Source organism: Symphalangus syndactylus, chromosome 19 (genome assembly GCF_028878055.3).
Source record: "Symphalangus syndactylus isolate Jambi chromosome 19, NHGRI_mSymSyn1-v2.1_pri, whole genome shotgun sequence".
Taxonomy (NCBI): domain Eukaryota; kingdom Metazoa; phylum Chordata; class Mammalia; order Primates; family Hylobatidae; genus Symphalangus; species Symphalangus syndactylus.
The window spans coordinates 29926824-29998912 of NC_072434.2; the positions used below are offsets into that span (position 1 = coordinate 29926824).

Below are 72089 nucleotides of genomic sequence, written 5' to 3' on the forward strand. Positions count from 1 at the left end.
TTGTTTTCTATCCAACGGGTAGGGAGTTGGAATATTTATACCTGAACTTCCATTAGTCGTAGGTTGAAGTTGCTCCTGGGAGTATTCCTTTGGACCAATTTGGGCTTGCTCCAAGTTGCATATCTTGCAAAGAAATGCAGATACCAGCAGTTGGAAAGCAGGCTTGAATGCCCTGAGGTGGTGAGGGCTAGGGATACGGACCAGCCATCCACAGCCTCTGCTACAAAGAGGTACTTAAACCAGACTGAGAAGCTCAGGGAAAGCCCCACTGAGAAAGTGATTCTTGAGTGTACTGTTGATGGCAAAAGATTTCCACTAGGCAGATATGGCAGAATCATGAATATCTTTTCCAGGAAGAAGGAACAGCATGTGCAGACCGAGAGGCATGAAAGAACATGCAAACTTAAGAAACTAAAAGTTGGTTAATGCTCCTCAAGTCTGAGAGGTTGCACCGAGAAATGAAACTGGACTGATAGATTGCACCAGATAAACAGGGCTCTGTGTGCTATGCCGTGTTCAGTTCTTCCTTACAGGAAATAGGAAACCACTGAAGATTTTTGAGTGGAGGAATGACTTGTTCAGATTTACATTTTTTAGAAAATCTCTTAGGCGAAAGTACTGGAAATTGATTAAAGGAGGTGGAATAAAGGCAGGGAGATTTTAATAAGAGCTTTAGCAAGACACGATGGGTGAGGGTGGCAGTAAGAATGGAGGGCAATTTTGAAACAGTTTATATAGTTAAAAATGGGGTTTGTGTGGCTGTTGTGCTAAAATAAGTGAAGTGGGGGCAGGGTGATGTCAAGGAGGGACTCAGGATGACTCCAAGACTCTGGAATGGGTGACTGTTCTTACCCACAAGAGACCACACAAGAAGAGGTCAAGGGAAGGAGGAAAACAGGAACTTTGAGTGTGGAGAGCAAATATGTGTAAGAGAGGGGGCTAAGAGTGAACAATGGTTGGGGTGCCCATGGATCATTCAGGAGGACACATTTTGTAGGAAAAGGACACGTGGGTCTGGTTGAGAGTGTTACTAAATATTGTTGTATATTCTCTCTTCACATCAGGAAATCGAATTCAACATTCCCAGATTTTGCAGCTGGGTTAACTCCTAAAAGTAGGAGAAAAACAGATAGAACCAAGAAAAGCACATATTATTTCATCTTCTAGAAATCCAAATGTCTAGTAGCTGATCTTTTGGGAACTGAGATAACTTGGCAGCATGATTTTTAAGTCAATTTTCCCCACAATTTGTTTGGAATCATGGTCTCTCATGTAAAGAAATATTTGTATAGCCAGTAGGGCTAAAAATGACTTACCTAAAAAGTGGTTTTAAAAAAGAAGGTCCTTTGGGAGGCAGAGGTGGGTGGATCACTAGAGGCCAGAAGTTCAAGACCAGCCTGGCCAACATGGTGAAACCCCATCTCTACTAAAAATACAAAAATTAGCCAGGCATGGTGGTGCACACCTATAATCCCAGCTCCCAGCTACTCGGGTGGCTGAGGCATGAGAATTGCTTTAACCCAAGAGGCAGAGGTTGCAGTGAGCTGAGATTGCACCACTGCACTCCAGCCTGGGTGACAGAGTGAGACTCTGTCTCAAAAAAAGAAAAAAAAAAAGAGTCCTCTACAATCTTACAGTCTAAAAGGAGTTGAGACATTTATGATGAAAAATTTGGGCCTGCATTATCCATTCTTCTTCTTAACTGTCATATAAAAACGTGCTAGATATTGATAACTGCAGCCAGTTCCAAGGATTGTCAGAGCCACACATTCCTAATCACCTCAGATTGGGAATGGCCTCAGGGTACACCCAATGGTCCGGACCAAATAATAGAATTTTATAAGTGTGCCATGATGTGAAAAATGTTGGGAAACATTTTTGTAATGTATGCTTAAAGTCAACATTCACTCATTAGCAAATACTTAATTGAAGTCTGCCTCTATTCTTTTTTTTTTTTTTTTTTGAGATGGAGCCTTGCTCCGTCACCCAGACTGGAATACAGTGGCATGATCTTGGCTCACTGCAACCTCTGCCTCCCGGGTTCAAGCAATTCTCCTGTCTTAGTGTCCTGAGTAGCTGGGACTACAGGCGCACGCCACCATGCCCAGCTAATTTTTGTATTTTTAGTAGAGACGGGGTTTCACCATATTGGTCAGGCTGGTTCGAATTCCTGACCTCAGGCGTTCCACCCACCTTGGCCTCCCAAAGTGCTGGGATTACAGGCGTGAGCTACCACGCCCAGCCTGAAGTCCGACTCTCTTCTAAGTATATAGTATTGGGCTCATTTTTATAGTTTCTCAACAAAAAACACCCTTAATAATATTTGACTAAATACTTTGAGTGGGACTAAGAAAACACTTATCATGAATCATATGTTGCTTTTTAATTTTAATACATTTTGAACATCTTTTCATTTAAGCACAAGTCATGAGGGAGAAACAATGTCTTCAATATTTTTTTCTATAATTTCTCAAATAGTTCTTCAAACAAAACATTTATTCAAATATTTAGTGAATGAAGGAACAAGATAATCTCACCCTCATTAATGTATTAATACATGAATTGAATGCATATGATTGCATTTTAACTCTGAGATAGGTACTAATGTAGTTGAATGCATGAATATAAAAAACACATTTCCAGCTCTAAAAGAATGGTGTTCTCGGCGCAGCACGGTGGCTCACGCCTGTAATCCCAGCACTTTGGGAGGCTGAGGCGGGCAGATCACGAGGTCAGGAGATCAAGACCATCCTAGCTAACACAGTGAAACCCCTTCTCTACTAAAAAATACAAAAAATTAGCCGGGCATGGTGTTGGGCGCCTGTAGTCCCAGCTACTTGGGAGGCTAAGGCAGGAGAATGGCATGAACCCGGGAGGCGGAGGTTGCAGTGAGCTGAGATCGCGCCACTGCACTCCAGCCTGGGCGACAGAGTGAGACTCCGTCTCAAAAATAAAAAAAAAAAGTAAAAAAAAAAAATGGTGTCCTCTCAGGGAACACGCATGGAAATAACTGTGATGATGCAGTAAGATGTGCTAATTTGCCTTGGGCAAAGTGTTTCTGGAGCAAAAAAGATACTCAGAGGGTTTTGACCAGGCACTAAGGAAGAAAGAATCTTTCTCTCGCTTCTTTCTTTGAAGTCCTGGATTTGATATTTTGTTCCTTTTTATATACATTTGCAAGTTTAGAAGAAAATTTATGCTATAAATGTTGCATGTGGCCAATATCATGCAAAACATGTTGTAAGGGGTAGAAAACTGCATGGTCTTCTCAGCCATCCCTTCTCTGGGAACTGCCCCATGGTCCATCCCACCATACATACATCACAGAAGTGAACTTTTTGGAGTCATTCTGTAAAATATAACTCTACCTCATGAGTTCCCTCATGAGGGACAATCACCAGATCCAAATTCAATTCGAATCTCTTTCATAGAATTCTACTACTAAGACCCACAGAATGAGATTCATTTTCTCTGAGAACTGGACATTTGTCTAATCAGGAGCCTTGGAAGTCTTACACTGCCATGTGGATTTAAGGATAAAGGAGACCAATTCAAACACAGAAGAGACCGTATGCCAATGGAGAAGGAGAAACAAAGGATGGAGAGAAAGTTTCAGTGACTCTGTACCCCTGGTTCCAGATCCTTCTGGTAGCATTCATACTCTTAAGCCTAAGTGATTTTTGGGAAGCCTTATAATAAAGTGCCATTTTCTGCTTAGGCTAATTAGAAATAGTTTCTGCAATTTAAAAAAAATATCCTAAATAACTTGTAATGGGCATCTGTTGCTTACTCCTCAGAATTCTCCCTTGAGTTCCACCCACCTGCCTTCCCCTCTTCTACCAGCATCCAGCTATTTCTTTTGGGAAACTTCTTTAACATTCTTACCCACTTTAGGCCTGACTTCATCTTCAGGTCCAGGGAGGGTCCTCATTGCCCATCTTCAAAGCCCCTTACTCTTTACTTACAGTAATTGGTTTAAGAGTGGGCCTGTGACTGTCTCCCTTCCTTTCTTCTTAACTGGATGAGGTAAGATGTCAAGTAAGAGATTTTGGAAAAATACTCCCGTTCTCTTTTGAAAGAGTGACTAGGAGAAACGTTCTCATTTCTTACAGAAAATGTGGCATGAGGACATTAGGTCTGGAACTCCCGCAGGTTTTTCTTTTGGAAAGGAAGCTAGAAGGAGGACAAAGCTGACACAGAAGGAGGGCGGAGCTGAGAGCACACAGAGAAACAGACATGGTGGACTTCTGGAAGTCAACATTGTTTCTGTACATCTATTTTTTCCTTTCTTTCTTTCTTTTTTTTTTTTTTTGGTTTAAGAAATTTGAATCAGATTTACTCTTATTTCTAATTAAAAGCATCATAACCAACAGTAATTTTTTTTTTTCTAACATCTTGGGGCCTAAAATCCCTCTTGCTTATGGACTCTGGGTTTATAAATTTAATCACCTCTGGGCTGCTGTTTGTGAAATGCTGGTCTTCTAGTGTTGCTTTTACTTACATAGCACAGTGAGACCCCATTTGACAGGTCACGATTACAAATGAGGCACAGAATGTTAGAGATGAGAGGAGAGAATGAGATGTGCTCTTTTGATCAGGGATATCCTAATACAGTATTCTGTACTCAGGAATTGGAGTGACCTTAGAAACGTTAGTTTTTAGGACACTATTTTTTTGTGAATACTTTCGACTAATATTTTTAAATTTTTAGGCTTTCATTAAGGATTGGAAAGCTTCTGGAGAGGCGTGTTGTAAGCTTGCCTCTCCTGAAGCAGGCCACCTCTCCATACATTGTTAAATGATAGTCTTTAACTTAGACAGTTATTTGTTGTAAAAAGGAGTGATAAAATTTTCTGACAACTTAAGATTAAAGTGTCCCTCTGGAAGTACAGATATTCTATAATTGAGCTTGTCTTCCTAGCTAGCCAGCTGCATCTGAGAAAATATGAGAGTGAATTATGTGTTTCTTTGATAGCACCAAGCATTGCATTTTTATTTCTCTGCTGGAGGAGTCAGAATTCTCATATTTCCTGTAAATGTAGACAAGTTAAAATTCTCCTCCCTTTCATTCCTCCTTTTCCTTCTCTTTCTCCTTTCTTTTCTTTCTGCCTTTCTCATTATAATGAACTCAAAGAATATTTTTACCGGAGACATCAATCTCTCTTTAAACTTCTCATGATAAAACCAATGAATTGACTGCAAACTCATCCAGCCAAATATTTATTTATGCTTAACTCAAATTACCAGATAACTGTGAATAAAATAACAAACCTAAATTATCTGCTTACTGACTTGTCTATTTCATGTTTTAGGCATCCGGCCTTTTATGAAAAAGCTATTTTTAGATTTCCAAGCCACATGATCATAAATATTAGCTGACTTTTCTCTCCTTGGAAGATAATTTGGACAAACATGTTTTAACTGTTTTCTAGACTGTGTGTTCTTTTATTGCAGTATCCTTCTGGTGTATTAGCACCTCAATTACTTGACAAGACATGTTCTTAGTATTACCAGTTAAAAGCAGGTCTGAGCAACATTTTTTTACATAATGACATTTAGAAGTCACACTCCAGACAATAACATTTTAGTTTTTTTTTTTTTTTTGAGGTGTAGTCTCACTCTGTCACCCAGGCTGGAGTGCAGTGGTGCAATTTCAGCTCACTGCAGCCTCTGCCTTCTGGGTTCAAGCGATTCTCCTGCCTCAGCCTCCTGAGTAGTTGGGACTACAGATGCGCACCACCAAGCCCAGCTAATGTTTGTATTTTTAGTAGAGACAAGGTTTTGCCATGTTAGCCAGGCTGGTGTTGAACTCCTGACCTCAGGTGATCCACCTACCTCAGCCTCCTAAAGTGCTGAGATTACGGGTGTAAGCCACCGAGCCCGGCCAGACAATAACTTCTTAGAGTGCTGTGATCTACAAGACTTGTGACTGAAATAATGAAGTTTAGAAAAGAATCTGAAGATGTAGTGTTCTTTTATAATACATTAAATGAGAGCTGAATACAGTTGTCAAAGACATGGAAACAGGGCTACTGCACAGAAGGGTTTAGTTGTTTGCCCAAGGTCACACAGCAGGTAAGTGGTGGAGCAGGAGTTCAAGCTCAGGTCCTCCTAGCCTATAGTCTAGGTCCTTAACCAGAAGAATAATAATTGCAAAGACTCACTGAGCATTTCTTTTTCTTTCTTTTCCTTTGTTTTTTTTTTTTTGAGACAGAGTCTTGCTTTGTCACCCAGGCTGGAGTGCAGTGGCATGATCTCGGCTCACTGCAACCTCCACCTCCCAGGTTCAAACAATTCTCCTGCCTCAGCCACCTGAGTAGCTGGGATTACAGATGTGCACCACCATGGCTAATTTTTGTATTTTTAGTACAGATAGAATTTCACCATATTGTCCAGGCTGGCCTCGAACTCCTGACCTTGTGATCTGACCGCCTCGGCCTCCCAAAGTGCTGGGACTACAGGTGTGAGCTGCTGTGCCCGGCCCTCACTGAGCATTTCTTATGAGACCGGCACAGGCTCACATGCAGTAATTTGGCAGTCTCTTACTTTCCAGTGAGATTCTTGAGAGTAGAAATAATTTTATTTTTGTGTGTCTTGTGCCTGGACAGTGTGACACCGCAATGGCTGTTAGTTTAAATGGACCCTCAGGGGCCTGCAAGACAGGGTGGGATTTTGACAGAAGTGAGGCTGAGGACGGGAGTTTGGGTGGTGGGGAGAGGACCTGTTGTTGTGGGGAAGAGAATTGAGGTTTTTTGTAAGAATAACTGCCAGAAAACACTGCTGGCTTTGTTCCATGTCAAGGTGCTCATACTTCACAGATTGTTGCAGAAGTTGGATGCCTTCTCCCCTTCTTCCATAACAAATCCGTTGATTTTTTTTTTTTTTTTTTTTGAGCAGCAGCAAGATTTATTCCAGAGTGAAAAAACGAAGCTTCCACAGTGTGGAAGGGGACCTGAGCAGGTTGCCCCCCCCCCTTTTTTTTTTTTTAATCCCTTGATTTTTTGTCTGGTCACAGCTGCAGAAGTGGTGTATATGACTTCCAGGGAATGTTCTTAAAGAGTAGAAACTTGCCTTTCTTTTCTGCTTCTGCCCCCTTGCCTGGAATGGGGACTGAATAACTGGAGCTCTAGGAACCATTGTGTACTATGAGAGAATCTTTGGAATGAGTCAGTAAGGTAAGTCCTGATATTATGAAGGGCCATGCCCGTCCTGGAATGAAGATCTTTGGATCCTGGAATGTGAGAGTAAAGGAAATTTCTCTCTTGTTTAAATCATATTCATGACTTATTTTGTTTGCTACTCATAGCTGAAATGCATCCTAACTAATCCATGTGTATCATTTAATGTGATCCTGACAGTGACCCTCTGAGGTAAGCACTATGATGATCTCCATTGACAGGGGAAGAAAATGAGACCCAGAGAACCTAAGTCACTGTCTTGGGGTTACATAGCTAGTGAATAGTAAAGCTGGGATTCTAACACCCCTTCTTTAGCACTATACTATATTCACCATGTATAAGATGAACTGGACAGAAGAACCCTACTGGTCTTAATGTCTGTAGTTAGGACACCAGAACCTTGCTGGTCTTATGTCCGTAGTTAGGACACCTTTCTAATAAGACTAAATGATGAATCTGACTCTTCAGTGGCCTGTTTAGTAAATGTGGATTGTTCAGTGCAAAGCCCTTGCATAATCGGATTCCTGGTAGAGAATACATGATGTTTTGGTTAGGATGTTTTTTGACGTCAAGTTACTAAAAATTCAACTCAAATTGGCTTGACTAATTAAAAAATTTGTTAGCTCACATTAAAGGAGATTCAGACATAGGGTGGTCTTCAGGGTTGGTTGATTCAGCAGCTAAATGATGTTATCAAGAAAAAAGGTTCTTTTCACCTCTGCTCCGTGATCCGTAGCATCAGCATCATCTGTAAGTCGGTTTTCCTTGTGGTAACAAGGAGGCTGGTTGTAGCAACCAGGATTACTCACTGTCTTATTCACATCTAGCAGAAAGAGAAAGACATCTCCTGTCATTCTTTTAAAATTAAAGTAGAACTTTCCCAGAAGCTTCCTGCCGACCTTCTCCTGTCCAGTTGGTTGTAGGTGTGGTCTCAAGGGGGACATCAATACATAAATGGTAATTGGCGCCATGGGGGTGGGTGAGGTGCAGGGCTGCCTGCTGGCAAGCACATTAATTGTAATGTTTAGAAAAGGACTCTCCCTCTGGACCAAATAATTTGAAATCTGCCCTACATCTCTTTTTCCCCTAAGATTGGCCCTGCTCTTGCATTAGGACTCCAGTGGCGAATAACTCCCCTCCCCACTTGACCAGGTGTCTCCATACAGGAAACTCCCTTCATAATGATATGTGGCAACAGGGATGAGATGGTCCTGCGGAGTGGCAGACTGGGAAAAGAAGAGGGCTTTGGGAAGAACCCCAAAGACCACATCTTCTTTTCACAGCCTGGTATCCAGAACTGTAGAGATGCTTCAGCCATGACAGGTCCACAGCAGAGTGAGCCTATCACCTCCTGAATCCTAAATACCCTGTCTCTGTTAACACAGCCTGATACTGCATCAGATTTTGGAGGATGACAAAAAGCTGTCAATTTATGCTAACTTGAACTCCTATGTGTTTTTCATATAGGCTACTTCTCAGATATATCCCTACCAGGCTTGCTGTATGGAGGGTGATGCCTATTCTTATTACATAGTCCTCTGTCTCGCTGAAGCACTGGAATGCATGAAGTGCGGTTAACTCTCCCCAAGCCCTGCTGTGAGGACTCGGCCCACCTCCTTTACCCTCACCTCCAATGTGCTCTACCTTCCAGGACTCAGTACTTCTCTACCAGGCCCCACAAGTGCATTATTTTCTTCCCTCCCTCCCTCTCTTCCTCTCTTCCTTCCTTCCTTCCTTCCTTCCTTCCTTCCTTCCTTCCTTCCTTCCTTCCTTCCTTCCTACCTCTTTTCTTCTTTCTTGATTTTTCATGAAGAAGGAAGAGTGTGGATGAGAGGGGTTGCAGTCTCTGCCTGTGTCTGTAGAGAGAGGAAACTGAGGGGAGTACTGGGGAATAGTATCCTAGCAACCTCAGAAAACAGTATGCTGGTTTCTGTGCTGAAAGGCAGGCACTAAGAAAATCTCTACTTCTCTGCAGGCAGTTTTCTTCTTTTTCAGGTTATAAACCATGTATCATCAAAAGACTATGATTCCTAAATCAGCTGCCTGGGGCATTAGAATATCAGAATTTCCTCTCAGAAGCTTGTAATAAATTGCCTGTCAATCATAGGTTTTAGTGTTTTGCATTATTATTATTATTATTATACTTTAAGTTCCAGGATACATGTGTAGAACGTGCAGGTTTGTTACATAGGTATACACATGCCATGGTGGTTTGCTGCACCCATCAACCCGTCATCTACATTAGGTATTTCTCCTAATGCTATCCCTCCCCTAGCTCCCCACTGCCCAACAGGCCCAGCGTGTGATGTTCCCCTCCCTGTGTCCATGTATTCTCATTGTTCAACTCCCACTTATGAGTGAAAACATGTGGTGTTTGGTTTTCTGTTCCTGTGTTAGTTTGCTGAGAATGATGGTTTCCAGTTTCATCCATGTCCCTGAAAAGAACATGAACTCATCCTTTTTTATGGCCACATAGTATTCCATAGTGTATATGTGCCACATTTTCGTTTTCCAGTCTATCATTGATGGGCATTTGGGTTGGTTCCAAGTCTTTGCTATTGTGAACAGTACTGAAATAAACATACATGTGCATGTTTCTTTATAGTAGAATGATTTAAAATCCTTTGGGTATATACCCAGTAATGGGATTGCTGGGTCAAATTGTATTTCTGGTTCTAGATCCTTGAGGAATTGCCACACTGTCTTCCACAATGGTTGAACTAATTTACACTCCCAGCAACAGTGTAAAAGCATTTCTATTTCTTCACATCCTCTCCAGCATCTGTTGTTTCCTGACTCTTTAATGATAGCCATTCTAACTGGCATGAGATGGTATCTCATTGTGGTTTTGATTTGCATTTCTCTAATGACCAGTGATGATGAGCTTTTTTCCATATGGTTGTTGGCCGCATAAATGTCTTGTTTTGAGAAGTGTCTGTTCATATCCTTTGCCCACTTTTTGATGGGGTTGTTTGTTTTTTTCTTGTAAATTTGTTTAAGCTCCTTGTGGATGCTGGATATTAGCCCTTTGTCAGATGTGTAGATTGCAAAAATTTTTTCCCATTCTGTACGTTGCCTGTTCACTCTGATGATAGTTTATATTGCTGTGCAGAAGCGTTTTAGTTTAATTACATCCCATTTGTCTATTTTGGCTTTTGTTGACATTTCTTTTGGTGTTTTAGTCATGAAGTCTTTGCCCGTGCTTGTGTCCTCAATGATGTTGCCTAGGTTTTCTTCTAGGGTTTTTATGGTTTTAAGTCTTACATTTAAGTCTTTAATTAATCTTGAGTTAATTTTTGTATAAGGTGTAAGGAATGGATCCAGTTTCAGTTTTCTGCATATGGCTAGCCAGTTTTCCCAACACCATTTATTAAATAGGGAATCCTTTCCCCATTGCTTGTTTTTGTCAGATTTGTCAAAGATCAGATGGTTGTAGATGTGTGGCATTATTTCTGATGCCTCTGTTCTGTTCCATTGGTCTATATCTCTGTTTTGGTGTCAGTACCATGCTGTTTTTGGTTACTGTAGCCTTGTAGTATAGTTTGAAGTCAGGTAGCATGATGACTCCAGCTTTGTTCTTTTGCTTAGGATCGTCTTGGCTATATGGGCTCTTTTTTGGTTCCGTATGAAATTTAAAGGAGTTTTTTTTAAATTCTGTGAAGAAAGTCAGTGGTAGCTTGATGGGGATACCATTGAATCTATACATTACTTTGGGCATTATGGCCATTTTCATGATATTGATTCTTCTTATCCATGCGCATGGAATATTTTTCCGTTTGTTTGTGTCCTCTCTTATTTCCTTGAGCAGTGGTTTGTAGTTCTCCTTGAAGAGATCCTTCACATCCCTTGTAAGCTGTATTCCTAGGTATTTTATTCTCTTTGTAGCAATTGTGAATGGGAGTTCACTCATGATTTGGCTCTCTGTTTGTCTGTTATTAGTGTATAGGAATGCTTGTGATTTTTACACATTGATTTTGTATCCTGAGATTTTGCTGAAGTTGCTTATCAGCTTAAAGAGATTTTGGGCTGAGACGATGGGGTTTTCTAAATATACAATCATGTCATTTGCAAACAGAGACAATTTGACTTCCTGTCTTCCTATTTGAAAACGCTTTATTTCTTTCTCTTTCCTGAGTGCCCTGGCCGGAACTTGCAATACTATGTTGAATAGGAGTGGAGAGAGAGGGCATCCTTGTCTTGTGCTGGTTTTCAGAGGGAATGCTTCCAGTTTTTGCCCATTCAGTTATTGGCTGTGGGTTTGTCATAAATAGCTCTTATTATTTTGAGATACATTCCATCAATACCTAGTTTTTAGCATGATGTGATGTTGAATTTTATCGAAGGCCTTTTCTGCATCTATTGAGATAATCATGTGGTTTTTGTCATTAGTTCTGTTTATGTGATGGATTACATTTATTGATTTGTGTATGTTGAACCAGCCTTGCATCCCAGGGATGAAGCCAACCTGATTGTGGTGGATAGGTTTTTGATGAGCTGCTGGATTCGGGTGGCTGTTTTGCTTTTTTAAAAAAATTCTTCACAGAAATTTTAGGGAGCATTGTGAGATACTACCTCAAGGAGTGCTAGCCAAATGGTCATTTAAAACTGCATTCTTGGCTGCAGTATTTAAATAAGTACATTTATAAAGCCAATTAAAATAATTTTTCTATTTAAAAATGAAAAGAAGTTGTCAATACTAATTTGCCTTGATGCCTATTTAAATGCCTAACTCCACTTTGACTTAATTACTGATTTTTCTATTGGAAGTTAATACATAATTTTTAAAGCAATACTTTCTCTTCAAATCTAAAATAATGCTGCCTAGCTTCTGTAGAAAAGTATGTTGAGTGACCTGCCTATACCCAAACTTCTTTATCAAAGCATTCCTGATATCAGCACTTATTGTACATGCCACAGAATTTCCTCTTAACCAGTAATATGGACTTGTACTGACAACTAACTTTTTAAATATCTGTGTTTTGTATGCACTGTGCTTATAACATATCTAAAATATGTTTTGTATTTTATCAAAACTTTGTTTACTTCCATTTTTATTTTAATTGAAACCACAAATCTATTTTTATTTAAGCATAGAAATCAAATCATCTACCTTAAAAATCCTCTTTTCTTATCTATCTGGGCTGTGCAGTAGGTGTGCCCTCTGAAACCTGACTGGATCTATTAACTCTTCCATGGTTCTCATCTCACTGATGAAGAGTTCCGGACAGGTTATTCATTCATTACTGTCGTCAGCGGCCTCACTCACAGTATTAGCTGTCAGTTTCACTGCCAAGCTGTCTTTGTCATTGGCTTTAGTAAGACAAACCCAGAATTATCTTTTATGACAGTTCATAGGATGTCCTGTAAGCCCTACCCAGATAGGAGGCATGGAATGTCACCCTTCTTTACAAGTTGTCATACTTGATGCTGGTACCATTTCCTAACTCTTAATCATTTCCTTTCAATTCCTGGATAATGTTCATTCCATTTATTGAACTTATCCTGGTAGCTAGTTAACATAAGAAGTTACTTTTTTAAATCATTATTTGCTTTCAAGAAGACTTTGCTATGGAGTAGGGCTACATGGGTTAAAGATTTATGAGATTGCACTCAAGATTTTTATCTTTTTGTATTTTTGAACTCTGGCTAACTAAAGATATTACCATTAGTCACTGGCAGATCACTCTGGAATTTATCTGAATCCATCATGTTTCTAGGGTTATACTCTCCAGACTGTTGCCCCAGGACGTGTTTACCTTGGCCTTTAGAATGTGGGTAAGGAAGTGGAGGAGGGAAATGGCATTTTTGTGACTGGACCTGGAAACTTTGTGTCACTCATTAACATATCTATGAGGTAGCAACATGCATGACATCTGTGCCAGATGGTCTGTGAAATAGAGAAAATGTGCATACATTTTGTTGTCCAAATTCAGATTAGTAGTAGTGGATAAGTAAGAAGATACTAGAAATGTTACAGCCCAAGAAATAACTAGTAATAGTTGTTTTAAATAATCTAAGAATGCTTTTTTAAATTAAAATAGAAATACACAAACATGAGGTATTCAATAAATCCTAAATATACCATTTTTCTCCAGTATAGACTTATTTGTTCATTTAGTAATATTTATTAGGCATCTGCCATGTGCTTTATACTCTGCTGAACACTGAAAATAAAAGGAAAAAATGAAACATTGTTTATTTCCTCTGAGGAATTCACCATCTAATGAAAGAGTAGATATGCATTTAAATGCAAAATGGGTGAACAGTCCCTCTCATGTCCTGGTGTATGAGTTTTCCCTACTGCTTCACCACTTGCCACCAGGATGACAAACACCTGTATCTCCCGTCAGAGTGGAAGGCATGCCTATGAATATTCTGGGCTATTGAAAAGGGATTTCCAACGTAGCGGAAATTAAGAAGGGGCTATCCTGGGGAATGGAAAGCCCATACCCAAAGTGATGGATGAATGGTTATCTTTACTTCTCAAGTGGGGTGACAAGTGGTGATCTCTGAGTTTTGAGGAAGGTTTGTAGGCTTGGGCCACCAAGGCAACAGCCTTGCAAGACAATAGATGGTTCCCCACTCCTCTCCATGTCATCACTTTAGCTCTAGTTACTCTTCTCTATGTGACCTACGGGGGGTTAGAGAGGGTGCCTGGAAGTTAGAAGAGCCAACGTGTGCTCTAAAGAAGGGAGTTGTGCCTATTGCTTCATCTTGGAATATAATTCTTTGCTACTTCTTTCTGGTCTCAAACTTTTAATATTTTTCTCTAAAATGGCTCATGGTGGCTCCATGCCATGGACCTTGATGGCTATGTGGTGATTCTCAGAAAATTGTTTGTAAATGCATAAACAAATTTATGGAATTGCAAAGGAAACCAGTTATGTTGAAATACAGTAATCAAACTATTAAAAATGGTAATAGAGAAGACTTCTACTTTTTGGAAGATGGAATAGACATATCTTTCCTTATTTCTCCCACTAATTTCAACTAAAATCCCTGCATATTATGTATGAAACAAATATTAAAAACTCTAGAAAATGTACAGAGGTAGAAGGACTGGCTGGAGACCTTGGGGCCCAATGAATGATATGGTGGTAAGTTCCTTAGACTGTCATTTTGCCTTATATTTCTCAGACTTGGAGCCAAAAAACTGGCAATCCACAATAGCCCAGGTAAACAGAAAAAAAAGTCCCCCAAGAAAAGCCTTTTTTCTTCAGCCAAAGAACTAGGAAAGGGGAAGCCTAGCAAGACAGATACTTTTAAACAATAACTGCCCACCTCCACCTAAGCCAGTAAAGGCTGAGTGGGGAGTATAATCTTCTACCCTTGTCTCAAGCTATAAGACACATGACCATCAGTGGCAACCTACTGGGAAGCTGAAATTCTCACCCCTGTTGAAAAGTGAAAAGGAGAATCTCTTCCTATTGGGTGTCAATAAAGGCCAAACAAACCGGGACTTATATCCCACCTGAAAAAATAAGGCAGCATCCCCCTTCTGCTGAAGTAGCATCAAATGAAGCCTGCTAAAACAGAAGTTTAAATAAGATCTAAGGTCTCATCATAAAATATTCAAAAATTTCAAGTTTTAATAGAAAATCACTTGGCATATTAAGAACCAGGAAAATCTCAAGTTGAATGAAACAAGACAATCAGTAGATGCCAACACTGACATGATAAAGATATTAGAATTATATGACAAAGATTTCAAAGAAGCCGTTATAAAAATACTTTAATAAACAAATACAAACATACTTAAAACAAATGAAAAAATAGAAAATGTAAGCAAAGAAATAGGATGTCTCAACAAAGATGTAGAAGAGATAAGCAACCAAATGGGAAAATGGGAACTGAAAAATACAATAACTTACATAAAAATACTTGATGAATGGACCTAACATCAGAATAGATGAAACAGAGGAAGCAGTTAGTAACATTGAAGATAATGTAGAAATTACCCAATCTGAAAAAAAGAGAAAATAGACTGAAAAAATGTACAAAGCCTCGGAGACCTCTGAGACCACAGCAAAAAAATCCCTAACAATTGTGTCACTAGACTTCTGAAAGGAAAGGAAAAAGAGAGTGGATCTGGAAAAGAACCAAAAAAATTAATGGCTGAAAACTTCCAAAGTTGGCAAGAGAGCTAAACCTACATATTCAAGGAGGCAAGTAAATCTCAAAAAGGATAAACTCATAGAAATCTACATTAAGACACCTCATGATCACACGTCTAAAACTAAAGACAAAGGAAAACATTCAAAAATCTTTTGGACCTAAGGCTAGACAAAGAGTTCTTAAGCTTGACATTAGGAGCATGATTCATACAAGGAAAAATTAATAAATTGGAGTTCATTGAAATTAAAAACTTTTGCTCTGTTAAAAGGATAAAGAAACAAGCTATAGGTTGGGCAGAAAATGCAAACCACATATCTGATGAAGGACTTGTATGTAGAAGATATAAAAAACATTCAAGTCTCAACAGTAAAATAAATAATCCAATTAGAAAATGGACAAAAGATATGAACAGACAATATCACCATTAACACAAACTGCTCTGAGGATGGGCAAAACCTCGATCACTCATAAATACATTGCTGGTTAAGAATGTAAAATGGTACAGAGCCACTCTGAAAAAGTTTGGTGGTTTTCTCATAAAACTAAATATGCAACTAGTGTATGACCTAGCCATTTTACTCCCGGGCAGTTATTCCAGAGAAGTGGAAATTATGTTGACACAGCAACATGTACATGAAAGTTTATAATAGTTTAATTTGTAATAGCCAAAACTGAGGCAGTCCAGATGTTTTTCAATGGGTTAAACAACCTGCAGTATAGTCACACTATGGAATACTAGTCAGCAGTAAAAGGAACAAGCCACCGATACATGCGACATCTTGAATGAATCTCGAGAGAGTTGTGCTGAGTGGAAAGGTCATCACAAAATGTTACATACTGTGGGATTCCATATCAATAACATTTGAGAAATGACAAAATTATAGAAATGGGGAGATTAGTGGTTGCCAGGGTTTAAGGATGGGATGGGATGGGAGGGAAGTATGTGAGGCTATAAAAGTGCAACACATGGGATCCTTGTGGTGATGAAAATGTTCTGTATATCTTGACCGTATCAGTATCAATATCCTAGTTCTGATATTTTACTATAGTTTTTCAAGATGTTATCACCGGGGAAAAGTGAGTAGCGAGTACGCAGGATCTATCTTTTTTTTTTTTTTTTACAACTGCCTGAGAATCTACAATTATTTCAACATAAAACATTTAATTAAAAAACTATGATAGAGCAATATAGTGTTTGTACTTTATTAACACTTTAAACAAGATTTATTTTCAGATCTAGTTACTATTGAAGTTTGGAAATAACAATCTTTAACAACTGTAATGTGAAGAGATCTGCAAATTCCGTTAGTGGCAGTCACAGGTACTGCTACTGCTGCTATGGCTTCTTTTTTTCTCTCACTCTCTCCTTCTTTTCTCTTTTCTCTTCTCTTCTCTTCTCTTCTCTTCTCTTCTCTTCTCTTCTCTTCTCTTTTCTTCTTTCTTCCTTTCTTTCTTTCATTGAGATAGAGTCTTGCTCTGTCGCCCAGGCTGGAGTGCAGTGGCGTGATCTTGGCTAATTTTTTTTTTTTTTGGAGTTTTACTAGAGATGGGGTTTCACCATGTTGGTCAGGCCGGTCTTGAACTCTGGACCTCAGGTAATGCACCCACCTCGGCCTCCCAAAGTGCTGGGATTACAGGCGTGAGTCACTGCACCTGGCCTGGCTTGTTTCTTAGACTCACAAAGGAAGAAAATGTTACATTTAATTAGTGGTTAGAAAAAAGAATGTGTAATTTTTTCTTATCCAGGGGCAGAGACCATTAAAAGGTCTATGGGCAGGTCTAGAACTCCTTCTCTAGAGCCTATATTTTAAATGTTAAAAAATAACAAACAGGCCGGGCGCGGTGGCTCACGCCTGTAATCCTAGCACTTTGGGAGGCCGAGGCGGGCAGATCACGAGGTCAGGAGATCGAGACCATCCTGGCTAACACCGTGAAACTCCGTCTCTACTAAAAATACAAAAAATTAGGCGGCCGTGGTAGCGGGCACCTGTAGTCCCAGCTACTTGGGAGGCTGAGGCGGGAGAATAGCGTGAACCTGGGAGGTGGAGCTTGCAGTGAGCTGAGATCGTGCCACTGCACTCCAGCCTGGGGGACAGAGAGAGACTCCGTCTCAAAAAAAAAAACCCAACCAACCAACCAAACAAACAAAGTGGACACTGACCAAGATATAGAGTCCCTTTTCCTCCTCTGGAACAATTTGATTGACAAGGGAAATGTCTCTACAAGTAAATACAGAAAACACTGTTTTGAGATAGACGTTATTTCAATAAAAATGCTATCATGGAGGTATGAACAAAACAATGCAGGCAACCAGAAGAAGAAAGTATTCATTCTCTAGGGTTCATCTGTGAAATTTTGCAGAAGTCAAATTTTATCAAGGATTTGAAAAACAAGAAAAGTATCAATCAGAGAAGAAAAGGGCACTTCAGGCAAGAAAACAGCACATGCAAAGGGCTAAAGATATGGAGCTGCCGGGAAGCTGGTGCTGTCGAGGAACAGTGAGATGTCTGCTTGGTGGCAGGCCAGAGTGCGTTAGTGGAGGGTAAGGAGGATCATTAAGAAACTATGAAAGAAAGCTAGAAAAGGAAGTTGAGAACCAAAATGAGAAGAGCCTGCTAGTAGGTTTGGAGTTGATTGTGTACGTTATTTGTGACGCTGAACAGGTTTTCCTAGATGGAGAAATTAAATGTTCTGATGAGATTTTTAAGTAGACAAATTTGGATGTCTACTAACTGCCCAGCATAGTGATTAAGTACAACTTATGCAATATTTCTTACATTTCTTAAAACTGTTTATAAGGTTGATAATGATCTAGGGTGAGGATCCATAATCTGAAAATCTGAAATAGAAAATACTCCTAAATCCAAAACCTTGTGAGTGTTGATATGATGCCACAAGTAAAAAATTCTACACCTGGCCTCATGTGATGGGTTGCTGTCAAAATGCGGGTGCACAACAATGATGATGCTGTTAACACTGCAGAAAAGTGCCCATAGATGACATGGTGACCATGTGTGATGGGCTTGTTGAAGGACTAGAGCAGCATGCATTTGTGACAGAAAAAACAAATCACGTCAGTTTACAAAAGCAAAGAGAGATGTCTAAGATAAAAACTGTCGTTAGTGAAGCAGATGACTCTGGAGGAAACATTTTAAAAAGCCACCCAGCAGAGTGCCTCCTTATCCCTAGAGGACCCACTTCCTGGTCCTTCAACTGCTTCTGATGTTTCTTCTCACCTAGAAAAATAAAATACAGTGCACAGTAACCTTTTAATAAAAACATAGCATCATGAGTGGAGACCAAAAGCTTGCCATTGTTTGCTGCTGCGGTTAACAGCTGGTACAGATATTCTGTGTGATGCTACTGCGCTGCTTAGTTCCCTAGAGTGTATTATTTTCTCACTCTATTAATGATATGTCATATTTTATACTGTTACATAGTGATGTGTGAATAAATATTAGAAAATGATTACTTATTGGTAGCAGATAAATTCAGAGTCAGGAATGATAGTGATGCCAGACAACCACGGATTGTCCACAGGGGTGGCTGAGTTAGCGAAACCTTTGCTTTCTGATGGCATGTACACAAACTTTGTTTTATGAGCAAACTTATTAAAATATTGCATACAGTTACATTTGGGCTATACGTATAAGGTGTATATGAAACATAAATGAATTTCGTGTTTTACTTGGGTCCCCTCCCCAATATATTTCATTATGCCTATGTAAATATTTGAAAATCCAAAGAAATACAAAAATCTAAAACACTTCTGGTCCTAAGCATTTTGGGTAAGGGATAATCAACCTATTCTGTCCTCAGTTAACAAGTAAGAAAACAGTCCTGATAGAAGCTCAGTATTGTATCAAACGCTGAGCAACTACTTTAATTGGTGGAATCAGGATGACAGTAGAAGTTTTTTTTTTTTTTTTTGAGACGGAGTCTCGCTCTGTCGCCCAGGCTGGAGTGCAGTGGCGCAGTCTCGGCTCACTGCAAGCTCCACCTCCCGGGTTCACGCCATTCTCCTGCCTCAGCCTCTCCGAGTAGCTGGGACTACAGGCGCCCGCCACCACGCCCGGCTAATTTTTTGTATTTTTAGTAGAGACGGGGTTTCACTGTGGTCTCGATCTCCTGACCTCGTGATCCGCCCGCCTCGGCCTCCCAAAGTGCTGGGATTACAAGCGTGAGCCACCGCGCCCGGCCCGACCGTAGAAGTTTTGACAGCCTTTCAGCTCCACGTTCTTTCCATTCCAGTCTTCTGGTGGGATGAAATGGACTCAGCTGTTTGGAGGCAGGAGAGCTTTCAGGCGAAAGTTGTAGTCAAGAATCCAGATAATTCAAAAAGAGTAATTTCTATTTAAAGAAAAAAATAAAGAATCCCGATAAGAGATGGTAATGGACTCCCCATAGGTAGACTGCCTTCACATTAATTTAATGGAGGGGAATTCTCAGGGGAACCTCTGGAGTTTAGTAACTCAGTAAGTTTGAATGGTTGAGGTTTACAGCTTTCAAAAAAATCCCTATACAGTGGCAGGTTTTTAGCTAGAAGGATAGAGTGGATGAAAACATGAGCGACATGACAGGGCACCAAAGAGAAGCATGTTAGATGGCACCTAAGGAAATACACTGTTTAAAAAAACAATTAGAAGGATAAAGGTTATCTAGAAACATTAACCTGGTATATTATAATAACATTAGCAAAATATTTGGGTAGACCTGGTAGGCCTGTTGATTTGAGAGCTACCTCCTCAAGGATTATTTATATTTTAGGGCTTTAATAATGCTGGGTGTAATGAGTTGCTGAAAAGATTATTCTTTTTATACATAAAATTATTTTGGAATTAATAGAAAATTATGGCTTGGCTAAAACAACTTTTATGTCTGTTCCATTCAAAGAATATTTATTATTGCAAAGCAGAAGCAGGCTTTACTTTAATTTATCAGTCAGTGAACACAAATTCACACAGCCTCTGACAACCCTCTGCACAGGTAAACACGTGCCTTTCTAGACCAGCTAGTATCTTCCCTATCTTACTGCATAGCTTGTTTCCTTCATCAGCATTTGCCATACTCTAGAATTATCTTATTTGTTTATTTGCTCAGTTGGTCATTATCTATTGACCCCAGCAGAATATAAGTTCCACGGGTGCAGGCAACCTCTCTTTTTTATTTGGCATGGTGTCCCAGTGCTTTGCACAGAGTAGGCACTCAGCAAGTATTTGCTGAATGCAAGATTGGATGCAGAGATTAATGAAATTTGTGTCATGGAGAGCTGAGATGGATCTTGAGGAATATTAGGTTATGGGTAGAATAAATGGAGTAGGGGCCTATCCAGACAGAAAGTCAATATGAGTGAAATGATAGGAGTTTTGTTAATGGGAATAGGAAGGAAAGCAGATGGAATAAAGAGGTAATTTTATGTTAGGTTGTTTGAGGAAAAAAAAATTGTCAGGGTAGGGATAGAATGCAGAAGATAATCCAAAGCCAAACAAGATTTTAGAGCTGGAAGAGACGTTAGTAATCCAATCAACTCCCTTACAGTGAAATAGCTGAGGTCCTAAGAGGTGATGATTCCCAAGTTAGCTAGAAAGTTATTGGCATTATGAGCAGCATCTCATTCTGTTGGCTCTTAATCTGGTACTCTTTGCATGCTACTTTGGAAATAGGAAGGCAATAAAACTTTTTGAATGGAAAACAATATATGGTAAAATTGGTGTTTATGAAAAATAGTCTTGCTCCATATGCAGGGTGAATTGGACAGAGGAAACTGTAATTCCAAGAGAACAGGGAAAAGACTATGAAGTAATAGTGGTATGATACAAAGAAGGCCTAGCAGAGTGGTAGGGGGAAAGAACAGATAATCATTGGAGGACAAATAGGCAGAACTAAACTAAGTTATACTGTTTCTAAAATGGAACTTTCTGTGAGAAAATATTTAACTCTTACTCCTAAGATATTTTTATTCAGTACCATCTTGAATATTTACTTTTTAGAATGCATTTCGAGTGAGGAAGTGGTTAACAGTTTGCACAAGTTAAAAAGGAAATGTGTACTATATTTTAAGTAGTTAGAACACAAAAATAATATGCCAACATGAGGTCTACCTTAGGTTTTTAAATCATATCAATCATAACTGAGAGCTTATCAAATCAAAGATATAGGACTGGGGACTGCCTTGCCTAAAACTTGTTTAGTATGAAATGTGTCTGACATGGATCTGCATGGGCTGCAAGTGTAAAATATGCACCAGAATTTGAAGACCAAATAAAAAAAAATTAAACTATCTCTTTCATAATATATCATATTGATTACATGTTGAAATGATAATATTATAAATATAATGGGTTACATAAAATATATTATTCAAATCAATTTCACCTATTTCTTTTAAATTATTTAAATTTCGTTATAATATTTGACATTACATATGTGGCATATATTCTTTTTTTTTTTTTTTTTTTTTTTTAGACAATGTCTCACGCTATACCCCAGGCTGGAGTGCAGTGGCGCTATCTCAGCTCACTGCAACCTCCACCTCCTGGGTTCAAGCCATTCTCCTGCCTCAACTTCCCAAGTAGCTGGAATTACAGGCGTGTGCCACTATGCCTGGCTAATTGTTTTGTATTTTTAGTATAGACGAGGTTTCACCATGTTGGCCAGACTGATCTCGACTTTCTGACCTCAGGTGATCCACCCACCTTGGCCTCCCAAAGTGCTGGGATTACAGGCATGAGCCACCCTATTGGACTGCATATAGTCTTATATCGTATTATTATAATATGTATCATAATACATATATGATGATATATAAATGATACATAAATTATTAATCATCATATATGATGATATATATCATAATATATCATAATATTATAAAATATTATTTTATTTTTATTATATAGTACTACTTTACTGCTTTTGTGGTCAATATTCTTTCTGAGTTATTTTTTATGTCCTATGGCTAACTAATGTCTCAAAGTTCAGAAGTACTTCAACTAGCATTAACATTTTCGGTGGTAACTGGTTTTTCTGAAAATGTGTAATGACTACAATTATTTCTGAAATAGTCGCATTATTAGTTGCTCTCAAAATGTTAATCATATTACTAGAACTTTTATAGAGTGTTATAGGAGTTGTGAAGCTCTGGCATCTGAAAAACAGAAGTAGAAGAAATTAGAAAGAAGTAGAACTTTAAGTCCTGACATTTATGTTACAATGCTCAGTGGCCACTTTTGCAAGAAAATTACCCTATGTGAGAATATGTTGGTTTGTGCCAAGTGGAGATTTAATACTGTAAGCTTCCCTGCAAGCAGGGAAAGATCTACTAAGTACCACCTGCTTTTCAAACAAAAGTTTTATATCTGATCTTTGTCAGACTACACCACAGCTCATGTAAACCGCATACTTTTCTTAGTTCTTTCAACAGTGCAGTTTCAAATGCACTCATTATAGATTACCTGTGGTTGCATTCTGAAGCTAAAGACTGGGAGAGTAATTTGGGGTGGAGGTGGGAATAGTCCTATGAGACTGGAAGTTGCAAACGCATTAAAAAAAAAATCAACTCCCTCTTCACTCCAAATAGCAGGGAAATAGTTTCTTCTCACTCTTCCTTTTGGCCCATTTTTCTTTTTCATTATTTTGATTTTGGTGTGACGTCTGTACCTGTCTAAGATATACACCAGCTTAATAAACACACAGAATCACTCCTAAAGGAAGCTTCCTTATAGGTCAGTGCACTTTTAAAACCATACAAATATCAGATTAATTTGGAATTTGAGAAAATCTAACATTAGGATTTCATCCAAGATCCACATAGTTCAGTTTTACTATAAATTTGCAAGGCAAAAATGTACAGCCAAGATGAAAACTATGTAGACTTCTGAAAAAACTGTTATTTTTTACAAGTGAGTTTAGCATATTTAAACGAAATCATTTATATCATTGCATGGATTTTTACTTGAGTTTGTGAGTCAATCAATGAACCAATAAGTTAATAAGATCATCAATGAGCAACGAGTATCAATAATATGGAACTTTATTAGTTACTTTGAAAATGGAGTAAGTCAGAATTGTCTAGTTAGTGACCACTTAATTGGAGATATGACTGATGCACCCATGGAAATATTTTATGGAGGTGAAACTTTATCTGAGCCTTAAAAAATGAGTATAACTTAAGGGAAGACACAGAGGGTTTTGAGCAAAGGGAAATTTTTGATTTAATAATAGGAGAATAATATATCTCAGAGGCAATAAGAAAAACCAGTATCAAATGTTTCATGTCAACAGTGGGAAATAAGATTGGATGGGCCAAAATTTTACAAAAATGGTAGAGAGTTTTTTGCCTTAGGCATAGGAATTTCCCTTGATGTGGGAGATACCAAGGAATTTATGTACTTTTCTGAGCATAAGAGTAGTGTGAGAAAATTAGCGTTCAAATGGCATTCTAGGGAAGGGATGAAAAGCAGAATACAGGATCTGAGGTCTATTGAGATAGGTGAGAGGAGGATGACCATGATGAATAAGCACTTGGCTGTAGTAAGGGAAGGGAAAGACGCCTGGGAAATCATGAAGAAAGATTTGATAAAGCTTAATAACTGTGATGATGATCTTATGAAAATCAACTTTTAAGAAAAATTAAGTGCAGCTTTTAGTTGTGTTTTGAGGTTCTAGTCTTCTACTCTTATAGACCTGTCTTGCCCAGAGAAGTCCTTCATAAATATTTATCTATATATTTACTTTTAATATTTGTTAAAAAACAAAATCAATGGACTAGTTTTCAAATATACATCCCCATTAAAAATATCTGCCTACAAAAATATCATAGCACAATGCAACAGGTAATCCTACTTTTCCCCTTTCCTTCGATTTAGACTGTTTCTCCACCCTGAATAATCTCTCCTTTATCTCTCTTAAATTCAACACATTTATTAAATACCAACAAAAATGGCACTTCACTCTGTTTCTTGATTTATTCCAGCTAAAGGTATCTGCACTTTTATTTTCTTAATTAATCAGCAATCATAGCTCACACTCTGTTTTAATTTGGTATATTTATTTCATCAGCTACTTAATTGGTACTTCTTGGAGGATAGGGAATGTGTCTCATGGGTCTTTATATTTATTCCCTATGTGGTTTAGATCAGTGTTCTGCATGGAGTAGGTGATGTATAATTTACTATTAAGTTACACTGAATTATTTGGTGACACCGTCCTGGTTCAGACACATGGCTGGTTCTCATGTGAGCTATTATTGCAGCCTGCTAACTCATCGCCCTGTCTCCAATCGAGCCTTATATTGATACCCAAGTCATTTCCATAAATTTTACTTGAGATTGGTGTCACATTCCTGCAGAATAATATCCCAACCACTAGTATTTAAGCCTATCACCTGGTGATTCCTTTTTCTATCCTTTAGGCCACAGAAGAAGCTCTTTTGGGTTGTTATCATTACCTCAAACAGCTCCAAGCTGCTCTTTAGCTAAGATGTCAGAAATTAGATAAAACACTTGTGCTCACTGCCATTGGCCAAAATGGCTTCCTAAAGTTGTCAAAAAGCATCAAAGTCAGACCCAGGGAATGTGTATACATGTCAACACTTAACATTCAATAGTGGTGATGTTCTCTGTAAAGTCAGGTTAAGTCCTTTAGCTGCAATTTTGAACTAACATAGGAAAACAAAGAAACAGTCTAGTGGCTGGCACAGGGCAGACACTTCCTAGTCTCTATACTGTCCAAATACACAATGCACTCCCGTGTGTAACACCTCTCAAGACACAGAGAAATGCACAATCCCTTCACTGTCCAACCCCACAAGGTGAGAATCACTACCATACATGATCAAATACTGTGGTTAAACAACAACACAACACAAACACATCTCCTAAAGATCTGCTTCCTATGACATTTTGGGTGACCACTATAGGTAATTTTATTGAAACTCATTTATTGTCTCCCTGTGCTCACATGACATCTAACATATAATTTTCTATTTTTTTAGTAAGATCGTATGAAATTGATATATTTTAAAATATCATAGGGCTGAAAATATATGAACAATGAAATATCAAAATGAGTGGACTGTGGATCCTAAGTGTGTGAACTCTGGGAAACTGGAACATTAAGTAATATTTATTTGTGGATGAATGTGGTTTCTAATCTTAAATCTATTTCAGTTTGTTCCACACTACAGAACGTTGGAAAATACTACCTGAATATAGTCTGTGCTTTTAGCAGCCCTGAAAATAAAAACTTTTGTTTTTTGTTAGTGTAATCTGGCCTCTTTTTTATTAAAGGTCAAAAGTTATAGAAACTTTGCCAAGTAAGAGGTAGTTACTTATTTTTGCCAAAGAAAAAAGTTCTACAGATATTTTCAGACATTTGAGCCAGTGGGGTTTTAAAAAAGTCTTGTCCTTAATTGCTTGTGCATTGGTAGATCCTTGTTTCATCAAAATTTGTTTGCAAGATCTTTTAATACTCATCCATTCATTCAACAATTATTTATGCAGCTCCCATCGTACACCAGGCACTATGCTAGGTGTTGGGATTCAGTGGTGAGCGGAAAAAGGCCAAGGGTCCTCAAATTGTGGTTCCTACAATTTGGTGGAGGAAGACATAGAATTATTAAATAATCAGACAAATTAATGAGAACTTACAACTCCATTAAGTGCTCTAAATTAGAGAACCTGGTGCTATGAGACCATCTAAAAGGGGATCTGACCTAGGTAAGGAGGTCAGGGAAGCTTCCCTAAGGAAGTGGCAATTGCATTGATATGTGCATGAGTAAGAGCTAAAATTGAATTCCATGCAGAGGAACTATTAGGTGCTAAGGTCCTGTGAGGCCAGTGGGCATGGCACCTGCTAGGAAAGTAGGACAGTGTGGCTTAGCAGAAAGAGCTGGGAGAAATGTGATAAAGTCAAGGTTGGAACAAAAGGAGGGGTCAAGCCATACAGGTGTTAGGCCATATTAGAGATACTGTCTTTATCCTAATTGTTTGCAAAACCTGTCAAGGTGTTTATAAGCAACTGGAGACAAGATCAGATTTGTCTTGAAGGGATCCCTAGAGTTAAAAGGCAGGAACACATTGGTATGGGAGAGGGGGAAGAGTGGGTGAGAGGAGATGAGACTATTGCAGTAATCTAGGCATCACATGGTGGTGTCTTTGACCAGAGTGGTAACAGAGAGTAGGCTGTAGAGAGGTTTGAAGTAAAATAAATGACTTGGTGACAAATAGGATGATATATGGCATGACTCCTGAGTTCCTCTGTTGGCCAAAATCTTTCCAAATTAAGGATTATGCTAGACCTGACACATTTATTCTCCAAAGAAATATTTGTTTCAATGACCCTTTGGATTCATTTATTCAACTAATATTTATGGAGCACCTATTATGTATTATTCTGGCTGCTGTTACAGGAGTAGACAAGGTAGTCTCTCTAATAGAGCTTGTGCTTGTTGGTGCCAGAAACTCTGGCTAAGGTGAAAATTAGTGCAATCACAATGGAAACAGTAAACTACTGGAGGTCAATTTTTCTTTTGGCAAATCAGAAAAAAAATATTCTTAGTGCTTCATGATTTCTGAAGTCCCTTACTACTTTATAAAACCAGAAAGGCAGGAAGGTCTAAAATGAAGAGTCAGAGAAGACAATGGGGACACTCAGGGTCACAAAGCTATGAGAAATGATTACTTTGGGTCAGTTCTTCCAACTCTAAAATCAGGGTTCCTCCTCCTTTCTTATTAAGACCATAATCAAGGACATTGAAAAAAACAGCCTGCTGAGGAAGGGGTGTTTTTTAATTAGCCAGTTTGAAAACAGATTCAAGGGCTTCCTCTCTCAAGTGGAAAAAAGCACATTTCTGGATTTAAGTCTAAGAAACAAAAGTGCACTTCTTCTGACTTTATCATTACCTAAAGTAACATAGATTCTTTGTTGGCCAAATGAAGGCATGAAAATCAGGAAAATTCTGAGATTTTGTATTGATACATTATGGAAGGGAACAATTTCAGGTATTTATCTTGGAAGCCCATGCCGGTACCGGTGGGGGAGCTTGGAACCAACGGAAAGTAAATAAAGACAGGCCTACATTGACCTTATTTGGCTGCTTTCTTCATCTGAGAAGCTTAATTATGTGAATAATTTTTGTGCTTGTCTCCATTACATTTACTTCTCATATTTAGCTGATACTTAGATACAGAAGGCTTTAGATCGGTGTTTCATTAACAAGCTTGATTTTTTTTAAGATTAGAAAGCATAAATGCAGTGGTTCTAAGGATGTGACTTCCTTAGGTCTGCATAATGCTTATAGGTTTTAAAAAAAGAATTATCTGTCTGCAACTATCATTTCTCAGTTCTGAAGACTGTCAGTTCTCACTGGGCAGGCACAAAAACAGAAATGTCTTTTACTATAAAGATGTTTTCCCTTTATCTGCCACATTTCCAGTTATCAAAAATAAAATCACATCTAGACTCCAAGTGTTCAATATTATTTATCAAAATAAATTTATTAAAAGTATTCAAAGACCACTTCAAAGTGTAGCTGCCTTCAAGACAGATTTTTGGCACTCATAACGGACACTGCAAGTTTTCAACACCATAGCACTCGTTCTATTTCACACATCGTTTTTAACAATGCAAACACAGATCATTTCAGTTTTAGCATTACATGAGACAACAGTACTGATGATCTGTGGTCATAAGAATTTCAATACCCTTGCACATAGTAAACACTTTACTGTTATTGAGTCCTAAACTACAACTACTATGTGGTAACATGGATCAATTTAGGGAAAGATGTACAACCAGCTACCTAAGGCCACATAATCCCAGATCTATTGATTTTAAATGCTTTTGGACCAACAGTATTACATTGTCTCTTTCATCATCTTACATTCCTGCTTTTCAGAGTGAGACATCACGTTCAGACCACCTATTCCCTTCTTGCGTTCTGTACGCAGTGAGGGAAGCTGTTCTGATACCAGCTTCTCCTAGTCAGTTACTGGCTTCCTGATTCACTACCCAACTTTGAATCAATAGTTCTGAGTGATGTTTCCTGAACATCCAGGCTGAATTCAAGGTCAGTCTTTATGGCAGGTCACAGTCTTTCCCCTCAGGAAAAAGAATGAAATGTCCTCCATTTCTGGGCTCCCTTTTACATTTCATGTAGCATGAGGCTCTGTGGTGATTTGTGGCTTTTTACACAAGTCCTGGTAGAATTCTGACTCCAAGAAACGGGGATAAGAGTTGTTCTCCATCAAGCTGTATACCCTTTTCTGGGCAGTTGTAAAGCAGCCACTTGTAGCTTCTTGTATATTCTGGGCAATCAGAGTTTTGGTTTGAAAATCTATGTTTATCTGAAATAAAACAAAAAAGTTGTTTATTTGGTATTCAGAGTTAAAGATTAAAATTAGGTATTTGAAAACAAAAAATAAAAATTATAACGTGTGATTAGCTTTACTAGCTAAGTCACGGGAGAACTTTAACATAACTGAGAGCTACAACGTGGAGGGACTTTTTACCCCTCCTTCTAGCCCCGCTTTGTCCTTGATCATTTTGTTTCACTTTTGTGCTAAAAATGTCCAGATTGTGCTGCAATTAGGAACTTGTTTCCTTACCTCTTTTGGAGCTTCCTTTTCTATGAAGTCAGTATATATTTTCCTTGCTTTTGAGGACAGCTTTTGGGGTGATTTGGTTTTTTTGAAGTCTTCACAGGCCAGCCAGAATTCAATATTTTCTTCACAGAATTCCGACTTTAAAAAAGCCCTGAATGCAGCAAGACCATCTGAAGGGGGGAGAAAAGAAAGCATGCAGAATGTGAAGGACTGAGAGACCAAATGATTCTTTATGTTTCTCCTATCCCTCACATTTTAATTATTTCTAAATGAATTTTCTAGATTTCACTCAAACCTGTTAATTCTCAAAATTTAGCTTTTTAAAGACTAAGATACCAGTAGGCAAAAGGCTTATGTTGGCACTCTGCTGCAAAAATATAAGTACTTTGCTGTCAATGCAAAGTAAATATTTATAGGGGAGCCATAAATTCTCTGGGAACTAAGCCTCTTGAAAACATTGTATGCAATGGAAAAACTGACTCAACCTTAACTATAAGCAACTGCCACTTTAATTTGTTTAGGCTGATTTTCTTCCCCACCTGGAGAGAATATACGCATTTATTTGTTAAACTCTGGAAAATAAAGGAGAGAAAAACAGGCTTTATCCTATAGTGACTGCAGTCTAATCCCCCTCAGGTAAGCTGCTCTTTTGTTAGGTGGACGCAGCCTTTCCAGGCTTTTGCTATGTTAGCAATGGCTCAAGTTCAAGAGTTAACTTACATTTGCTGGCTAGCAGCTCGTCAAATGCTTCTGACCACAGCTGTGCTTCCTCAGGAGAAGGCCTGCAAGAGAGGTTCTGCTTGTTAGCTTATGCACATCCCCTTTTCAGTTCAGCAGCTAACTATTGATATTTGCAAGCAAAGGATTCTCAACTTACTTGATGAAAGCTTGCTGTTTGCTTTTTTTGCCGGTTTTGGGCTTTCCAGGAGTAGAGGAATTTTGCAAGAAGTAGCTCAAACGGGTCTTCCAATCTTTTAAACTAAAACAAAAAATTAAAAAGATAATTACTAAGTAGCAACACTTGAATATGCTACTGCAGCTGAACGCATTTTTACCAAATAAAGTCACCCAGTAACTAGAAACAAACCGCATAAGGCAAAGCAAGAACTCTTCAAATAACAGTCTTATCCACCTAACATTTAAACCTCATGTACTGAGCAGTTTCATCCATTAATCTGATCGTATCTACTAGTTTTACAATTAAGGGCAGGGCTACCTAGAATCACTAGGGTATTTTAAAGAATTGTTAATGAATTTAGTTCAAAAGGCAGATACTATTTCTGGCTCACAAAGGGCATCAGTTTGTTTGCAAGGTTAATTACAATTTCGAGACGTTTTGCACTTTAATGAAAAGGACAGACATGGAACTGTCTGGAGCCGACCCACGCTTCTCTCTTTAGAGCAGGAGGTTCTGGACCACACCAGAGACTGTACAAAGAGGTGGGTGATTGATTCCCCTGCGCTCTTCCTTCTCCACCTACAACAATTCTTTTAAGCAGACGCTGCGTAACAATTATTTGTTCCACATTCGGACTGGGTGAGATCTGCTCTATAATTAAAAAACAAAAATGGATTTTAAACGAGTATATTCAGAACTAGCAAGAGTATCTCCTTCCAGTAGCTGTGTAAACTGATGAGAACTCATCATGCAACGTATGAATGCGGGGGACGCGCTTCAGCCGCAGGATTCTGATGTCATTTTGAATGCAGGAGGACAAAAAGCGACCCGCAATTTCTTAGCGCATCAACCACCGCCCTCATATCAACTGTCTCCCTCGGTTCCTAAACTCTACCCGAGCATCACCCAGATTTAACCTTACTTAACAAATTGACCTTTTCGAATTTTTTTTTTTTTTTCCCTGCAGAGACTCAGGCTAGTTTCCTAACGTCAAAGGCGAGCCCGAAAGTATCGCGTTTGCAGCTCGCAGTGTGGGGCAGGGGGTGGCGGGAGAGGGAAGAAAGCCATACTCACAGGGTCCGTTTCATCTTTTCCCGCTTCTCCTCGCTCTTGTGGCCGCTGCCTGCGCTCTTGTCCATGGGTCTGCAGTCGTGTTGAACAGCCAAGAACATAGCACTTTGCATTATCGTCCTCCCGCTAGGGCCCCGGCTGTTTGCGGCTGGGCGTGCGTCGCAGCATTTATAACAGGCCTCGGCTTGGGGGCGGGGCCTCGCGGCTCCGGCCCCGCCTCAAGAGGACTCGGATTGGTCGGCTGCAGAAGGGCACGGGGATGGGGGTCAGCGCCCGCCGGCGGCAGTGACGGTTGCTGCCGAAGGGTCTCGAAACCGGGGCGCTGCTGACGTATGCGGCCCTGGCGTCTTGCGCACTCGGGCCACATAGCAGCGGCTAGCAGTGGCAGGTGTGGGAGCAGACGGAGAGTCTTCAGTGTGGGCCGCTGCGCACGACCTTTTGCTGAAGCGTGGCGGCCGGGCGGGCTCGAGGGCTTTGCGACGGAGGGAGGGAGCCGAAGTTGGCTGCGGCCCGGCGGGGGCACCGGCGCTCCCTTACCCACCGTGACGGGCTCCCCAGCCGGAGGCCAGAGCGGCGATTCCCTGGCCGGAGGAGGTCGCCCGCCACGAGGCCGGAGTGCAGTGGCCTGATTTCGAATGAAGAGTGGGATTTTTCTTCCTTTTTTGAGCGCGTTCCCTGACCCCACGCCTCATTTCTTGTTTGCTGTCCTGCCGTAGGACTCATTCGACACCCCCTGGTCTATGAACTGAGGCAACGGGGAGACCCTCGCCCGTTTCTCTCTGCCACTTAAGGAAGGAGTAACCTGAAACGTTGATTGCCCAGGGGCAGGGTGGGACCTGCTCTACAGCTTGCTGGGGCGTCTTGGAACACTTTGAGAATTAACATTAGGGATTGAACAAGAGAAAGTGAATTTATCAGAAGACAGTGCTTTAATTGGGTTTGCATTTTTGATCACTACTAGGCACGTGGCTGGGTCTGTCTATAGGGTCATTGCTCAGGAGCCCTTGGTCACATCTCCTGCCAAAATAGAAATCACAGGTTTCCTTATGGTGGGAGAGAAAGCTGGAGACACAGGGATTTCATAGCTGTAATGCACCAGAATCAGTGAGTTCAAGGAGTCAGGATTTCCTCATGAGTCATTCTTGTTGAGTTAGGATTTACCAGAACATTTAATAACTGGCAAAAAGTAGGGGAGAGGAGGAGTTAACAGTTTCCTTGATTAAGTTTTATTTGTTAATTCTTCAAGTATCTTTACTCCTGAAGGTTTTAAAACGACTTGATTGGTAAAGACAAATAGATTACCTCAACCACAAAATGAGCTGATTTCGGATAATATTACCAGAACTAGCCAGTGAATGTTTAAGCGGCTTTGCAACCAAGCTGCAGATATTTTCTCTACTTGGTATTCGACTTCTTCAAAGAAAATTGGAAATAGTTAATATATTCTTACGGTGAGCTGCCAGTAGTTGGGGCTCCAAATTTGACTTGGAGGGCAAAACCTGCAGTTATTATTTAAGACAAGAGTTGTGGACTTTATTGTGGAAAGGAAAATCGTGTAGATTTCAGTAATAGATACTTTGAAACATGCTTGTTAACTCTAGGAATGCCATTTTTTCTTAAGCATATGCTCTTCCTCTCCTATACTTTGCATAATATTCCTACATCTATTTTCACTTTCTGATGACTCAATACGTATTTATCAGCTACCTGTAATACGCACACTTGTTTTTTCTCACCAATGTAAACCTCAATATATTTTATATTTAGAACCTTAGATGTTAGAATTTACTCATAGACAGTTAAATTCGCTGGTAGGCCAGGAGTTCTGAAAAAGAGGCAGCAGAGAGAGAGAGAGCTGGACTTCTGTCAAGAGACCCAGTTACAGCCTGGGCTTACCCAGTAAATGCTAAGTAACTGTTGAGACACTAGCTTCACACCTCTTTGAGTCCCAGTTTCTCATCTGTAATAAGAGTAACATGTATTTTCTTGCCAGCCTCATAGGATATTATGTGACTCTTACATGAAAGGTCTTTACTAAGCTCTAAAGTACTGTACGGAAGTTTATTACTGATTTGCATATGTGTGGAAAATGGAAATGTTCAAACCATAGCTGTTCAAGATGGAAAAATCATACGAGGATTAACTCAGAGGTAATTAGGTTATAAATGTGTAGGTAATATTAAATATCAAGATGTTTCAATTTGTAGGTACACAAATACACAAGATACCCAAATTTGTAGATCAAGCTCGTTATAGATATTTAATAAATGCTCACTGGATAATAAATCAGAAAAATAAGGAAACTGATTAACAGACTTTTCAGGTTGGGTATTGTGGTTCATGCTGGAAATCCCAGCACTTTGGGAGGCTGAGGCAGGTGGAAGGCTTGAGCTCAGAAGTTCGAGGCTCAAGCATTCAAGTTACAGTGAGCTATGACTGTGCCATTGCACTCCAACCTGAGTGATAGAGTGAGACCCTGTATCTTAATAATAATAATTAATTACACTTTTCAGATATCTCCAAGCCAAGGAAGTTGAATCATCTCAATATATTAATGAAAATGAATATACATATACCTGTGTAAGTAACTGGTTTAAATATAGATTATTCTTGATGGTTTTGTGTTTAATATAATTCTTTGCTTTTTTCATAAACCCTTCCAGATCGGTGACTGATGTTAGGTGGCAGAAAATTAATTTTTCTCTGAAAATTATGTGGTTGGTTAATAAATCTGGATATAAATCAACTTGTAACTTTTGTATCTATGTGTAATTTTAAGAGTTAAGGCAGTACCTGCTATAGAAACCTTTTCCTCAAAAACTTGTCATGTTAATGTCTTTTAAAAGACAGGCCAATATATGTATATTTACATATACATGTAATATATGTAACATGAATATATACATCTTATATATTTCATGCATATATGTAATATGTATTACATGTATATTTACATATGCATTACGTATATTTACGTATATATATGTAAAACAAAAGCTGGAATCTTTGATGACTTCCCTTTTTGTTGTTGCAACTGGCTTTTAGGTAAACAGAATTGCTCCACATAAAGATGACACATATTTTCCATCCTGTGGTAGAGGAAGAAACAATGCAGTGGGTTTTAAAAGTTGCACAGCAAAACCGCAGTTTGAGAGTGGCTGATAACCTAACCATACATTTTCTGTGTTGAACCTACCATGCCCTCTACTGGAGAGATTGATTGAACAATTAGTGGTGGAGGTTTTCCAGATAATTTATGAACTTTCTATATTTTTAAAAAAATTTATAGAGGAAGGCAAAGAAAAAATACAAATTGCTTGCATAATGTATCTTAGATTCTTGTATTATATATCTTGTGTGTCTTAAATTATGAAGAGTAAAAATTTCCCGTCATACTTCTCCCTTCTGCTCCCACTCTATGCTAACCATTATTAATAAAAGTTATTAATTCCTATTCCTATTAACTAAAAATATTTATATAAAATAATTTGCCTACTTAAGCTTTAGAAATGTGGAAGCCATTGGATGCTGTGGCTCACACCTGTAATCACAGCAGTTTGAAGGCCAAGGAAGGAGGCTTGCTTGAGCCCAGGAGTTCAAGACCAGCTTGGGCAGCATAGCTAGACCCTGTCTGTATAAAAATATATTAAAAAAAATTACCTACGCATGGTGGTATGCACCTGTAGCCCCGTCTACTCAGGCGGTTGAGGTGGGAGGATTGCTTGAGCCCAGGGACTTTGAGGCTACAGTGAGCCATGATGGTGCCACTGCCCTCTAGCCTGGGTGACAGAGGGAGACCCTGCCTCTTAAAAAAAAATAATAATAAATAAATAAATAAATTAAGAAAAGTAGGAAATTTAGGAACCAAGATACTTGCTTTTAAAAACACAAAAGTATCATTCTGTGTATTATTCTGTGCTTTGCTTTTTTCAGTTAGTAAGATAATTTAGTTTCCAAATTTCTAAGAGCTGTAAACCTATCATTTACCTTATGAAATGTTAAATAGGTGGGTTAGTTAAAAAAAAAAAAGGAAAAAATCAGGAAGTTAAATGCTATGTGGTCATGAGTAATTGGAAAAAAGGAAAACTTTTATTACCCTAGTTGCTGAATATATTTAAAGAAGTATAATGCCTGTCTTTTAAAATTTTTTTTGTCCTATTTAACGTTAGTTGGTGAAATATTCTTTTAACAGAATGAAAATATGACCTCATGAGATTTTGTGCTATACTCCTTAACCCCTAATATGATCTGAGATTTAAAAATTATGATTAATTTTTGAGAATATAATTTTCATACCTAGAAGCTGAGAGAAAATGAGTGTTTTTGTCAGAAATGAATCACGGGTTAAACCTAATACTTGACATGTATTATAGCTAAGTTAATAATTTTACCAATCCTTGTATTGATACATTCCAGTTAGTGTAATTCCATGGTTCTGTCTTAAATTTATACCAAGTATATACCAAGTATATGATATGGAGTATGTCATACTTCCAATGCAGGTAGGTCCTGCTTGAATTTAACAGCCCCCTTTTTACAAAAACATCTAGATGCCCTTCGTAAAGCAACAACAGGAGCATCATGAAGTTTGTTTTTTTTTTTCCTAAAAAAATACTAACGTATATTGAAAATACCTTGGATAGATTGTTGTAGCTATTAGGTCTGTAAGGTAAAGGACTGTAAGTATGAGGTCTGAGTAAGGGAATTGTTGTGTGTTCCTGCTGCTACACTCTTTTTGTGCATGGAATACCAGGGGAGAATAGGGGATATAAATACTTTCTTATAAAATAGGTTACATAGTTGGCATATTGTCTATGAGTTAAAGCTAGGAATTTCTTTTTTGGTGTTTCTTTTGACTGAGATTTTAATTTCTGTCCCTGGAATTTTGCCAAACCATTGGAGTGTCAAGTGTCCTATTGACGACTTTTTTGAAATTTGGGGATATTAAGTTAACCAAATACAAAATTTTAAATATCTATATGATAATAGTCACAAAGTCTTTTTTAAAAAGTCTGAAGAAAGCCATTTTTCATCTAGTAAATAAGGAATCTGTTTACATTAGTATTTCTTTTTCAGTATACTGATGACTATTCCTATGTAGAGAGCATTAATCCATTTTAGACATTGGTTTTCACAGGTTTTTATTCATGGACTACTTCCTAATAACCTAAAACCTTGTGGATTCCGCTCCCAAACACATTTTTGAAACAAAAATTCCAAAATCTCAACAGAATTAATTAGAAAAAATACAATGCTTTTAAGAGATGTCTGTAGGCCTTGACACAATTGCCATGTGGCACTAGTCCCCTCAAAAGTTCCCAGTTTCAAAAGACAGAATAATTTTGCAGTTCTTTTCATGAAGTACCCTTAGGAGAGTGGGATGGCTGGAGGGGTTGTCCATAATTGGGATACTTGCTTTTTGTTCCTAGTTTCTGCCCTAATTTACTTAGAACTCAGGCATATTGTTTAGCTTTCTTATGCTTAAGCTACTGATCTTTCAGGCACAAGTAGTTATAGCACTCTTCCTTTGTAGGAATTTAAAATAAAACAATACTGGAAATGTCGTGGACAGCTTGGTAGATGACAGCACATAGTTCTCAGGACTGGCCTTGAGCTAAACTTTGTAGTAGGACTAGTTTCTTCTAGGTGACTCTTTTGTCCGTTTTTCTGTCTTGCTCCTATGCAGGACCCTCATTCTTTTTGGGGGATCTGTTTGTTTATGAAGTGTCCTGGTGGTCTTCTTGGGCCCTTCCAAATGCTCCTTTGGGCACATCAGCGATGTAAAGTTACTTTTTAATTTAAAGAGTATTTTTGTAGAGCAGATTACAGCACATTTGAGAGGAAGGTACAGAGGTAGCGCATATGTCTTCTGCTCCCATACATACATAACCTCCCCATTACTAATATCCGACAGTTGATAAACTTATATTGACACATCATTACCACCCAGAGTCCATAGTTGACATTAGGGTTTGTTCTTGGTGTTGTACGTTCTGTGGGTTTAGACACAGTTATAATGACATGTATCCACCATTATAACATCATAGTATTTTCACTCTGCCCTAAAAATTCTCTGTGCTCTGCCCATTCCTCCCTCCTTCCCCCATAACCCTATAAGCCCTAGCAACCACCAATTTTCTGTTTTCTGTCTCCATAGTTTTGCCTTTTCCAGACTGTTATAGTTGGAATCATACAATATGTAGCTTTTCAGATTGGCTTCTTTCATTTAGTAATATGCATTTATGTTTCCTCCATGTCTTTTCAGGGCTTAATAGCTCATTTCTTTTTAGTGCTGAATAATATTCCATTGTCTAGATGTACCACAGTTTATCCACTCACCTGCTGAAGGACATCTTGGTTGCTTCCAAGTTTTGACAAATATGAATAATGCTGATATAAACATTCACGTGCAGGTTTTTGTGTGGGCGCAAGTTTTCAACTCCTTTGGGCAGATATTAAAGGGCATAATTGCTCAATCATAAGGTAAGAGTATGATTAGTTTCATGAGAAACCACCAACCACTTCCAAAGTGACTGTACCATGTTGCATTCCCACCAGCAACAAATGGGAATTCCTGTTGCTGCATATCATTTTTGGCATTTGCTGTAGTTCTGGATTTTGGCCATTTTAACAGGCATGTATTGGTATCTCACTGTTGTTTCATTTTGCATTTCTCTAATGACATATGATGTAGAGTATCTTTTCACATGCTTATTTGCCATATGTATTATCTTGGGTGAGATGTCTGGTATGTTCTTTGGCCCATTTTTTAGTTGAATTGTTTGTTTTCTTATTGTTGAGTTTTAAGAATTCTTTGTATGTTTTGGATTAGAGGTTTTTTAAAACCAGATATCCCCTTTGCAGGTATTTTGTCCCAATCTGTGGCTTCTCTTTCCACTACACTGACGTTGTCTTTTGCAGAGCAGAGATTTTTTTTTTTTTTAAATTTTAATGAAGTCCAGTTTATCAATTCTTTCTTTCATGGATTGGATCTTGATGTGATATTCATTTTCATGTCCAAGGTCATCTAGATTTTCTCCTTGGAGATTCTCTTCTAGGAATTTATAGTTTTGCATTTTACATTTAGGTTGGTGATCCATTTTGAGTTATTTTTCTGAATGAAGTTACTTTCCCAAATATTTATGTTCTTCCTCAAAAGTGTTTTGGAAATGTACAGCTCTTTACATGTTAATCTTTTAATCTTTTTTTGCAGGCTTCTTCACTATCTTTACAGAGTGAATCATCCCCACGTTAGCTATTTGGTGAAAACATTTCTTTTTCTCAGTGCACTGTAGGAAGGACTTAAAGTTGCCACTGGAGCTTTTGTCTCTCCCTCTCTGACTGCATTTCCCCCCATTTCTGATTGTAGTGAAGATTTCTCACTTGGAGACTTATAATTTTTCAGTGTGTCAACTATTTTATCTCCTTCAGTTAATTTACAGTGAACATCTGGTTAAGAGTTTCTAAAATAAATTTGAAAACAAGCCCAGCTGAAGCCAGGATAGCCACTTGGCCTAGCCCAGCCTACATGAGCTGTATTTAACTACACAACATTAGTCATATTTTTTCGGAATTCTTTTGGATTTATTTTTACAAGTACCCATACTCTGATGCATCCATTATATCTAATTTCAGGATTCCACTGTTCATGTTTTCTTTTTCATCAACAGCGGCCTGATCTGTCATCTTTAGCAAATGGTGGATCTGACTTTATCATTTAAAACTTATTCCATATGCACTACTTTTTTTAAACTTTATTTTCCTGATTAATAAGTTTGCTTATCTTTCTATCCACTCTTTAGCTTCTTTTTTTCCCCACTGTTTAATACAAAACATCTTATTATAAAAACAAATGATCAATATTTTATTAATTTCATTTTCTTAAGAAAATCCAGAAAAGGGATCACTTCATATTTCTATAATAGTACAACATTGCATATTAGAAAAACTGTTTTGAACACAGCTGAACTTTCAGATAAATTGACCTTCACTTGATTTGCAGGATTCAACATTTCTCAGATGTTAATACAGGGTCAAAAGTGGCAGATAGAACTTTTCAAATTGCTTATGTTTGTTCCAGCTGGTTGCACTGATGAACCCACAGGCTGTATTCATCACTGCTTGCATCTGTGTTCTTCAGAGCCACTAAGCGTTTTTCCACCCCCAGACCATCATCATAACACACCATCCAGATGATTAAATATAGAACATGCCTATACAAAATATCATACTGATCTGATGTTGATCCTTGTATTATATTTGGAAACTCCCATTATAAATTTTTCCTCCAGAGGAACAAGAGGCAACTTTTCATCTTGCTGGGCAACATCTATATAATTTATCAGGTCTAGTGGCCCTTCAAGATATCTTCTCTCAGAGAGTTTCAGTGTCTTAATGGCACCAACATATTTTATTTGAAATTTCTGCACACGTGTTTGAATTATTGTTGCTTTATTCTGAGCTCTTGGTGGAATCTGTATTGAGGCTGGCCACAGGGCTGGACTATGAAAGGCCCCCAAGGCTAGAATCTACAGACTTGCTCTTAGTACTGATTTCACCACTTTGGGAACTGCTACTACTGTGTCTTTTCTTTCTTTTTTTTTTTCCTTTCCAAAACATTTTTCACCATAGCTTCATCTAGAGAATATCACCATAGAATCAAATGTTATTTTATTATCTTCAAAGGTTCTAAAGACAGGTCTGCACAGATAGCTTCCTTTCATTCTAACATAGTTCTTTTTATGGAAACAATGTACGTCAACGCCAAGCATAGGCAGAGGGCCGCCTATGCTTCTGTTAGAGACAGAGCACTCCAAACCTCCTTAGTTTCTTGCGAAGGCAGTTTTATACTTCTCATAATGTAGGAATTTTCATCAGAAGCATCTCTTCAGTGCTGTCTGAAGTTGTTCTTCAGTCTTCTGATATATTTTGAAGGCTGTTTGCTTGTAGCTACTTGAAATTGAATGTGTCTTTAATGCATTGTCTATTATTTTGCTTGATAAATCTTCTGGATATTTCTTGTAATGTCAGGTTCAACTTGTTCTAAATGTTCAGGTCACTCTTTGCTAAGTCCTTTTCTAAAAGAATGTATTCTAAGTCCAAGCAAAGAGTTGGAGGTTTTCAGCTCTTTTTTAATGCCTTCCAGTTTTTCCATTTCCGATAGTTTGTTTTTGAGCGTGGATTCCATTAAAGTTAATTCAAGGCCTTCACATTATTTTTAAATAAGGTTAAATGTGTAAAAAATTTGAAAGTCTTTCCTCTAGAAGAACAGAAACATCAGAGGCTAGTTCTTTGTCTTTACTTGCATAAGATAGGCCTTTAATTATTAAAAATCTGATCATGACTATAAGTAACACCATTTTCCACAGCAATGCATGGGTATCAGGATCTGGTTGAAAGTCCTCTGGCAGGGCTGCCACTGACTGGCACACTGTCCCCTAGAACCACTGCAACACTGAGCATCACGGCTATGAACAGACCCTCTGTGATCCCCTAGGCTGTTGTGAGGCACTTCAGTTCTTCAGGTCTCATGGACCATCATAGAACACCAGAGAGTATTCTGCCTGGAACCAAATCAGTGCCTGGTAGATTTCAGTGGAGGTGAGAGAGAAAGAATAAATACAGTAAATTACTGGCTAATTCTTCTCCTTCTATTTTTTTTTTTTTTTTTTTAGGGACAGGGTCTTGCTATGTTGCCCAGGCTGGAGTGCAATGGCTATTCCCAAGTACCATCATAGCATACTACAACCTCAAACTGGGCTCAAACAATCCTCCCACCTCAGCCTCCTGAGTAACTAGGAGGAGGTTTGCTCCTCTGCACCTGGCTTCTCTTTCTCTTAAATAAACTTCTTTTTGTGGCCCTATATCTTTTAGCCACAGAGCACCAAAAACTTGTTGTTCTCAGAGCCGCTTCATGTCTGGCTGGCCTTGACTGTTCACAGAGAGGGCAGAACACAAGTGGGGAGAAGATTATGGAGGACCCTACAAAGGGTTTCAACTTACTTCACCAATTATGCCTTTAAAAACAAAGGAGGAAATGGCCGGGTGCGGTGGCTCATGCCTGTAATCCCAACACTTTGGGAGGCCAAGGCAGGCGGATCATCTGAGGTCAAGAGTTTTGAGACCAGCCTGGCCAACATGGTCAAACCCCATCTCTACTAAAAATAAAAAATTAGCTGGGTATGGTGGCATGCACCTGTAGACCCAGCTACTTGGGAGGCTGAGGCAGGAGAATTGTTTGAACATGGGAGGCAGAGGTTGCAGTGAGCCAAGATCGCACCACTGCACTCCAGCCTGGGCAATAGAGTGAGACACTGTCTCAAAAAAAAAAAAAAAAAAAGGAAAAAATAAGTTGGAATTTTAAAAAGTTTTCACACCTTAAGACTGTACTGTCTAATTATGAGCCAGGAAAACTCAATTTTCTCAAACTCTTTTTGCATGTGGTGAAATGTTTGATGATGCAGAAGCCCTTCAAGATATTTCTTTTCGGAATGATCATCGTTGAGGGTGTTAGATACTGATGCAGCTTTCCTCACAGGGGCTGATCCCTAGGCAGTGGGGGACCCAGGCTTTGTTCATCTGAATTTAACAACTCAGTCTTGGCCAGGCTTGGTAACTCACACCTGTAATCCCAGTACTTTGGAAGGCCAAGGTGGGAGGCTTGCTTGAGCCCAGGAGTTCTAGATCAGGCTGGGCAACATAGCGAGACCCTGTCTCTACAAAGAAACAAACAAACAAATGAAAATTAGCTGGGCACAGTGGTGTTTTCCTATGGTACTAGCTATTCTGAGGCTGAGGTGGAAGGATTGCTTGAGCCCAGGGGTTTGAGACCTCAGTGAACTATGATTGTGTCACTGCACTTTAGCCTGGGCAACAGAGTGAGACCCTGTCTCTAAAAATCACTTTATCAGGCCATTCTTGCATTGCTATAAATAATTACCTGAGACTAGGGTAATTTATAAGAGGTTTAACTGGCTCACGGTTCTGCAGGCCGTACAGGAAGCATAGCACTGCGACTGCTTATGGTGATGTCTTGGGAGCTTTTACTTATGGCAGAAGGCAAAGTGGGAGCTTGCACGTCACGTGGTCAAAGCAGGAACAAGAGGGAGAGGGAGGGAGGGGAGGTGCCACACATTTTTAAACGACTGGATCTTGTAAGAACTAAGTCACTATGGTGAGGACAGCACCAAGCCATGAGAGATCTGCCCCCATGATCGAAATACCTTCCACCAGGCCCTACCTCCAACACTGGGGATTATATTTCAGTAGGAGATTTGGAGGGCACATCCAAGCTATATCACACACACCATCTCATTGACAACAAATTGGTAGGAATTTTTAAAATTCCATTTATTTCTACCTTCTTTTTTTTTTTTTTTTCTTGGAGACAGCATCTGGCTCTGTCACCCAGGCTGGAGTGCAGTGGCACGTTCATGGCTCACTTCAGCCTCAACTTCCCATGGTCAGGTGATCCTCCCTCCTCAGCCTCCCGAGCAGCTGTGACCATAGGTGTAAGCCACCAAGCCTGGCTAAGTTTTTTGAGTTTTAGTAGAGACAAGGTCTTGCTATGTCACCTAGGCTAGTCTTGAACTCCTGAGCTCAAGGGCCCTCCTGCCTCAGTCTCCCAAAGTGCTGGTATTACAGATGTGAACCACTGTGCCCAGCTCTTCCTTCATTTTAAAAGGTGAAATTGGTGAAGTAAGTTGCAACCCTTTGTGGGGCCCACTGGTTTTGGCAGGGCCAGGCTGGGCTGGGCTGAATGGCTCTGCAGGTCTGGCTGAGCTCCCTCATGTGTGCTAAGGTCAGCTGATATGGGCAAGTGCAGCTCCAGCCTTGGCTCTGGCCCACATATTTCTTACCCTTGCCTTATAACCTGTGTTATAAGCCTGGTCTTTTCTGCCCATGGTAACGGCAGAGGCACCAGAGAGTCACTGGGGAGCAGTTATCCAATCTACATTTTCAAAAGTTTACTCTGACTGTGAGATGTCAAAATCTCATTTGATTGCCTTTTCATGAAGTCATGATCCTCAGGGAGCCTGTAGGTTTTCTGGAAGTAGGATATAGAATAGGAGCTGATATAGTCACCCATTTCTTCTGTTCATGTGGCTCACTTCACCAGCCACTGTCAAGAAAAGTTGGGATACTTGAGCTGAAAGAGATGAGATCACAATAAACACCAGCCCAGAGATGGCTACACATGTATTCTGAAATGACTGCACTCTGTTGACCAGGTTAGGAGAGACCTTCCACAGCACATACTGTCCTATGGGTAAAGCTACAACTTAGGTGCCCAAGATGCTGATGCAGCAAGGCCTAGTGCTAAGTAACTGCAGGATTCCAGGGAACTCTTCATAGCTATAGGCCTCAGTTTCTTCTTTAAAGAGGAGGAAATACGTGAATAGAATCCATATCCTGAATCAGTGGGGTTCAAGCTGGTGTGAATACTTCATCTTTGGAAGGGCTGAGATACTTTTTCTAGTATGTTTTATTTTATTTTTATTGATTGTAGAGTTTTCCTGACAGAATAAATCAACACTGATGTCGAGATAGCAAGGAATGATGGACCAAGTCTTTCCAAAACCTGTTACCTTGCCAAAAGGTGATAAGCCATTACTTCTTGTCCTGAAATACCAGCAGCAATTAAGAGCTCCAGAATTTCAGCCAACATGACATTTTGTTTTTTATTTTCTCATTTCCATATCTGAGGTGGACAGCTCCTGGCTGTCTTGCCTCTTGGGGAACACCATGATTCCTTCCTGGGCTGGCAGATGACTGATAAAACATAAAGAGTGTCTGGAGAAAGTTGTCTATGCTTTGTGAAGCCCCTTTTTAATTTATTTACTTTTTCTTATTTTTTCATTTTTTAATAACTTGTTTTTCCCACATACCTTCTATCCTTCTGATCCCCCCTTTTAAAAAAAAAAATATTTAGGGTTTCTTTTTGCCATGTAGCATATAAACAGACCTCCTTCATAGACTGCTCTTTGATTTGAAAGAGAGAAGCAGTCAAGAACACAGGTTCATGAAAATAAGGAAGTGTGTTTGTGAGTATATGTGTTTTGGGGGAGGGTAGAGAAGAGGATAAGTGATGATGGTTGTGAGAATTTAAAGGCTTAGCAGAGCTGTGAGTTTAAGGTGGTCAGGAAAATTTTCTCCATAGGTCTCTCATGTCTAAGCCAGGACATGTTTGTAGAAATATCAGATTTTCTTTCCATTTGGGAAGGGGTTGTCTCCCTTCAATCTTCCGTCTCCAAAAAAAAAAAAAAAAAAAAAAAAAAAAAGAAGGTAGAAATAAGTGGAATTTTTTAAATTCCTACAATTTGTTGTCAATGAGATGGTGTATGTGATAGTTTGGATGTGCCCTCCAAATCTCATGTTGAGATATAATCTTATTTGTCCCTCAACTGTTGAAGTTCCTTAGATGTCTTCTCTTTTTGTTCTGCAGATTTACTATCCATTCCCATAAATTCAGGTGTGATCTGTATACTGACAAATCCTTGTGCTGATCTCTGCTCATCTCACACCCTTACAGCTCACTGTCCTCACTTGATTCACTTAGACGACAAAAAGGCAGTTCAAAAGAAGAACCCCACAGCATTTAGCATTTCCTATCCTTGCCCCTAAATCTATTTTTTTGCCTTTATTCTCTATCTCAGTGAATGGTACCACACCTGAGACAAAACACGGGAGGGAAAGAGTAGTCACCTTTGAATCCTACCCTCTCCTAATCCCATATTGAATCTATCCTGCTTATTTCTGCCCGTTATACAAATTTAAAACTTTGTAAAAAAAGTTATATTTCTTTTTACAATTTTTTTTAAATTAAAAAAATATTTTTTGAGACAGAGTCTCCTTCTGTCACCCAGGCTGGAGTGCAGTGGCACAATCACTGCTCACTGCAGTCCTGGGCTCAAGCCATCCTCTCACCTTAGCCTGTGGAGTAGCTGGGACTTCAGGTGCATGCCACCACACCTGGCTAATTAAAAAAAAATTTTTTTTTAGAGATGGGGTCTCACTATGTTGTCCAGGCTGAATTTTACTCTTAAATATAAACTTCTTCTCTCTACTTCCATTTTCACTTTTCTAATTCTCTCCTTATCTGTCTTATGAATTGAAGCAAGACTTCTAATCTTCATATGTTTTTTTCTAAATTATGTATTTTTCAGTCAGGATGATTTTACTAAAACACTTATCTGATCATTGTTCCTTTTCTTCTTAAAACCACTAATGGCTTTTCATTGCCCTTAAGTTCTAAATTCCTTAATTTGAATTACAAAAGTCTTTATATCTGGCCCCTGAATGCCTTCCCAGCCTTATCTTTTAGTGCCTCTGCCTTGATCTCTATGCTATTATCCTATTAAATTGTTTTAGTTCCTTCTGCGTGCCATGCTTCCTGTTCCCCTGTCTTGGACCTTTTTCTTATTCATCCCATTCTTCATCTGACTAACTTCTGTATTATTCATACTCCTTCAGGTATTGCTTAAATAAACTTTCTCTCCTGGAGACTTTTCCTCCCTCCGCTAACACATCTGAGTGAGATGCCTCTCCTACATGTTCTCACAGCACCTATCAATTCTCACAGCACCTATCAATTCATTTACCGTAATGAATTGCAATTGCCTAGTGTCTTTTCAGTACCTCTGACTAGACTGTTAGTTATTGTGTCTATTTTTGTATGTTGGCACATACACAGAGGGTACTCAGCCATTGCTGAGGGAATGGATGGATGACAGTGTTACAAACTCAGTTCAGTTGCTCACTGCTTGCAGAGCCCAATTAACAAGAGGGAGGTCTGGTATAAAGAAAGTGACTTTTTATTCCAAAACTAGCTCAGGGAAGAATTACAGGCTTCCTGCCTTAAGGGTACTGCTTTGTCTTTGGAGCAGAAAGTGGGTGTCAGGCCTCTGAGCCCAAGCTAAGCCATCATATCCCCTGTGACCTGCACGTATCCATCCAGATGGCCTGAAGTAACTGAAGAATCACAAAAGAAGTGAGAATGACCTGTTCCTGCCTTAACTGATGACATTACCTTGTGAAATTTCTTCTCCTGGCTCATCCTGGCTTAAAAGCTCCCCCACTGAGGACCTTGTGACCCCCACCCCTGCCAGCCAGAGAACAACTCCCTTTAACTGTAATTCTCCACTACCTACCCAAATCCTATAAAATGGCCCCACCCCTATCTCCCTTCACTGACTTTCTTTTCAGACTCAGCCCACCTACACCCAGGTGATTAAAAAGCTTTACTGCTCACACAAAGCCTGCTTGGTGGTCTCTTCACATGGACACATGTGACAGTGGGTGCTTTTAAAGGGAGTCTATCATGAATGGCATACAGGAGTAGTAGTAAACAGGTGGGGACTCCATTGCCAGCTTGGTGCCTTATCTACTGGGCAGTCGAGTTGGTGTCTTCATGGGCAGAAATAGGTTGTAAAGGTGGCCAACTCTCCAGGTGAGAGAGAGTTTTGTAGCAGGACTTTGGGTTGTAAATCGACTATTATCTCTCCAGGCAACCTACTGGTGGGTGTGAGTTCTGTTCTGGAGCTTCTAAGCACATAGTTAGATCAACTTGCCCTGTAGCGAGTGTCTGGTGAAGGGAAGGTAAAAGGTTATCCTTGCATTTCTAAAAGGCTGTGTGGAAAGTGGGAGATAGGGAGAAATGGAGAAAAGAAAAAAGAGAAAATAATTAAAAAATACTGTTTCTTTTTTTCTTAGAAAAATTAGGATACTCAGTTACAGAAGTGTGAATGAATGATTACTTTTCCAGGGAGTCTGCTGTCTGTATCAGTGTTACTTGGTTCAGAGGTTCATATGTTCATGATTTCTATAATTAAATTGTGTTTGTAACTTCATAAGGTTTCCATATTAACATTGAATTTTGCATTGTTTACCAATTAATTTTCTATTTTTTTCCTATTAGTTTTTTTCTATTTGTGGTTTCAGACAGAACTTATTATTTTTTTAAAGAATGGTTCTTACCTGTTGTAAATGGAACACTTTGTTTGTTTACTTAACAGAGGTTCAAATCAAAGGGAAAATTGACAAGGCAGTGATATATACGCTATTCATTTAAGCATTATTAACATGTGGATGATCTCATCTTTCCTCTAGTAACAACATTTAAAAATACTCCACAGGATTAAAAAATCAGATGACATTATTATTTATTCTCATTTTACGATCTTTTGTAATCTATATTTGAATGAAGCTATACATCTTAATTAATTTAATAATTAATAAAATCGAATATAAAAGTGGCTTATTTCTGAGACTTTTAAAGAATTTCCATTTTCAACCATTATATAATAGGTTAGTTATCTCTTTGTAGCTTCTGTCAGGCAAATGGACCGAGGCCTAACACAGTACAGATTTTAGAGGACAGAACATTCCCTAATGGTTTTAAATCTTTCATAATTATAGAAAACAACTTTCTTCATACTTCTACTACACTTAAGCTCTGGATTTCTGTACTTATAATAATGCACTATTGCATTATTTGGATTCAAATGCTGAAATCTATTATAGCAGTTATATAATATGCAAAATTATCAGTTTAGACAATGTACCGAGGTTCAAGAAGAGGAAAACAAATAGGAAAACCTTAAGAGTCAAGTCAGTTGATAAGGACTGCAAAAGAAAAACACATTGTGGATTTGTGCTTTTAGGTTTTTATCTGGAGCTTATGTACTTACATCTCCTGCTCTGCCTCCCCCTCTTACAGTCCATTGAAAGAATAAAAATGGTAAAAAAAAGAAAACCGCTGTAGGACTACTGGAAAAGAGAGAAAAGGGTATCTTTATACCACTGACATACAAGAAATGTGGAACTTCTGGAGTGTGTGAAACACACGGAACCACACTGAAACCAAACTAATCAGACTTGCATAGCAGGTAAGTAGGGAGCCTCTTGCGAAGTAAGTAAGTGGGTAATTTCCTCAACTTATCCTGAAAGAGTTTTCATTTTGGAGCAACAGAGGTTTAAACAAGGATGTACTGAGGGCAAGAGGTGAGGGTTAAATTATTTTAGAAACTTTACTAGTGACCTATATCATATGTTTCCTTAGGTATTACTTTATATGGATAGTGTACTAAATAAAAAACTAATAGGTTGAGGAGAAAATAAAAATAAAAGTCAAAGGCTATTTAGAAATTATTAAAAGTGGGATAACCATATATGAAAATCTATGGGATGTGTTCAAAGACATATACAGAAAATAATCCAAGTCAAATTAATTTCATAATGTAGCAGAAAGATTGAAAATAAATTAGCTAATCCATGCTTGTCACTTAATGGTTTTGAGGAATGCTGCATTAAGAAGGATTCTAAAGATGAGTCTGTGCTGACCACTGAGTGTGGCTGTTAAAGAGTAGAGAAAACAGGGTTCAGTGGATTTTGTTGGATGCACTGTATAAAGCCATTAAGAACCAGATTTTTTTTTTAATTTTTAAATTATTTTTAAATTTTGCTTTAAGTTCTGGGATACATGTGCAGAACGTGCAGGTTTGTTACATAGGTATACATGTGCAGAACGTGCAGGTTTGTTACATAGGTATACATGTGCCATGGTGGTTTGCTGCACCTATCAACCCGTCCTCTAGGTTTTAAGCCCCACGTGCATTAGGTATTTGTCCTAATGCTCTCCCTCCACTTGCCCCCAACCCCCTGGTGTGTGTTGTTCCCTTCCCTGTGTCCATGTGTTCTCATTGTTCAACTCCCACTTATGAGTGACAACAGGTGGTGTTTGGTTTTCTGTTCCTGTGTTAGTTTGCTGAAAATGATGGCTTCCAGCTTCATCCATGTCCCAGCAAAGGACACGCACTCATCCTTTTTTATGGCTGCATAGTATTCCATGGTGTATATTTGCCATATTTTCTTTATTCAGTCTATCATTGATGAACATTTGCATTGGTTCCAAGTCTTTGCTATTGTAAATAGTGCTGCAATAAACATATGTGTGCATGTGTCTTTATAGTAGAATGATTTGTAATCCTTTGGATATATACCCAGTAATGGGATTGCTGGATGAAATGGATTTCTAAGAACTAGATAATTCTTATATTGCTCCAAAACACAGAGTGAGAGGAAGTTTCCCCAATTATTTTTTGAAGCAAGCATAATACTGATACCCAAATCTGAGGAATAAAACATTTCAAAAGAAAACGAAAGGCCTGGGCACGGTGGCCTCATTCTTATAATCTCAGCACTTTGGGAAGCTGAGGCAGGAGGATCACTTGTGGTCAGGAGTTTGAGATCAGCCTGGCCGATATGGTGAAACCCCATCTCTACCAAAAAATACAAAAATTAGATGGGCATGGCAGCGTGCACCTGTAGTCCTAGATACTTGGAAGGCTGAGGTGGGACAATCACTTGAACCCAGGAGGCGGAGGTTGCAGTGAGCAGAGATTGCACCACTGCCCTCCAGCCTGGGTGACAGAGTGAGAGCCTGCCTCAAAAAAAAAAAAAAAAAAAAAAAAAAAGAAAAAACTAAAGATAAATTTGTAGACACCTCAAATAAAATATGTTTAAATAGATTTCACCAGTAAACATTGTAAAATAAGCAGAAACATTGTTTACAGTGAAATATAAAATTCTTCACACCTGCAAGTGATAAAAGAAGCTCCTTTCAATTTCTGTTAATCGTAAATTAAAGAGATTGTATTATAATTCACAGATAAGGTGGTGAATAATATCCATTCAGCTTTGTCCAGAACAGCACGGATGATAGTGACGTGGCGGAATTCACCTTTGTGGCTATTTAGTGACCTGTTATCATGTGGGCTGTGAGGAATCAGTAGCATCTAGACTGAAAGTCTGAGAATAGGTGAAAGCTGAAGTAGGATGCCTAGTACCTGATTTTTAATATGAAACTCTCTTTTGCCTCTTATGTTTTGAGTTGGTTATCTGAATGCCTGTCTTATTTGCCTTTGCTTTCGTGAGATAAGAACTATAATGATTCACCTTTGTTTCCATCTAGGACAGACTTTTCCATAGAGCAGGTGCTAAGAAAACATTTAATTGAATTTAATTAAAGAGGCTTTGGCATAGTAGGAAGTTCACCGATCTTGGAGACAGCGATTTGGTTTCAAGGCCAGGCTTTGGTCAGGATGCTTCCTTTCTAGCTAAACTAGGACTTCCCCTCTGGGAAGCCTCCTTGCCCCCCACTCTACCCTGCATTCTGAATGAGCTCATTCTCTGTGTTTTCCCACAAACCTGTTCTTCTCTTTCTGGGGCACTTAGCACTCTCCTGTGTCTCCTCTGTGAGACAATGAATGCACTGAGTTCAAACTCTGTCCTCTGAATCCTGTATTTGCAGAGATTAGTACCCCCCATAGTGCTAAAAAATTTGTTACATGAATAAATGGTTTAACTTCTCTGTGCTTAAGTTTTTTCCATCTAAAAATAATAATATTAATAATACATAATATTGGGGCTTCCAAGAACCTCCCTTAGAAAAAAGGCTACCCCCCCTTCATAAGAACAGCAGTTGTTTGTTATTGAACACTTATTAGATGTTGACTGACCAGACACTTCACATATATTACCATTATGTCCTATCCTTGTGCCACAGTGAGATAGAGGCTATTGTTCCCATTTTATAGGTGTTTGGAGAGGCGAAGGCACTGCCCCAAATCAATAGCAAGCAAGTCAATGGCAGAGCTGGGATTTGAATTCCAAGTCTGTAATTTTTCTACTATAGAATTTAGTCACATGCATTTAGTGTTTCCATAGGAAGCTCCTCTTGGGTTGCCATCAACAGGTCTCCCCATGGCTATCCTGGCTGTGTCATGATGGTCTCCAAAAGTTTCACTCTGAAAGTTAAGCTACTGAGATCCAGTCCCTAATGCATTACTGGGTACATAGTAAGTGTCTGCTCAATATATAATTGTTGAATAAAATAATGAATTAGTGAATGAAAAGCTTATAGATGATACTAGTAATTTATGAAATAAACCAAGAGACTCTTCATGTATGTGTGGCTAAAGAGTTTTTAAACACAACTAACCTGGGCAACATAAAGAAACCCTCTGTCTCCAAAAATACAAAAATTAGCTAGGAGTGGTGGTGTGTGCCTGTAGTCCCAGCTACTCAGGGGGCTGAGGTGGGAGGTTCATTTGAGCCTACGAGGTCGAGGCCGCAGTGAGCTGCAATAGTGCCGTAGGACTTCAGCCTGGGTGCCAGAACGAGACCCTGTCTCCAAACAAACAAACAAACAAACAAACACTCACAACTTTAGATGACATACAAATATTCCTAGAAAGGTAAAACTGGAATTGGATTCTCATTTAGTAGTGAAAAATGTGAAATAAGGGATTAATTAGTTAACCAGGGATCTTATTAAAAATGAACTTTTCTACATTCCATTTATAGGGTTTGTTATATTTAAACTCTCTGTTTGTAAATGTGATATACAATGCTTTGTAAATTGTAAATTGCTAATAATACACTTAATATATTATTAAGGATTGTTTTCTTTTATGTGAAAGTTGAAGAAAGTGTCCTTTGGGATTTGTTGAAACTCAAGGAAGAGAACAGTTTTGAGACTCAGGAAGATCCAAAAAGAAAAGGGCTCTTTTATGCAGAGAAAAATAATGTTTTTCTGTTTTTTATTTTTATTTTTATTGTCAGTGTCTCCTTAGAAACAAATCTGGTTGACTAAGCTTTAACAAATAGATTCAACTGGAGTATTTGGCTATTTCAGGGTAGCAACATCCGTAGATTCCCTTAGGTGAGAGTGGCGTATTGTCACGATGCACATGAAGTCTGAAAGGACAGCCAGGAAATTCTGAGCAAGCCCGCAGTGTTCAGGATGAGCAGCAGCTCTGGGGAGCCCAGGCTGATTCTAGTTGCCTGTCATGCTTGTGACTCAGCAGCCCTTTGCTTCCCTCAGTTAATTCCTTCCTGTTCCATCACCGATTCGTTACTCCTTTCTTCTCTCCTTGTTTCTGCCAGTGGCTTCTGCTTATTGCCAGTTATTTTTAAAAATACAAATAAGAAACCATTAGAGGCTTACTGTGTGCCAAACAAAGTCTCATTTTTACACTCACAGGGTATAGGGTGTCTTTCTTTTCTGACTATTCATTACCTTAGTCCCCACATTGAGTGCACAGGGAGCCCCAAAGCCATTACATAAGAAAATATTCATGAATGAACAGAAAACTATATATTTCCCACCCAAAACTCCTCCCCACTTAATATTAGTCTTGGTGATTAACAAACCACTCATATACAATGTAAATGTGATTCAAAGCATAATAGTAAAATTTGCAAAAGATGTAGAATTTAATGAAGTTGTCAACAGAAAAGCCATTGATAAATGAGAATTTGGGAATGTGGCCAGTTAACAATTGGAGAAGATAAAATTGACATGGATCACAACATAATAAACATGCTAAAAAAGAAAGATTTGAGTAGTAAAGTCTCGGAATAATTTTAGAAGTCATGGAATATATTTTTTAAAATGTGAAATGCAACGTGAACCATATTATCCTAGCATTTTGTTTTGTCCTCCTAACTCCATGACTTGACACTTTGTTCATTCTAATACTTGGTATATACTGAAAGCTATAATCTAAATATTAGTAATATTTTAAAATACTTATTTTTATAATTCTAATTTTATTTTTAAGATAAAGTCATAATCACCGGGCGCGGTGGCTCACGCCTGTAATCCCAGCACTTTGGGAGGCCGAGGTGGGTGGATCACGAGGTCAGGAGATCGAGACCATCCTGGCTAACACGGTGAAACCCCGTCTCTACTAAAAATATAAAAAATTAGCCGGGCGTGGTGGTGGGCACCTGTAGTCCCAGCTACTCAGGAGGCTGAGGCAGGAGAATGGCATGAACCCGAAAGTTGGAGGTTGCAGTGAGCTGAGATCGGGCCACTGCACTCCAGCCTGGGGGAGAGGGCGAGACTCCGTCTCAAAAAAAAAAAAAAAAAGATAAAGTCATAATCATACTTTTGACCATTTGCTCAAAATTTCTGGACTCTGTTTTAGTGGATTTATTTTAGGTGCCAAACAATTATCAATTGCCCTTTTCTAATGACAACCTCTTATGCTATTATTTTTCTAATTTTACATGTGAGGAAAATGAAGTCCAGAGAGGTTCACTTACTTGCTTTAAGGTTTTTTGTTGGTCACTGAGAGAACTGGGATTAGAATGTTGGCACTAAGACTTCACATACCACATTCTTAAATCTAAGTTAAACTGTCCTTATGCCCTATCAATTCTTTTTTAATAGCTCAAATTCAAATTTTCAGGAAAGGTTCTTTTAGGCTGGCTCATTACTATTTGGCCTAGAGTACCCCTGTTTGACACAGCTCTGGTTCCAGAACATTCCTATGCTGCTGTCAGTCTCCAAGTAGCTCTTCTGAAGTTAATGCCCAAATCTCTGGTTCAATCAGTTGCCACTAGTTTAATGGCAAGGTTATATAATGCATGGCTACTTACTCTCAAGGAATTGTCTTTAATCATTTGGAAAGATACTTTGGTTGTGGCACTCATTTTACATCTTCTCAAAAAAGGAACAAATAATACGCAGGCTCCTGGCACAGCCTATTTAATTTCTACGTTTTTTGAATATGCTATCTAAATAGAAGATTTGCTCATAGCTTTACCTTCTTTGTTGGTAACTGAGAAAACTGGGATAAGAATGTAGGCACTAAGACTTCACAGGAATGAGTATAAACAGAAGACATCATTATTCTACCTACTGTTCCACACAGTCTGTCTCTTACTCTCAAGGACTATGTTAATTGTGCTACTTGAAAACTGGTTTTGCTATTTTGAAAACTGGTTTTGCTGTTCTGAAATACATTTTAGAAATCTTTGGTATGTTCAATATTATATGATTGAGTGTAGGCATTAACATAGGTCAGACTTTTATCTTTTTCGAGTCCCCAAGCTTTTTACGAAATAAGAATTAGGCTCTTGGTGATTTTTGAGTGATATATGTTCGTGGAGTTAGAGAAACATGAATAGCTACTTGGAGCCCTTACAAACTGAAAGTCATCTAAGACTTATAAACGATAAAGTCTGTGGCAAATTATTAATAGGCCCAAATAATCTCTTTAGCTTTCACTTTAAAGTCCTGCTAATAACACCTTACTTTTATATAGAATATTACGACTTGAGAATTTTCTTACATTCATTATCTCATTCACGGTCACAAAACTATATGATGTAGAAAAGGGAAATGGCATTACTCTGTTTTTAAGGTGAGGATACTGAGGTTGTTCTGATGTCTAGCAGTGACAGTCCAACACTAGAATAATTCCCTCAACTCCTGGTTCAGTGCTTTTTCCACTCCCCACAATAAAGAAGGAGAATAAGATGATAATGAAGAAAAGAAGAAAGATACCTAATAATTGTTAAATACCAACCATGTGCTTAATACACTATTTAAGGAAGTTAATTTTCAATTATTTTGCATATTAAAGTTGCAGAATACATGCTTTAAATTCTTTTCTCTGTATCAGCAAGATCAATATCATATCTATTTTATAAATGAAGAAATTGTAGAATATTAAACAATGTAGACACATTAGGAAAATCAGTTGGGAAATTAATTAGAATAGTTATGTGTTTATCATCAGGTAATTATTAAAATAATTAACAAAAGGGGATTTACCCAGACTAATTAGTTGTGTCTTTTACCCAGGGAAGCTGTTAGAATTTTGTCAGATTTTCTCATCTTGCTTCAGCAATAGGTTTTATTTTAATTTTTTCTTAGTTAAAATTGGCTTATTAATTATGGTAAATCACATAGGTCAGAACAGTTTTTACACTGCTCTTATTGGGAAAAATAATACTTTGTCCTAAGCATTTAATAGTAATAATTTTAAAAAAGTTAAAAACAAAACAAAATAACACCAGCTGGAGAAGATTCACCCTTGGGGTGATTGGTAGCTTATCATACACCGATTGCATCTTATGCTCAAAATCATTGGCATGCAGTATATTACATTTAATCATAGTTCAGGCTCCAGGACGTTTTTTTGGGAGGTGCTATGGAGAGAACAATAATAAAAAAAATGTGAGTCTCTGCATTTCTGACTCATTCTCTTTATTCTTCTTTATATCATGTATTCAGAAAAGAGTGGTTTCTGTAGAGTGGTTGATTACGGTAATAATTATAACTCATAGTTTTATCATAGGCAATTATTTGAGGTGGAAAATTCCTGAAATTTGGACTAATGTTATCCTATTACCCATTTCATATTGAAACCGAATTTATTGGCTGAAAAATTTAGCTTATGAACCCCTTTTAACAAGCTCCTGAAATAAATCAAGGCTTTTTTTAGATACATGTCCTTGCTGTGAGTGCTTATCGGAATGACATTTCTGTGACTCTCGGCACATTAAACTTTCTGATTTTCCTGACTGGTCATTTGAGGACAAATTAAGAAAAGATTGAGGATAAAGAGAAAAATGACTCTGAAGGCAGTTGTATTTAATTCTAAGATATAAAGAAAGGCTGTGGAAATATCATGTCTGAATTTAAAATAGAAATTACTTGTGACTTTCTGAGACTAACAGACAGGCAGAGAGTTAGCTTGGGATTTAAGTAGCCATTTTGTCAAGCAAAACACATGCAACAAAACATTTCATTCCACTGAATAGGACTTAAACATGGCTCAACTGTATTAATATCTTATACATAATATTTCATTTATCATTTATTTTATCAAAGTATTTATTAAGTTTTGGTCATATATTTGATTTATTTAACTTTATATAACTAAATTATCCTAACATAGATTAAATAGAATTTCTGGCCAAGTTTTCATCTTTTATCACTCTTGCATGTTATTTTTTGTTAAGCCCATCAAAATCCTATGTTTAACAAAATGTAATTTAACCAATTGAAAAACATTGAGAATATTTACCTTTAAGGTTTATATTGTATTTTTAAATATTTTAAATAAAACGGTGTTTGCTATATCAGCAATTTAGGCATAATGGTATTTATGACATCAAAGAAAAAATCGTGTATTTTGTTTAAGTGAGAGGTGCTGGAAGGTTGGGGAAAAAACATGAGGTTTACATCCTTATTGTATTATTTACTATCTTTGATATCTGAGGCAATAATTTAATTAGTCTGGGTCCATGTTCCCTCAACTGTAAAATAATCTTTATTGCAGATGGTGCCTAGGCATATGCTGGATGTTCCATAAATATTAATTTCTGTCTTCTCGTGTATTTAATATATGTGATATTTTATTTTTAAAAAATGTGATTATATGAATTAATAGCCTTTTTAAATTCCAAAAAGTTATATATATTGTTCATGCTATAGTTATTTCATAAATTTGTTTTTAGGATCAATTAGTCAAAAATCCTGTCTTTCAAAACTCTTTTTTTTCACTGTTACCAGTTAACTTTGTATTCATATTACACATATGGATTCACATTCTGGACTAGCAGTGCATATTAGCCATATATCCTGCTAAAATCCATGTGTGTACATGCCACACATTTCGTACACCAGGTATGGAGTGTGGAACATACTGAACAGGAGGTCAAGTCTACGCATGATGAGACTAGTTGGAAGATGTGTAGCTTCTGAATTTAAATGAAGGTATGGAGATTGCAGCTCTGACTTGGACAGACAGAGCAGCGTGCAGAGGCTCACATCATGAATTTTAGCTCCAGATCAACTGCAAGAACAAACCAGCAATGCTGAGAGGACCCACAGATCCTCTGAAGGAAGCAGACTGCTCTTGCAGGACCCGGGAGACACCCCCAATACTGTGAATGCCCTAACTGCAGAAGTGGGAAAGGCAGATCCTCTTCTCCTGAACACACACACCCACTGGCGAAACTGAAGGTGCTGGTATCCGTGGCTGAGAGACCCATAGACAGTTCACATCACAGGACTCTGTGCAGACAATCCCTTCCCAGTACCAGCCTGGAGTGGCTAGACCCGGAAGAGAGATAACAATCACTACAACTTGGCTCTAGGAAGCCACATCCATAGGAAAAGGGGGAGAATACTACACCAAGGGAACACCCTGTGGGACGAAAGAATCTGAACAATAGCCTTCAACCCTAGACCTTCCCTTTGACAGAGCCTACCCAAATGAGAAGGAACCAGAAAATCAACTCTGGTAATATAACAGAACAAGGCTCTTTAACACCCCCACACCCCCCACAAAGTCAAACTAGTTCACCAGCAATGGATCCAAACCAAGAAGAAATCCCTGATGTCCCTGAAAAATAATTCAGGAGGTTAGTTATTAAGCTAATCAAGGAGGCACCAGAAAAAGGTGAAGCCCAATGTAAGGAAATCCAAAAAATGATACAAGAAATATTCAAGGAATTAGATAGGTTAAAGAATAAAACAACCAAAACTTCAGGATACATTGGACACACTTATAGAAATGCAAAATGCCCGGGAAAGTCTCAGCAACAGAATTGAACAAGTAGAAGAAATAAATTCAGAGCCTGAAGACAAGGTCTTTGAATTAACCCAATCCAACAAAGACAAAGAAAAAAGAATAAGAAAATATGAACAAAGCCTCCAAGAAGTCTGGGATTATGTTAAATGATCAAACCTAAGAATAATCGGTGTTTCTGAGGAAGAAGGTAAATCTAAAAGTTTGGAAAACATATTTGGGGTAATAATCAAATAAAATTTCCCCGGCCTTGCTAGAGACCTAGACATCCAAATACAAGCAGCACAAACAACACCTGGGAAATTCATCGCAAAAAGATCATCACCTAGGCGCATTGTCATCAGGTTATCTAAAGTTAAGATGAAGGAGAGAATCTTAAGAGCTGTGAGACATAAACACCAGCCAACCTATAAAGGAAAGCCTATCAGATTAACGGCAGATTTCTCAGCAGAAACTCTACAAGCTAGAAGGGATTGGGGACCTATCTTCAGCTTCCTCAAACAAAACAATTATTAGTCAAGAATTTTGTATCCAGCAAAACTAAGCAACATATATGAAGGAAAGATACAGTCTTTTTCAGGCAAACAAATGCTGAGATAATTTGCCACTGCCAAGCTACCACTACAAGAACTGGTAAGGAGCTCTAAGTCTTGAAACAAATCTTGGAAACACATCAAAACAGAACCTCTTTAAAGCATAAATCACACAGGACCTATAAAACAAAAACATGTTAAAAAGCAAAAACAAAATGCAGAAAACCCAAAGTACACAGGCAATAGATAGAATGATGAATGCAACGGTACCTCACATCTCAATACTAACATTGGACCCTAAGTGCTCCACTAGACAGGTTGTCAAGTCTGAAAGCCAGCAAAGAAACAGTGGATTTAAACAAATGAACTTTACAGATATATACAGAACATTTCATCCAACATCTGCAGAATACACATTCTATTCAATAGCACATGGAACTTTCTCCAAGGTAGACCATATGATAGGCCGTAAAACGAGCCCCAATAAATTTAAGAAAATTGAAATTATATCAAGCACTTTCTCAGACCACAGTGAAATAAAACTGGCAACCAACTCCAAAAGGAACCTTCAAAACCATGCAAATACATGGTCATTAAATAATCTGCTCCTGAATGGTCCTTGGGTCAAAAACAAAACCAAGATGGAAATTTAAAAATTCTCCAAACTGAATGACAATAATGACACAACATATCAAAACCTCTGGGATACAGTAAAGGTGGTGCTAAGAGGAAAGTTCATAGCCCTAAAGACCTACATCAAAAAGACTGAAAGAGCACAAACTGACATTCTAAGGTCACACCTCAAGGAACTAGGGAACCAACAAACCAAATCCAAACCTAGCAGAAGAAAGGAGATAACCAAGATCAGAGCAGAACTAAATGAAATGGAAACAACAACAACAACAAAATACAAAAGAGAAATGAAACAAAAAGCTGGTTATTTGAAAAGGGAAAATTAATAGACCCTTAGCAAGACTAACCAAGAAAAGAAGGGAGAAAATTCAAATAACTTCATGAAGAAACGAAACAAGAGATATTACAACTGGCAACACTGAAATACAAAAGATCATTCAAGGCTACTATGAACATGTTTATGCAGATAAACTAGTAAACCTTGAAGAGATGGATAAATTCCTGAAAAAATACAAACCTCCTAGCTTAAATCAGGAAGTATTAGATACCCTGAATAGACAAATAACAAGCAGTGAGATTGAAATATAATTTAAAGTGTAATTTAAAATTTACCAACAAAAAAAGTCCAGGGTCAGATGGATTCACAGCAGAATTCTACCAGACATACAAAGAAGAATTGGTACCAATCCTTTTGACACTATTCCACAAGACAGAGAAAGAAGGAACCCTCCTTAGCTCATTCTATGAAGCCAGCATCACCCTAATATCAAAACCAGGAAGACATAACCAAAATAGAAAACTACAGACCAATATCCTTGATGAACATAGATGCTAAAATCCTTAACAAAATACTAGCTAAGTGAATCCAACAACATATCAAAAAGATAATCCACCATGATCAAGTGGGTTTTATATCAGGGATGCAGGGATAGTTTTTTTTTTTTTAATATTTTTTTGTCTTTTTTTTTTTTTTTTTGTATTTTTAGTAGAGATGGGGTTTAGCCATTTTGGTCAGGATAGTCTCGAACTCCTGACCTCCTGATCCGCCTGCCTTGGCCTCCCAAAGTGCTGGGATTACAGGCATGAGTCACCGTGCCCGGCCAGGGATAGCTTAACATATGAAAGTCAATAAATGTGATACACCACATAAACAGAATTAAAAACAAAAATCACATGATCATCTTAATAGATGCAAAAGAAGCATTTGACAAAATCCAGCATTGCTTTATGATTAAAACTCTCAGCAAAATCAGCATACAAGGGACATACCTCAACATAATAAAAGCCATCTGTGACAAACCCACAGCCAACATAATACTGAATGGGGAAAAGTTGAAAGATTCCCACTGAGAACTGGAATAAGACAAGGATGCCTACTCTCACCACTCCTCTTCAACATCGTACCACAAGTCCTAGTCAGAGCAATCAGACAAGAGAAAGAAATAAGGGGCATCCAAATCAGTAAAAAGGAAGTCAAACTATTACTGTTTGCTGATGATATGAATGTATACTAGAAAACCCTAAAGACTCCTCCAAAAGCTCCTAGAACTGATAAAAGAATTCAGCAAAGTTTCCAGATACAAAATTAATGTATGTGAATCAGTAGCTCTTCTATACACCAACAGCAACCAAGCAGAGAATCAAATCAAGAACTCAGCCCCTTTTACAATAGCTGCAAAATAAAATAAAGTAAAATAAAATACTTAGGAATACACCTAACCAAGGAGGTGAAAGATCTCTACAAGAAAAGCTACAAAACACTGCTGAAAGAAATCATAGATGACACAAACAAATAGAAACACATCCCATGCTAATGGATGGATAGAATCAATATTGTGAAAATCACTATACTGCCAAAAGCAATCTAAAAATTCATTTTAATGCAATCCCCATCAAAATACCATCATCATTATTCACAGAATTAGAAAAAAAGATTCTAAAATCCCTGTGGAACCATAAAAGAGCCCACATAGCCAAAGCAAGACTAAGCAAAAAGAACAAATCTGGAGCATCACACTATTGGATTTCAAACTATACTATAAAGCCATAGTCACCAAAACAGCATGGTACTGGTATAAAAATAGAAACATAGACCAATGGAACAGGATAGAGAACCCAGAAATAAGCCCAAATACTTAAGCCAACTGATGTTTGACAAGGCAAACAAAAACATAAAGTGGGGAAAGGACACCGTATTCAACAAATGCTGCTGGGATAATTGGCTAGCCACATGTAGGAGAATGAAACTGGATCCTCATCTCTCACCTTACACAAATCTCAACTCAAGATGGATTAAGAACTTAAAACTAAGACCTGAAACTATAAAAATTCTAGAAGAAAACGTTGGAAAAACCCTTCTAGACTTTGGCTTAGGCAAGGATTTCATGACCAAGGACCCAAAAGCAAATGCAATAAAAACAAAGGTAAATAGTTGGGACTTAATTAAACTAAAGAGCTTTTGCACTGCACAAGGAACAGTCTGCAGAGTAAACAGCAGAATCTGCACAATCTATACATCTGACAAAAGAGTAATATTCAGAACCACAACAAAAACAAATCAGTAAGGAAAGAAACAATCCCATCAAAAAGTGGGCTAAGGACATGAATGGAAAATTCTCAAAAGAAGATATACAAATGGCCAAGAAACATATGAAAGAATGCTCAACATCACTAATGATCAGGGAAATGCAAATCAAAACCACGATGCCATACCATCTAACTCCTACAAGAATGGCCATAATCAAAAAATAAAAATCAGTAGATGTTGGTGTGGATGCGATGATCAGGGAATGCTATACTGCTGGTGGGAATGTAAACTAGTACAACCACTATGAAAAACAGTGTGGAGATTCCTTAAAGACCTACAAGGAGAACTACTTGTAGCAATCCCACTACAAGTAGCAATCCCACTACTGGGTATCTACCCAGAGGAAAAGAAGTCATTTTCTGAAAAAGATACTTGCACATGCATGTTTATAGCAGCACAATTTACAATTGCAAAATCGTGGAACCAACCCAAATGCCCATCAATCAACAAGTGGATAAAGAAACTGTGGATATACCACACACATATATGTATACATATACACACACACACACATATATATACACATATATTTGTGTATATACCTATATACACACACACATATTATATATATACACCACAGTTTATCCACTTGTTGATATATATATGTGTATATATATTTATGTATATATATATGTGTATATGTATTTATGTATATATATATGTGTATATATATTTATGTATATATATATGTGTATATATATTTATGTGTATATATATATATATATATTTGATGGAATACTATTCAGCAATAAAAAGGAATGAATTAATGGCATTTGCAGTGACCTGGGTGAGATTGGAGACTATTATTTTAAGTGAAGTAGCTCAGGAATGGAAACCCAAACATTGTATGTTCTTACTGATATGTGGGAGCTAAATTATGAGGATGCAAAGGCCTAAGAATGATACGATGGACTTTGGGGACTTGGGGAGAAGGATGGGAGGGAGGGAGGGAGGGACAAAAGACAACAAATATGGTTCAGTGTATACTGCTTGGGTAACGGGTGCACCAAAATCTCACAAATCACCACTAAAGAACTTACTCATGTCACCAAATACCACCTGTACCCCAGTAACTTATGGAAAAATAAAAAATAAAAATAAGAAATAAATGAATTTATGACCATAAAAGAGTTGCAAGGTCAGATAAGAGTTTTTAAATACTTTCACAGTTAGAAAGCAGCTCAAAGACTCAGGCAGAAGGACCAATTCTATGAAAAATGCACAATGTGTTTCCTGTTAACATTTACCTTTGCAATGCATGATTGTGTTTTGTTTCATGGGTTTGACATAGTTCACTGCAATAAGACTAAAGGAAAAGAAATGTAGTTCACTGCAATAAGACCAAAAAGACTAAATAGGCTGGGTATGGTGGCTCACGCCTGGAAGCCCAGCACTTTGGGAGGCCAAGGTGGGCAGATCACTTGAGGTCAGAAATTCAAGAGAAGACTGACCAACATAGTGAAACCCCATCTCTACTAAAAATAGAAAAAATTAGCTGGGCAGGGTCATGGATGTCTGTAATCCCAGCTACTCGGGAGGCTGAGGCAGAAGAATTACTTGAATGGGGAAGCAGAGGCCACAGTAAGACAAGTTCAGGCCACTGCACTCTAGCTTGGGCAAAAGAGCAAAACTCTGTTTCAAAAAAAAAAAAAAAAAAAAGGCTAAATGGGAAAAGGGGTTTGGGGGAGAAGAGTGTGGTGTAAGAGAAGCATGATGGGTGTTAAAGAAAACTCATTGACCATATCAATCTTTGTTATAAAGGAATGGTCATAGAGTCAAAATTCTTTATGTTGCTTCTTTTTGAAATTTGATTTCTGCTTGCTTTCCTTTGCTGCTGCTTATCCACTGGATGAAAGCTCACCAAGTGTGCTGGTAAGACACACTCACAAAATAACTAACCACCTTCACTGTATCTCCAAGGACTCTTGGTGGTATTTGAGTGGGGGTGAGTGGAAGTGAGGAACTTACGTTTTTTCCTAATTGTTTTATTTTCTCTTCCCCTTGAGACTACTACTGGTAATACAGCGTCTATATAATGGTCTGGTGACATTGACAATAAGGGTTAAAGTGGAGCTTAGGAGAAACAACAGTGATGACTGTAAGAACTCATGGACTTTGTCTTTGATGGTTAAGTTCTGAAATTAGTACTTGAAAGATCAGAGCAGATATATCACTTTAAAGAACTGGTTCTCAACAAGATGGATTTTGCCCCTAGAGGATATTTGGCAATGCCTGGAGATATTTTTGATTGACTTACATGTTCTTACTCGTTCTTCCTTCTCAAATTCCTCCTTCTACTCTACCCTACCCCACCCCAGGCCAATCCTATTTTCATTTAGTCTTATTGAAGTGAACTATGTCAAAACCATGAAACAAAATACAATCATGCATTTCAAAGGTAAATGTTAACAAGAGAGACAGTAGAGGGTATGTATGTGCTACTGGCATTGGGGCATAGAGGCCAGTGATGCAGTAAAACATTCTACAAGGCACAAGACAGCCTGCCATAACAAAAAATTATCTAGTAGAAAATGTCAATGGTGCTAAGTTTGAGAAACTTTGCTTTAAAAAGACCAACTGGCTTTGAAATTAGTAAGTCTTGACTATAAGCGATTGAAGGTATTAATATATCATGAAAAATGTCCTGATTAGAATAATGACATTTAAAATTTTTTTAAAAGATAAACTTTGGCAATACCTATCCAAGCAGTGTTCAGGGGAACTTTCATTCCTTCAACAAATATTTATTGAATGCTTACTGTGAGCCATACTACATTCTAGGAGTTCAACATGAGTTATGGCATTATTTCATGTCTTCTTCCTTATTAAGGAGATGGACCCATAAGTCCATTAGACCTGCTATTATCAAACATCCAAATAATAAAGTTAACTGCACCTGCTTCCCATTCTGAGCCTAGGTTTACCAAGCTTCTTTGACAATTTTGTTTCCGTGAAGCATGTGTCCAAAAAAAAGATTGTACTATTTGGACCAATGCCCCTATTCGACTGACAATTACATTTATCTGTGTGAAGTAATCCATTAGTATTCGTTTCATATGGGTTTGTTTTGCATAACTTAGCATTCCTGAGTTTTATCACTCTGAGACATTGGTGAGATCCAGTTTCTGGTCCTACATGGTTGTGTGCCAGCGACCCCAGATAGTGAGTAATTTTCTGAGGTACATATGAATGTGGGCCTCAGTGAATGGCCATCTTATTTTTTTCTAGGGTCCTACTCTTTCTCAGCATGTTCTTTAATTGAACTTCTAACAGTAAATTATTTATTCTTAAGGAAAAGAAAAATAGATTAAGACATTAAACTTCTTAGTGCTTACATACTTATTTTTAGGCATGTTGTTAACATTAATTTTTTGATTATTGAGATTTGGATAGCTTATTGCAATCATGAGCTTAATAATTTTTATAAAAAAAGGTATTACCCAGCTCAAAATAATGCCTTTTTTTCTCTAATTCCTGCAGCATTTATTGTTGGCATATTTACTTTTAGACTTAATCACATTCTAGCTTTTGTTGCTATTCAAATGTATATGTATTTAAGTTACAATCAAAGTGGAATGTCAACTTCAAGAGTGCACAAAACAGGGTCTGTAACTTCTTGTGAACTTCTAGGACTTTCTTTATACTGGGTACCATCTGGGTACTCAGTGAAATTGGCTACTGTTTACTCAGCATCTACCGGGCATCGAGTGCTTTGTAGAAATTCTCTCACTAGCACTGAATGTGTTCAGATTTATTATGTGTTTTGGAGATCTGCATATAAGTGAAATGACTCAGATTAGAGTTCAGAAAAAATGCTTATATTATTTTATATAAAACAAATATGACTCCATCTCTATCTCACAATCTGCGGCAGCCTATTTTTTTTCCTTTTTTTCCCCTATCTCCAGATATCCCTTTGGACACCCAGGGTTATCTACTTAGTCTAATGAGACTGTCCCAAGTTTCTATCTCAGAAAATTGAGAGAATTGGCTGAATGGCATCATTCTGAGTTGCTATTGCAAATGTTGCTGCTCTTGGTGTTACATCTGAAACCTAGGTGAGTCTGGGCAGACCAGAGCAAATGTCCTTTCACTGAGATTGTGGCCAATCCATACAGTAGTTCCTCAGAGGGCTGCATCAGGGTGGAAAGTCATTAGCCACAGTCTGTGTTTAGAACAAGATGTTTCTTACTAGATTTCTACAAACAGGAACACAATCTCACCCTAAAAGCACTGCTAAAGGAGATTCCATTCAGACAAGGTAAGTCCAGTAATCCACAGGATATTTTCCAACATCTTGACCCACTGGCTAGTATACCAGGGGTAGAGAGGTTTACTTCATCTCTGACCACCCCCAGAGACCTGGAACACTTGGCTCTTCCTACCCTCTTCTGTCCCAGTGCATTACTTTAAGAAGAGTCCAACTTGATTGTTACTTTTCCTTTGAAAGCATCTGAAAAAAGAGAATGCTTATTGATAGTCACGTTTCAGATTTAGTCAATTTGTTAGAGTGAGAACTCAGTTTGCTGCACATGTTTCACACACAACAGCAGGGTAGCCACTGGAAGTACAAAGGGAAGATCTACCAAACCCATTTTGGCTTATTTTAATGCAACAATTAATAAGCCTTGGTTTTAAAACAAAAGATGAGTCTGAGACAAATGCTCAAGTGCAAACGCAAAAGTGAATAGGACATCAGAACAACAGGCAAAAACCTGGACCACTCAGGGAACCTGGGATGTAAACTCACTCTAAGGAAAAGGGCCCTGGTCATATCCAGGAAAGAAAAAGAAGGTCAATATTGCTAAAATGCATTGGGCAATGGCTAGAGCAGTAGGAGATGAGATCGCAGAGGTGGAGATTAGCCAGATAGTGCAGGGCTTCTAGGCCATGGTAAAGGTTTTGGATTTTATTCTAGGTATAATGGAAAGCAATGGGAGGATGTTCACCAGGGAAGCAACATGATCTAATTTGCATTTTGTAAGCAAGTCAGCTTGCTTATGAAGTTCTATATTCTACACAAAAGCAAACTGATTCTTGCTTTTGTGTAGAATATAGAATTTTTGGTAAAAGAATGATGGATGGGCAAACAGAAGGAAATTTCAGCAGCCCAAGGTAAAGATGATAATGGCTTAGACTACCATGATAAAGAATGGAAAGAAATGGTTAGATCTAGAATATATTTTGGGGCTGCTGATGAGAGTAATTTGGGGTGTGAGAAAAAAGGTAACCATTAGGTTTCCAGCTTGAGCAACTGGGTAAGCTATTGTGTCATTTGCTGATGAAGGGAAGATGGTGGAAGCACATATACTGTAGGGAAGCAAGAATTCTGTTTTGGACATATTAAAATAGAAATGAATGCCATTTTTAGACAGAATTCAAGGGAGAGGCTGGAGCTGTAAATACAGATTTTTGAGAATGAATATAAAGGTTGTATCTAAAGATGTGAAGAATGAACTCACAAAGAGCAATTAGTTAGGCAAGAACACCAGAACAATGTGATGCTACAAAAGAAGAAAATGCTTCAAAGGGAAGGGAGTATTATAGTAGCTGTGTGCTGCTGAGGGCTTAAGGGCAGAGAAGTGACATTGGATTGGACATGATAGAGATTGTTGATGATCTTGCTTAGAACAGTTTCTGTGGAATGGTGGGGACAAAGTCCAGTTAGATCAAGCTGAAGAGAGAATAGGAAGTGAGAAAATGGAGAGTATGACTTTAGACATCACTTTGGATGTTTCTCTTGGAAAGGAAGCAGAGAAATTAGGTTGTAGCTGCAAAGGAGGTGTGAACAAGGGAACATCTCTTTCTCCATTCATTCATTCATCCATCCATCCATCCATTCATCTATTTATCCATCCATTCTTCCATTATGTATAATAACTCAATTGACAGATAGGAAGTAATTATATACATCAAGTCCTTGAAAAAGTCATAGGGGATCCAGAGCACAAGGGGACAATCATCTATGAGCAGGAATACCTCATCTATTGGGAGAGGAGGAGGAAAGGTAGAATTTAGTAGGAAAGATATATTTAATGATAGGAAAATGAGGGCGTTCTCATTGCATTCTTTCTCCTTGCTTAATGAGGTATGAGGTCATTAGCAAATACTGAGAGGGATAGTCAGGAGTGTTGTATATTTGAGAAGGAAGAAAAATGTGTGAAATAGTAGTTTGGATAGTAGGGGAACAAATATACCAGAAAAGAGTAGTGCAGTGCCCACCAGTGTTGAATGTCCATTTAAGATTTGAGGTCATGAATGTAACAATGGAATTTTTAGCTTTATTGTGTGTTTTCTTCATTTCTGAGTTAGATGCAGAATATGCAAGATGCTGTATTTAAATAGGGCCAGGGCTGGGTGCCGTGGCTCTTGCCTATAATCCCATCACTTTGGAAGGCCAAGGTGGGTGGATCACCAGGGGTCAGGAGTTTGAGACCAGCCTGGTCAACATGGTGAAACCCTATTTCTACTAAAAATACAAAAATGAGCTAGGCATCGTGGTGGGCACCTGTAATCCCAGCTACTCGGGAGGCTGAGGCAGGAGACTTGCTTGAACCCAGGAGGCAGAGCTTGCAGTGAGCCGAGATCACACCATTGCATTCCAGCCTGCAGCCTGGGCAACAGAGTGAGACTCTGTCTCAAAAAAAAAAAGGCCAGCATTTTTGCTGAGTTCTACAGAGAGAAGAAGCTGTGTAAGAGCAGTGGCATAACGAAAGTGTGGGCAGTGGGGGTGGTTTGCCACGGAGCAGAGTTTTCCAGCATTGGCAATATTTAGAATCAGCAGCCTGTGGTAATAATAAACAGCATTTGGACTTTTAGTTGGTTTTATTATTGTTTTAAAATTCTCTTTAGGCAATATACCCTTTATTGCCTTCATCTGAGAAGGATGACTCCTACTATGAACCCTCCCTGGGCCACTATAAGGGAGTTACGAATATTTACAGAGAATGGAAAGGAGGGTTATGTTGACTAACATGGAATCCAAAGAGATGAATAAATCTTCTACCTCCAAAGGCTATTTCTTAATTAAAAAAAAAATCCTTTCACATTAGGTACCCCTCATACTTATAATGCTATCTAAGAAATATTATCTCCATTTTACAAATAAGGAATGGAGGAGGTTCACAGATATTATGTAAATTGCTTGGGCCAGTGGATGAGCACTAGGCATGGTTGTAAAAATCTAGACTCTTTTCATCCATGGCTTTTGTGCTTTTCTCTCCACTGAGTTACCTTTCCTCAGTGGAGGAAGTCCTTTCATTTTTCTCATGTCAAAAAGCCAAAAGCTATCATAGGAGAATTTATGATTACTATCAGGATTGTTGGTTAAATATAAGAATTTGAGGCTGGTAAATATAGTTTATTTATATAAATACACAGTAGGAGACTTTATCTCTTTAATATGTGATCCAGAAAATAGAATTTGTAAAGCTGATGATGAACATTTTACATCTACTCAGGGTTACAAGACAATCAGTTCCATGTGGCCCTTTCTGATGCCATTTCACTTCCTTCCCCATAGGAGATGGTGTTTAGCATGTATGTATGTGTCTGTGTGTGTGTGTGTGTACAGCAGGTAGCATCTGCAAAACTTCATTGTACGCTTGTGAAGCAATGAATGTGGAAAAGCAAAAAATATCTTAGTATTATGAAAATAGTTTTGATCTTGTAGATTCCCTGAAAGAAGAGTCTTAGGGAGCCTCTAGGGTTCTTCAGGCCACACATATATCCTAGAACCACTGCTCTAAGGTACATATTGAGTGGAATTTTGTGGTTGTATGTGAAGGACTGAATGATATACCATCCCTAAATATGCTGGGTTGATATATTGACTACGGTGAGTTGAAAACATTGGAGAAATGATAGTTTCAGAAAGGTCTAGCTGACCTGTCTCTTCCTGTAGGCAGCAAGCCATAAAAATTCCCCTGGGAGGAGTACCCTCTCAGTACCAGGGCTAGAAAATAGCCCTTATCACCAGAGACTGGGAACTGGCGGCTACAGTGAACCTGAATATACTTACTGTCCCTAGCCAGATTTCCTTTGTCCTGTCATTTCTTCTCAATTTATCATTATTTGTCTAAAAAGTATAGAAGCATCTTTTTTTTGGCCACTTCTTTGGACTTTACTCTTTTGTGAAGTCCCCATGTACATGCAAAACTAATAAAATGTGTATGCTTTTGTTTTCTTAATCTGCCTGGTGTCAATTTGGTTTATAGATTCAGCTGAAGGGCCCACGTAAGAGCTTAAAGATGGTTAGAGGTGATCTCTGACTCCCCTAATTATGGTGAGTACATCTTTCACACACTTCCAAACTTTTCCAAAGTGCTTGTGTCAACTTAAACTCCCATCAGTAGTTTGTTAGAGTTCCCAGTTCTCTACATTTTCGCAGGCACTTTGTATTATCCGTCTTTTTAATTTTTCCCTTAACCTTATGGGTTTTAAATGGTATGTTACTGTAGCTTTAATATTTATTTCCATAAATATTAGCAAAGTTGAACATGTTTTCATACATTTATTATCAATTTAGGTTTTTGTTTCTATGAATGATCTGGTCATTTTATCATTTTTCCATTTTGTTGTTTGTCTTTTTATAAAGCTTCATTTAGGTATAATTGATAAAAATATTTCTATATATTTAAGGTATACAACTTAATGTTTTGATATAAGTATACATTATGAAATGATCATCACAATCAAGCTGATTAACATACCCATCACTTCAGAGTTACTCCCTTTTTTGTGAGGAAGACACAAGATTACCTTCTTAGCAAATTTCAAGTATACAATATAGTATTGTTAACTATAGTTACCATGCTATACGTTAAATCTCCAGAACTTATTCATGCTGCATAAGTGAAACTTTGTATCCTTTGTATTGTCTTTTTTCATATTGATTTTTATCATATAAAGATGTTCTTTATATATTCTGTACTGTCTTTGTCAGTTATATGAGTTGCAAATTATTTCTTCTACTCTGAGCCTTATCATTTTATTATTTTAATATTTTAGGTAATTGAATGTAAAAGAAAATTTTACAGTTGTAGATTTTTGGGTCTAAGAAAATATTTTCTACCTTGAAGTTATCAAAGAATTTTTAAATATTTTCTTCTAAAGTCTGTAGAGTTTGATGTTTTTATATTCAGTTTTAAAACCTACCTGGAATTTACTTTTGTGTATGGTTTAAGGTAGGGACCTTGTGTGGGGGTGTGTGTGTGTGTGTGCGCGCGTGTGTGCATGCGTGCCTGCATTAGTTATTGAATAGTGTTCTTTTCTTGCTTTGTATATGGCCAAATATCATTACACAATGGCATACAGCCCTCTATTATTGTATATATAAACATTTCTATTGTAATTTTGTTTTATGTAAATTGATGCCCCTATTTATATGTTACATATTTCTTTATATATCTAAAAAGATTAGTATATATGTGTATTTATTTATTTATAGTTAGGTCTTTCCCTAGATCCTATGTCTGTGATTCACTCCAGACAACAGCCTGGGCTCTACTGTTTCTTTATAAAAAATTATTATTATTATTTTTATGAATACATAGTAGGTGTAAATATTTATGAAGTACACGAATTTTTTTGATAGTGGTATGTAATGTGTAATCATCATATCAGGGTTAATGGGGTATCCATTACCTGAAACATTTGTGCTTTTTTTGTGTTATGAACAATCTAGTTTTATTCTTTTAGCATTTTAAAATGTACAATAAATTGCTTTCAACTGTAATCACCCTATTGTGCTATCAGATACTAGGTTTATTGATTGACTGACTGATTTTTAATTTTTTCAGAGACAGGGTCTTGCTCTGTCTCTCAGGCTAGAGTGCAGCGGCATGAAGATGGCTTACTGCACCCTCTAGTTCCTGGGCTCAAAAAATCCTCCCGCCCCAGCCTCCTGAGTAGCTGGGACTACAGGCACATGTCACTAATCCTGGCTAATTTTAAAATTTCTTTTTGTAGATATGTGTCTTTCCTTTTGTAGATATGTTGCCTAGGCATAGGTATCAAACTCCTGATCTCAATCGATCCTCCCTCCTTGGCCTTCCAAAGCACTGGAATCACAAGTGTGAGCCACCATGCTCAGCCTTTAAATAGTAGACCTTATTCATTCTCTCTAACTACATTTTTGTCCCATTAGCCATCCACTTTTTCCCTCCACCCCATCCCCCACTACCATTCCCAGCCTCTGGTAACCATCATTTTATTCTCTATCTCCATGAGTTAAATTGTTTTCATTTTTAGTTCCCACAAATGAATGAGAACATGTGAACTTTGTCTTTCAGTGCCTGGCTTATTTCACTTAACATATTGTCCTCCAGTTCCATCCATGTTGTTGCAGATGACAGGATCTCATTCTGCTATTATGGCTGAATAGTACTCCATTGTGTATATGTACCACATTTTCTCCACTGTGTTGATAGAAACTTAAGTTGCTTCCTCTATTGTTTCTTGAGGAAAGGTATAATTAAAAATATTTTGGAGGCTGAATCAATACTGAAGCTTGGGAGTCAAATTACACAATTGGATAAAATACAATTAATTAAATATTTTTGACAAAGGTTGATACTATAAAGTGCACCATAGGCATGTTTTAATTTATTTCAATGAATAAATAAAATTATCTGAAGAAGAGAAACCCTGGGGGTGAGATTTAGAGTATTATATTTAGATAATAATATTAAAATTTTTATTTGCATTAATACTTGATGAAGACCTCAGTAAGAGGCATTCAGCATAAACCCTCCAGCACCATTGAGCATTCTGAGACATTGTTACCTAGAATGTGACAGTCAAGTGGGAAAGTTGGAACAGCTTGTTCTTTTCTAAGATAACAAAGGTGTGAAGAAGAATGCTCAGGATCATTTGGTTCAATCTCAGTCAGGAACACTGAGACTGTTGCGCTGATTACTTTGTTTTATTTGCTCCCTCAGGAGTCCACCTTTAAAAAATATATCAGAGAAGTGTGTTTTCCTTCACTTCAGGAATTCTAAATGAGGGAAGGTGTGGGAACAGAACTGGATCACAGAGACTCCAACAAGCTGCATCCCCCTCTCCACACCCCTAGGTC

The 72089-nt window shown here is 38.2% G+C and overlaps 1 protein-coding gene, 1 long non-coding RNA gene and 1 pseudogene across 2 annotated transcripts in view; 1 reads left to right on the forward strand and 2 right to left on the reverse strand.

Moving 5' to 3' along the window:
- Positions 1–27764: 27764 nt before the first annotated feature.
- Positions 27765–31048, reverse strand: RGS2 (regulator of G protein signaling 2). The gene is made up of 5 exons (XM_055234521.1): positions 30870–31048; positions 29775–29876; positions 29618–29679; positions 28901–29067; positions 27765–28639 (listed from the first exon to the last, which is right to left on the reverse strand). The coding sequence occupies exons 1-5, from the start codon at positions 30977–30979 to the stop codon at positions 28445–28447; spliced, it is 636 nt and encodes a 211-aa protein (XP_055090496.1). The 5' UTR covers positions 30980–31048; the 3' UTR covers positions 27765–28444.
- A 7823-nt stretch (positions 31049–38871) lies between these two features.
- LOC129458236 (integrin beta-1-binding protein 1-like) lies at positions 38872–39485 on the reverse strand (annotated as a pseudogene).
- A 24616-nt stretch (positions 39486–64101) lies between these two features.
- The window catches only part of LOC129458636 (uncharacterized), an 11582-nt gene continuing 3594 nt past the window's right edge, over positions 64102–72089 (forward strand). Inside the window, exons 1-3 of the long non-coding RNA XR_008649694.2 lie at positions 64102–64191; positions 64921–65070; positions 69229–69296. This is a non-coding gene — a long non-coding RNA (uncharacterized lncRNA). The remainder of the gene's footprint in view (positions 64192–64920; positions 65071–69228; positions 69297–72089) is intronic.

Bases quoted from the DNA above. Each gene is read 5' to 3' on its own strand.
- RGS2 (XM_055234521.1), bottom strand. From the start codon at position 30,979: ATGCAAAGTGCTATGTTCTTGGCTGTTCAACACGACTGCAGACCCATG. The intron at 29,680-29,774 runs GTAAGTTGAGAA...CCTCTCTTGCAG, and splicing joins AAACAGCAAGCTTTCATCAA to GCCTTCTCCTGAGGAAGCAC. The intron at 28,640-28,900 runs GTAAGGAAACAA...GTTTTATTTCAG, and splicing joins AAAAGGAAGCTCCAAAAGAG to ATAAACATAGATTTTCAAAC.